This window comes from Artemia sp. Qi Xiang Cuo, chromosome 4 (genome assembly GCF_049724085.1).
Source record: "Artemia sp. Qi Xiang Cuo chromosome 4, ASM4972408v1, whole genome shotgun sequence".
NCBI classification, from domain to species: domain Eukaryota; kingdom Metazoa; phylum Arthropoda; class Branchiopoda; order Anostraca; family Artemiidae; genus Artemia; species Artemia sp. Qi Xiang Cuo.
Genome location: NC_142797.1, coordinates 25,874,352 through 25,946,440, shown reverse-complemented (window position 1 = coordinate 25,946,440; position 72,089 = coordinate 25,874,352). Strand labels below are relative to the sequence as shown.

The window sequence follows — 72,089 nt, the reverse complement described above, 5'->3', positions numbered from 1 at the left end:
TATTCCTAACAGAATTAATTATCAGAATTAGAAGTATTTTGTTCATCGAGCAACAGTCGCCATCGAGAAGAACTGTCACCATTTACATCACAGCTGGGTTGGTAGGAAAATTTTCCCCTTACCGTTCATACCATCAAACATCCAGAAGGGATTCGGAAGGAGAAACATCCAGAACGGAGGGAGAAGGGATATATCCCCTTCCAATCCAGATTGATTTGATAATGAAGATATGTGCTCTTAAACACAGACCAAGCAAATATTTTATAGCCCATAAAGCTGGTGGCAAATTGCCAAGCTCATCAGAGGTTCTAATTCCAGCCCCATAACTGCCTGCACTGCCAACCTCTCACCCAATGCTTTCAGCCAGCCCTGCGATTTCGCAGTCACTGTGAAATAGGATAGTGAAACCTGAATAAGTACAACCACATCCCAGCACCACCAAGAAAACAATATGCTTCAGGGAAGAAAGGAGGGCAGTGCAATAGTGCTCACTGATACATAAATGAAAGCCAAGATTGAAGCTGCCTTTGCTATAAGGAAGGCAAAGAAGAGGTGGAAAAGAAAAATTTAAACAACAAAAACAAAAAAAAGAAGCAGGCTGTGAATAGGTTTGGTGAAAAGATAGCATTGAGGGTGAAAATGAAATTGAAAAGGTTCAGACAGTGACCGTTGATGACAACTTTAACAGTTCTCTTGGGTAAGATGGTAAAAAGGAATGTGAATTTAGTTTCGATTTGGGTTGCAGTTTGCACCTGTGTGAAAGTCATCTACGAGGGCCATTAGGGAGAAGGTAGAAACTACTGCAGAGGTCAGTGCGACGACTATGAGTGGTGGGAGAGGCAATGTGTGAAAGCGTCTAGAACAGCCAGATCATATCTACCACATGAAAGAGGATTTAGGGTAAAAACCCCCCAGGACTTGGACAGTGTCTGATCTTGTACAAATGTTTTGACTAAAATGTACCTACCCTAAACATGGACAGCAGGTTCTTGGTCTTGGACCTGATGCAGATAGTTGAGATTGGCTGACTACAATCTTATAGCCGAGCCTATTTAAATATGTTTACTACATTTCACAACACATGTGAGTGATTGAATCTGTCCATGATTGAGATACTTCAATTTTAAGATCCTTTGTTCAAGATTGGGCAGTAGCCTATTTTCCAAGATTAGACTCCAGCTATTTGTCTGTAAATTTAAAATAGTTACCATTGTATATGGGTGAAATATTCAAACTAATTAAGTACTTATTAAGAAAATTTAGACAGATTTAGTAGAGAAAAAATAATTATCCAGGTGGTACCGGTAAAATAGATATAACTATTGAGATGGTGATTGGGGAGACCTGCATTTGCAGTTTCCTTCCCATTCATTTCTATCAATGTCTAAAATAGGCCCCTGTCCAATAATTAAACACTTCCTAGTCTGCCCTTATGTATTACACCTCCAGTGGTTTTATGACAAATCAAGAAATATATGAATTGTCCTCAGTGTTAAATTCATAATTTAACAGTAAGGAATGTGAGAATTTTCATTACCTACTGTTTCAAGTAATGCTGCTATGTCATGGAATCAAGTATTATAAATGCCTGCCTATTGCAAGGACTCAAGAAATATTGATTCTTTGCTATACCAGGGTGTATTGAAATAGGTCAGGTCCTTAAATCTCAAGTTCCTACCTGGAATTTTTATCTGGCGTCTGTTCGAAAGACAATTGTCTATTCAATGGATGTGCTACAAGAACTAGTGCTGAATAAAAACTCACCCTGGAAGCTCAAGGAATTCTTGAAAACTATTTGTGTGCGCACTTGTTTGTTTAATTTTGAAAACCGCACTCGATTTCAAAGAAGGAAAATCGATATTCTTAGCCATACATGAGAAGAAAAACTCCAACATTGCGGTTGACACAATAAATAATTGGCTCAAATTAATTCGAAGTCTGCGGAACACTGCCAACTCAGCTGACGGTGGCGCGCCGGCGGCATTACGACACTTCGAGGCAGTCGACGGGGTTTCTCCTTGGCAGAGTTTGCAGTATGCACCAGCACAGCGCCGGATAATGTATACAACATTGGGAGTGCCAATTCGACCAGGTAAGCCCCCCCTAAAATTCTTTTTTATGGGCACCCATGTGTATGTAATGTATTTATCGATAAGAAAATCCTATTGTAGAGGTTGTGATGGCTTTAGTTACGTAGAAGATGAAAAGTCTCATAGAATTTCCAACCATACAAACAATAATACTGCTTTTCATCCAACCGATATCCTTTAGTAGTAATAATAACAAGGACTTTTTCACCAAAATTACTATTCATCGCCAATTTTTTAAGTATATTCAAATTTTATCCAAAATTGAAATTGCAAATTTAAACGTAGGACGGTACTAATCAACGTACAATTATTGATTAACACATTTTAAAAGCAGTTAACCAGGGATTTAAGGGACTGGTACCTCAAATTATATCTTTATTAGGCCTGGGTATGATTTGGAAAACAATCAGAAATTAAATAAAAAAAAGAGCTTTTCAACAGAAAGCAAGGAACAGTTTTGGAACCTATTTGAACAGAATATTCTTTGTATGAAGAATATTCATACAAATATATGAAGAATATATGAAGGGAGCTTTGTCTGCTCCTTAGCTCCCCATTCTTTACTGTGAAGTATGGCTTTTTTTCAAAATTTTAAAGAAAATATGTAATTGGAAAAAAAAAAAGATTTTTCAAAGCACTAACAAACTTTTGTTTAATGAACAAAGTGTTGGGAAGGGGGTACTGTCCCTATTATATACAGAGTAATTTATATTTATTTTAAGTTTTAAACTTGCTCCTTACTTTAGTTGAAAAACCTTTCGTATTTTTTCAAATTAAAATGCACGAAACTGTAAATTTTTACGAAGACAATACTTTGGTAGCGCAGAAAAAAACTATCAATATTTCAATGACCTCTTTTTGGATTTAACTGTAAGTAAGGAGCGACCTGGCTCAATAGTAACCAAAACTCTAAAAAAAGAAAATTTTGATACCAGTAAATATTTATAGAGAATTGGCTTGTTATGCTGATTCCAAATATATTAGTTTCATTAAGTTTAGTCCTACCCATCAAAAGCTACGAACCTGAGAAAATTTGTCTGATTATAATAAAGGAGAAAAAAACCCCTAGAAATCATAGAATTAAAAAAAAAAACACATCGTCAGAATCAACGTATCGAAGAACCCTACTGTAGAGGTTTCAAGCTCATATCCGAAAAACGTGGAATTTTGTAATTTTTGCCAGAAGAAAGATCACGGATGAGTGTTTATTTATTTTTTGTTGTTTCTTTTTTCTAGGGGTGATCCTGTCGACCAAGTGAGCCTAGAACGTCAGGAGATGGTTCATTCTAGTTCTAGTGCCCTTTTTAAGTGACCAAAAAAATTAGAGGGCAACTAGGCCCCCTCCCACGTAACGTTTCTCCCTATATCGTCCGATCAAAATTTCGAGATAATCTTTGGTTCAGCATAGTTGAAAGGCCCAATAACTATGTCTTTGGACAAAAAATGACCTCCGAAAGCCCCTGGGGAAAGGTTTTTAAGTTATAAAATTTGCACTTTGTTTTATTTTTATTGGGAAGTATGTGGCTATTTTTTGACTGGGAGGGGAGGACGAATTTTCTGCTGGGTAGAATTTTCCATGGAGAGGGAAGTTTCCAGGGGATGAACTTTTCAGGGGAAATTTCACACTGGTAAATTTACCAGAATTCCTATACGATTTCTTTTTTCATATGTCTTGCTTTCTCTTTACCGGTTCAATTTTACGCGTGGAGATGTTAAGGGTAATTGTCCGGGGTAAATTTTCGCTAGAATTGAATTGTCCAGAGGATATATCTATGAGGAAGGGGAATTCTCCGTGGAGGTGGAGCAAGGTATCCTGGCGTTATTTAAAAAACGATCAGAAATTAAACAAAAAACGTGTTTTTTCAACTGAAAGTGAGGAGCAGCATTCAGACTTAAAACGAACAGAAATTATTACGTATATGATGGGGGTTGCCTCCTCCTCAATGCCTCGCTCTTTATACTAAAGTTTAAATTGTATCCGAATTCTTTAAAAACGACACCTGAAACACAAGGGTCGGACGTCATGGGCCCCGCCACGCGGCAAGCTTATATATATAGATTCTCACTGTCGCTCGTCTTCTAAACAAAGACAATTTGAGCCTTTTCTTGATGTCATGACGTCCAAATTGACCTTAAATTAGAAGTGGTGTCTTTGTAAAATTAAATTTTTTACTGGACCTTTAACTTCTGTCTCGGTTTGTTTTTTTGTTATTATGAAAGACAAATCGCCAAACCTTTGTTTCTTTCAATTGTTCAGGTGGTGGGACAAAAACTTCTTTTTCTTCCAACGATTTTACTAGTCCAGGTTTTTGGTTTGACAAAGTATGGAAGGCATTGACGACCACCTTTGTTTCTTTTAATTGTTCAGGTGGTGGGAAAAAAACTTCTTTTTGTTCCAACGGTTTATCCAGTGCATATTTTTGATATTCAAAAGTAGGGTAGGTATTGATGGTCTTATCCATGTCAAAATCCAAAACCGAATTATCATCGCTATAATTTTCAATTTGTTTGGTTCGTTACACCTCGACTTATCTTTCGTCATTATGAAATACATATTAACCTTTGTTTTTTTTTTAACAAAGGTATGGGGCAATAGGCAGGCTTTTATTTATAGATTCTCACTGTCGCATGTCTTTGAGCCTTTTCTTGATGTCATGACGTCCAAATGGACCTTAAATTAGAAGTGGTACCTTTGTAAAATTACATTTTTTTTTATTAGACCTTTAACTTTTGCCTTGGCTTGTCTTTTTTCATTATAAAAGACAGATCGTCAAACATTTTTTTTTTTAATTGTTCAGGTCGGGGGACAAAAACTTATTTTTCTTCCAACCATTTTTCCAGTCCATATTTTTGATTTTCAAAGGTATGGCAGGTATTGATGAACTTATCCATGTCAAAATCCAAAACCTAATCATCATTGCTATCATTTTCAATTTGTTTGCTTCGTTGCACCTCGGCTTATCTTTTGTCATCACGAAATACATATCACCGAATCTATATTTTTTAACAAAGGCATGGTAGGCATTGATGACCTTATCCATGTCAAAATCCCAAACCCAATCACTATCATTTTCAATTCTGACACGCTTTGATTCTCGCTGTTCATGTTGATTTTCCTGGAGTTGCTGCTCTTCATTTTCATTTTTGACTCCCTCACTTGTTCTTGACTTGACTTGACTTGCTTTATTTACTACTAATTACAAAATAAACTATATACAAGCAACCGCCCGGAGAAGGATCAAAAAGCCTGTTGAAATACGGGTGAAATCCTCTAATTCCAAACATAAAAAAATTATAATTCTCAAAAAAAAAAAAAAAAGACATGAAAAAAAAAAAAAAAACTTTAACACTCTCTCTCTAAAAATAAACAAAAATACCAAAAACTAAGAAGAAAAGAAAAAAAAACATTAATTATTACAAAAAAAAAAAATTAACACCCCACTCCCAAAAAATGTTTTTTTATTTTTACTTTAAACGACCCAATGTGTTCAGCTTCCCGAACGCCAACTGGGATATCATTCCAAATAGCCGGAGCCAAATACCGAATCCCGAAACCTGCACGTGTGGTGTCTCGATACTCAACCGTAAGATTTTCCGCCTCTCTAGTCGCATACCTGTGGAGTGAACTATTTACGCGAAAAAAATTTGTAAAAACTGGAGGACATACATCATTCCAACATCTATAGGCAAAAATAGCAGCTTGGTAATCGCGAATCTGACCAATGTTAAGCGCTCTTAATTTTTTAAAACATGACGCGGTATCATTCACAATTTCTATATAATTCCCAAGAAGACGTACTTTTTTATTTTGTAAAATCTGCACTATTTTGAAATTTGAATAAAAATTACTAGACCAAATGACACAACCATAAGACATATAATGCGTAACAATACTATGATACAATAATAAAAGAACCGACAATGGTGAAAAATGCTTCAAACGACGCAAAATTCCCAGACCTTTAGCAACTTTAGCTGCAACAAGATCACTATGGTGCTTCCAAGACAAATTACAATCTAGCTGGAAGCCCAAATAACGCACCTCATGCACCTGTGACAAAGGCTTACCATTAAAAAATATCTCTCCATCAACACTCGGCGGCTTACCAACTCTCCTAAAAATCATAAAATTAGTTTTTTTAGCATTTACAGACAAAAGGCTTAAACTTGTAAATACATAAAATGACTTTAAAACCCTATTTACTTTCAACAATAGATCATCAATCATTCGACTAGACATAGTCAAAGCAGTATCATCCGCGAAAGTCGTGATAAAACACTCTGGTAAGTAAAAACGCATTGAATCAACATACACAAGGTACAGAAGTGGTCCCAAAAAAGATCCCTGAGGTACACCACACTTACCTTGATAGGGAGAAGATAATGAATCATTTAAAACAACTTGAATAGATATTCCGCTTAAAAAACTATCAAACCATTTCAGATAATTACCACGAACTCCAAGGGACTGTAGATGTTTGAGTAAAATTTTAAAATCCACTGTATCAAACGCCTTTCTAAAATCAATAAAAACAGTCAAAGGGATTTCACCAAGTTCAAAGAATCTATTTACAATATCACAGAGAGAATGCACGGCGTCCGACGTCAAGTGACCTTTCCTAAAGCCGAACTGAGTTTCACTTAACATCCCTGTTTTCGTAAGGTAATCATACAGCCTTTTATGTACAATTTTTTCAAATATTTTTGAAAACAGGGGAAGGATTGATATAGGTCTATAATTTTCGATATCTAGTTTAGACCCACCTTTATGGAGAGGGATAACTTTTGCCCTTTTAAGCGCATCGGGGAATACCCCAGTTTCCAGGGAAAGATTGATTATGTGGACAAGACATGGTATTACATAACACATCACTGATTTAAAAGCGTTCAAATTAATTCCATCTGTCCCTGCTGAATTAGATTTGATTGTTTTCACAACCTTCAGAATTTCATCTCCAGTACACGGTTGAAATTCAATTTCATTTCCAATTCCTCTTTCATCCAAAAATTCGTCCTCCGAGGAATCATTATTAAAATTCACTAACCCTTCCGCCTGCACATTTTGACCAATACTTGAGAAGAACTCAGCAAATTTATTAGTAATAATCGTTTCATCACTCACTGCTTCTCCTTGAATCAGCAGCGAATTGGGTGGAGCTTCTTTCTTCTTTCCCAATAGGTCATTTATAACCTTCCAAGTTCCTCTCGCATTATCCTTATTTAAACTCAGTTGGTTAGCAAAATATTCTTTTTTAGCTTTCCTTCTCATTGAGTTCACTTTATTGCGTATTATTTTAAACTCTTCCAATTTCTTGACACACCTACTATTTAAATAATCTACATACACTTGATTTCTTAAATGTGACGCTTCAAGAATTTCTGTAGTTATCCAAGGCTTCCTGGGTGGATCCTTATGCGGTTTCACAAATTTAACTGGGCAAGTCTTGTCATAAATTGGCTGTATGATCCCCATCATGCAATCAAATGCCCCAGAAGCGTCATCTTTTATCTCCAAAATCTCGCTAAGATCAGTGCTGCTTAACTCATCACCAAACCTCTGTAAGTTCTCTTTTTTTAACGATCGAGTCTTCACTTTTTTTCGTTCATTTCTTTTTATGCGGACACAAGGTACCGTTCCGAGAACTAGAAAATGGTCAGAACAAGGGTACAGAACCACATCAGCATAACTACGATCCAGATACTTCGAACCAACAAAAATATTGTCAATGAGAGTAGCTGAATGACTCGTAACCCGTGTTGGAATATTAACTAGGGGAAAAAGATCATTAGCGACCATCAAATTAAAAAAATCAAGATTCACTCCATTCAGAAATAGCAGATCAAAGTTAAAATCACCCTTACAAATTAAATCTAAACCTGTCCGAGACACCGCACGCGTAAGTTGATCAAATCCACGCTCAAAATCTTCCCAGCTTGCGCTCGGTGGCTTATACACAATACTAATCAAAAATTTACTACTACCCAAATTTAAATCAATACTAAAACTTTCAAACTTACCCTCTATCCAAACATCAATATCATTTCTTACTTGGTATGTCAATGACTTTGAAATCAAACACGCAATTCCCCCTCTGTGAAGTGAAGTCCGGTTTTTAGCCTCCAAATTATAATCTGGAAAAGAATACAGCGAGAAAGATTGTTCCTGACTAAAAAAAACTTTCAGATAGACCAATAAAACAAATTTTTCCATGAGAATCAGAAAGAAATTGCAACACATCTTCATAGCAAGTAATGAGGTGACAATTCCAGGCACATATACGCAACGAATAGGCTTCCCCGGGGTATAACTTGGATCTTTGGACATAAGCACTATTTTTTAACGGTTGAAATCTAACTTGGTTCATACACGGTTCAGCATCTCTTGCCATTGGTGCCGATAAAACCTCGTCTAGACGAAAAGGTCGGCTCATTAAATCATCAAGTGAAGAACCAACGAAAGTAAATAAATAAACATATAACATATCTCTCTAAATAAAAAAAAAATAAAAAAAAAGTAAGAAATAAAAAATAGGAGACCAAGACATTTTTTTTGCAAATAATAATAGAAAGACTAAAACCAAAAACGAAACAAAACGGATCCCACAAAAGAAAAGGAAAAGCAAGAATAAAATAAACGGGAGACCAAAACAGTTTATGCGAATAATAATATTGTTCGGTGTTGTATGTCTTATAACCGTGTATTTCTTTGCTATTCATTTTCATTTTTAACACGTTGAAATTGTCGTTTTCGCATATCTTCGAACCGCCCTTGTCTTTGCTCTTCATTGTCATTTTTTAAACGTTTTTGGATTTTGATTACTTCAGACAATTTAGCAATGGCCTTTGCTTTAGCTGTCCGTATTGGTGTTGCTGCAATTGAGGGTCCAGGTTTTCAAATTCCTCATCTTATCACGTTTGATAGTTCAGATGTTTATGCCAGAGAATCATCATTTATAGTAGCTGCAACTGCAAATTTTTGTTTTTGGGCTTTCCAACAGACATTATATTATATAAATAACTGTTGCATTGAAAACTCAACAATATTATTTATGCTATGCATAACATCATATAAGAAAATACTTATATGATGCCATGACGCCATTTGCAAAAACCAAAATTAAGGTTCTTAGAGATTTTTCTCAGAATTGTGACCTATCTAGATCGTTTTTTTAAGCGAGGATATCTTAAGATACTAATTTTCCCGAAAAAATGTTATTCATGTAGGGAGTCTGTATCCTCCGAGGAAAATTTTCCCTGCAAAATTCCCATCTCCAATAGAAAGCTTCTCCACCAGAAAACTCACCTATCGAAAATTTCTCCCGCGAACAATCCCCCACCCCCACGGAAAAATCCCCCCGACAGTTTTTCTCTGCTAAAAATTTGGACGGAAAATACCCCTGGAACATGTAAAATTGAGTTACCAAAGAGAAAGGAAGACAAATAAAAAGAATTCCGTACATGAATTCTGAGAAATTCGCCTCGTGTAAATCCCCCCTGCCCAAAAAAAGAAGGTTCAAATATTTCCCTAAAACAAATACTATATGTAAACAATTGGCACATCTTGTAACTTACAGCCGTTTCTCCAGGGACTTTGGGGGTCATTTCATTCCCAGAGGCATAATTGTTAGACTTTTTAACTATGCTGAACGAAATGGCAATCTAAAATTTGTGACCAGATGCCTTTGTGGAAAATGGGACATGGGAAGGGGGATAGTCACACCCCCAAATCTCTTTGGTCACTTAGAAAGGGCACTAGAACTTTTAATTTATATTTATTTTACGTTTGACACATTGTTATCAAAGTTCTTCTTTTGGAGTTTCGGTTATTATGGGCCCAATCGCTCCTTACTTACAGCTTGTTACCACCAGAGCCATTCCTAGGGTTGTTGACACCTGGGTAAAAATTAATTACACCCCCTCCCAATTCAAATATGAGCAAAAAAGGCGAATCGAAGTGAAAAATTCGAGCAGAGTGGGGAATTCCCCAGCCACGTTACCCCCAAGCTGCGGCACCTGGGGAAACTGACCCAGTTGCCTCCCCCCATAGGAACGACTCTGGTTACCACGAACTGCTTGATAGAGTTTTAAAAATTATTCACATATTCTTGAAGTTCCATCATATTCTTTATTCTGTACTGGTTTGGTCAAATTTAAGAAAACAGACTAAAAAGGCAAGAAAGGACAACAGTGAGCTCTTCCCTACCTCTTTGATCACCATGATAAAGGAAAAGAACATTTATAAAATATTACCATACATCCCTAGACTCAGCAACAAATCTTGAAAAGTTTAACGGAAATATAATCTTTTCGTTTCCTTCAAAAAAAAAATTTAAGGTTGACCTTTTTTAAATTCTGGAAAAGACACAACAATCCTAGTCTTGGTAGTGACGTATATAAATTCCCACGTTCCGTGTGAGAAGTTCATCGGCAAAATCCGTCAACAGTTAGAAGAAAGGCTATACGAATACAAACTTTCGATAGATAAATCTCCCAATTGTTGAACAATGATTTTGATTCAGCATTAGCCCTCCAAGCTATTGAGCCCCCCCCCCTCCCCCTATGATTTGTTTAGCCCCCCAATGATTTTTTTTAGCCCCCCAATGATTTGTTCTTTTTTGATAAGGTAATCATAGTGCCCATAACAATTGGTTTACTACCATCTTTTAGGGAAGAAATTGAAAGAAAAAACTAAAAGCATAAAGACCTCACTTTAAACAGAAAGGCTGAGGATAGTTTTAGAAGCCCTATTTCTGATAATTTAATAAAAAGTGGCTCAAAACATATTCCTTCTCATTATGTAAAAAACAATAATTAGTTTGTCTGAATACAAATAGAAAGAACAAACAAGCTGCATATGAAGCTCTGATTGTTTTTCAGTCTCTGTTTCACTTTCAGTAAGATTACCTCCAAGGGTTGATTTTTTAGCTAAATTTTTTTAGCACTTACAATTACCTGGCTCAAATGTCTGCTTGTTTTCTTTATTCACTGACTGAAAATTATCCTCCTTGGTTTCTTGTTGCTGTTTTCTTCTTTTTTTTGTACAGCCAAAGATTCCATGCCCACTCTTCATCAAACAGTAATGTCTGTGACTTACCTTTACTTTTTAGAAAGTCATGTATTTTCTTTCTTAATTCAAATACCCTGCTTCACAACTTAGTACTTTCCTGCTTCACAACTTAGTACTTTCCTGCTTCACAACTTAGTACTTTCTCACAACTTAGCCACCTTACTGCTATGTAGTATGGTAAATCTGGCGATTCTGTGTCTGTATCTTTTAACATTTCTCGGAACGTTCATGGTTGAGCCCATATGGCCTTATTAAATTCACCATCTTCACCAGAGAATTCAATACACTTCTAATGCCCATATATTTAACAAACAAAGCTTGCTGGTGAATAATGCAGTGCAGGGACATCATAACATCAGGTTTTAGAAAAGGAAGAGGATGTGTCGACCAAATTTTCACTCTTAGGTTAATAATTGAGAGATGCCTGAGTTTTCAAACACCTTTGGTCCTCAGTTTTATAGATTATGAACAAGCATTCGATTCTGTTAATAGAAGAGCTTTAGCAAAGGTCTTATCTTTGTGTGGTATACCAGACACCGGCGGATCCAGGGAGGGGCCTTCCCCCCAAGATTTTTTCTGGCGCCCTAATTCCCTGTTTTTTCACTCTTTTTTTAGAATAAATGTGTCAATTTGGTACATTATTGGCTCCTTTGTCGCATTGCCCCCCCCCCCCCCCAAGATTTTGCTTATTGGCGCCCTTGTCACATTGCTCCCCCTCCAAGATTTTGCTCTAGATCCGCCTCTGATACCAGACAAATACATTAAAGTGATTAGTGCTATGTACGAGGATAACACTACTGCGGTTAAAGTAGAAAATGAGGGTAGCAGCTGGTTTTGTATTAAATCAGGAGTTAAGTAGGGTTGTGTTCTTTCCCTTTTTATATGGATCATTTTGATGAACTTTGTCTTAAGGAGCACATGAAAGGCAGAGGGATACCACGGAATCAAATAGGGAGGAAAAACTCTCCTGGACTTAGATTATGCTGATTATTTAAGCATCCCAGATGAAGGTGTGAGGAAAAAGAAATGAAATTTTAGATGTTTTTGCGAGTTCATGGTGCTAAAATAGGTCTGAAAATAATGTTAAGAAGACTAAGTCACTAAGGCTAGGAGTAAGTGAAGATGAAAAGGTGACGTTAGGTAACGAAAAGATTGATCAGGTGGCCAGCTTTACTTACCTTGGGAGTATTATTAGCAAAGACCGTGGAAGCAGTGAAGATATTAAAAGTAGAATAACCAAGCCTCAGGGTTATTTTTTCACAGTTAAAAAAAGTTTGGAAGAATAGGAAGATAAGTCTGCAAACCAAGATTAGAATACTGAAAGCTACAGTGACGACACTGGTCAAATATGGCTCTGAAGCATGGGCGCTCCGAAAAGCGGGTGAAGATTTGCTAGATGTTTTCCAGAGAAATTGCTTACGGATTGTTCTGGGTACCCGGCTGACAGACTGTATTTCAAGCAGTAGGCTGTACGGAAAATGTGGTTCAATCTCCCGCTTTCATTGACTATAAGGAAAGAAAGGTCGAGATGGCTAGGGTACGTTCTGCGGATGAAGGACGTCAGATTGCCGAAGATTATCCTTTTCGGCCAACCACCTAGGGCTAAACGGAAAGCAGTTCGTCCTCGTCTTGGGCGGGAGGATGTCATAAAGAAAGATTTAAAGGAAATGGAAACTTCCTGGGAGGATTTGAATAGATTGGGATGGAGGAGGAGCATCCGTAGCTGTGTTGGCCTTAGGCAGCTTGGTGCTGCGCTGAGTTGACTTTTCCAAACAAGCCCTTTTTTATATCACTCCTGTTCTTTCCTCCATCAACAGTCCAACAACTGAATTTAGACCAGTCCAAGTTATAATCACCAAATGTTTTTTTTCAATTCATTGAATATATCCTTTCCAGTAGCTGTGCCATACATGCTATGTAGGGAAGCCAACTCTTCCATTAGACGGCAATTTTTCAGGTTATTGACTTTGAAAGTTAATGAAATGATATAACACCATTCTGGCGATTATTAGGTCTCCAGGGGCCTGATGAGAGGGTCTCGGTGGCGACATCTGGTCCGCTGTCCATAGTTTGGAGATCCATGGACTGGAGGCATGCTTGATCGTTATCATCCGTATCTTAATTTGAATGACTTATTTTCCTAATTACCCAAACTTTTTCTCAATTGTACAAAACATCATGCTCTTTCTCTATTCTATTTTCTACATCTTTGTCACACCCATTAATATTTTTGCCAAAAATCAGTAAACCCATACACTAGGTCGATTATTCCGCTACGCGGTATCACTTCTTGATCCTTATTTAAGTGACATTGTGTTCTTAATATTAATTTCCAAAAGCCTCGTCTTGCTTGACATCATTCGCCCTGTCAGCAGCAGGGCTGGCTTTGATTTGACGGCCAGTCATAGCCTTCAAGATTTTCGAACGCAGTTCAGTCATGGCCGGCTATCCAAAAATGATCCACCTCCGAAAAATGCTGCTGGCAAGGTGAATGATCTCAATAAAGACCAGGCTTAACCTATCCTCACACCCTGATCTCCCAAAACCTTACAAAATTCAAGATTTAATTTTTGCATAATCTAAGGCTAGGAAGTTTTGCGTTGGTACCATTTGTCAGATATCCTCCGTGTTTATAATCTTCTCTGTGCATCATAGCCTAGCAGCTGCTACAAAGTGTCTGCTAAGGCGCCATTGCAAGCAAATCCCATTTTGTTCAACCTAATTCAACCCATCCCATCAACTAAATCCCCTGACACCGGATATTATAACCCCTTTTTCACTACTGAAAAAGTTCACTGAAAACAAAATGCAGTTCATTCTTTAGGTAAATTACTTTAAAGTGAGATTGTTTTTTCCTTTGTCAAGATAGGGCAAGAATCTATCCTTCTACATGGCGGGCGTTTTACGTTTTTACAACAAGCAAAACTTCTAATGACGGCTAAGTATGAATAAGCCTAATGCGCAATTGCCTAAGGCACAGTGTGCAAGCAGGAATTTGTAGCTCAGTGCTTCTTTGGTTTTGCCAGGGACCAGGCACATCTCTCAAATCCCTAAAAACGTGTAGTTTTATATCACCAGGAACATTGCTCGTTGGCGCATCGGATTCATCTCTGATTAGGACCTACCCACCCTATCATGATTTAAAAATAGCAATTTCAGCAATTAGAACTTGCAAAAACAATTTACTAATAAGATTGACCCTTAGCCGACTCTTCAACACTGAACCAAGAAAGCTCTTGTTTGCAGGACTGCCAATACCCAGACTTTAAAGCGTGTCCAAGAACGTCAAAAGATTGCCTTTTTTTAATCAAAAATGAGTAAAAAAAAAAAAAAAAAAATCTCCGCTCATAGTTACGCAATTTCCTCATGCAATCTCACAGAATCGCAAAACTTCCACAGAACAATTAACCTCACTGAATTTTTTTATGAGAGGGGAAGAGGGCATAGGGTCAAACGTTCCTTTACTACTAGAAATGTTTGAGCAGGGTTGCATGAGAATGAGTTAAAATAGTTTGATTTTTTTAGTATGATGGTAAAGGGAGGATAATCATCCCCGGATGGTCATTAAACCCTTTTGAGGTTTACCAAAACAAGGACGAGAATAATTAATGTCACTGGTCAGCCTTCATATTATGAAGCAACTTTAATCTGAAGGATTTTTAATCTGCTTCATGGGCTCACCCCATATTCAACTGGGTTTTACCTACATCCCAAAATTAGTAACCTATCCTCAAATAGTAGTTACCACCGTGAATTTTGAAAAAAAGACTACATTATTAAAAATTTGCACACAAATTGACCCACATATTCAAAATATGTCCTTAATCTGATACTTGAATAGTTAGTATTTTCCCAGGGACCCAACTAATCTTCTACATAAGCTACTTATATTTACGTATAATTTTAAGTTTCAACATCACAGAACAAAAAACTTTATTTGTCAAAAACAGAAAAAAAAACAAGGCAAGATATCGATAGGAATCAAGTAAAAAGTTCATTTCCCACACATTTTGTCATTTTAAAACCCACAAGATAACAGCACATTTTGCACACAAATACATCTTTTTAAACAATTGTACAAAAAACTTCAGTCTTCAAATGGTGCCACAATGGAAATTAATGGCCAGATACTGCAGCGCTTTGGTTTCATCCAAGAAAAAAAACATGCATGACCCTCTGAAAAAAAAAAAAAAAAAAAAAAAAAAAAAAAAACATTGGCAAAAAACATTGCATATCTTCAATTTTTTCATACTATTAAACACTGAGCTTTTCTGTCCTTTCATAGCGAATACGAAACTAGTCCTCGGAATTGAACAAACATTTTCGTTTGTTAATCCATTTCAACTAAAATTTAATCATTACACAAAATTAAAAAAGAGGGAGAGAGAAGAAAAACGACTCAAAACTAGATTCAGATAAAAACCCTTACCAGCCCCCCTCCCCCCACATCATCTGGCACGTATACTTGAGTCTTTTAGCTGAAAGTGTGCCTAAATACCATTCTAACTTACAAATGAAGATATTACTAAAAGGATTCGGGGATGGGGGCTAGAAAACCTTATTAATTTATTGAAAAAGATTACAATTCTATCAAGGTATATCTTTGTTTTACCATCATTTTCTGATTTTGGGACTATAATATTGGCACAGGGAAATATTGATTCCTCAATAACTAGGATTCATTTCTCCCTCAAATACATATATTCATAGTGCATTTTCCCTGTATTTAAGTGCATGTTTTTTCTCTTCAAATACTTAGATAAGCTTGCACAAATGAACAAAACCATCCTTTTCTCTTGAAAAGCTTTGACACCACCTACAAATCCCCCAAAAATTTGCACCTAATTCCCTCAAATGGTTAAACAATAAATTTATAAAGTAAAAATAAAGCATTTTTATCGTTTTACCAACATTTTTCAGAGGAAGCGTAAATGTTCCAACGAAATCAGATAGATTAGGGGGTATATTTGTTCTAAAAAATCGCAAATTCTCGATCCCGTTATGTTTTTTAGTTTAAAAATTTCTTTCTGATTCTGACTCTTTCTCTGGCAGTATCTTGACTTTAAAACATTTGAAATCTGAATCATTTTTTCTGGATGGATCGACAAACAGATTTTACCTTGCTAATCCATACCAAGCCTACCAAAGGGTTAAAAAGGCGCTAATTATAACCTTCTATGCAAAGAACTTTTAGGCGGAGGTTCTCCGCCGGAGAACAGTCTTCATTTTGGTTAAATAAGTTTTTGGTGTAAGATATTGGGAGTGCAAGGATTATCTGCTCTAACAATGGTGCGAACCCTGATAATGAGTTAGGAAAGTCCTTGATGTCTAAACAAAAATTCTATGACACACTCTACACGGTCAAACACCTTCGTCCAGAATTAGAAATCAAAACAAGTTAGTTCCAGTAAAAAAGAAAAAAAGGAAAAAAAAGAAAAAAAGAGAAGAATATGAGTATTGATTAGCCCCGGTTTTTATGCATTTGTCAAACAGTTCGTGGTAACGAACTGTAAGTAAGGAGCGACCCGGCTCAATGGTAACCGAAATTCTAGAAAACGGGTTTTTCATACCAATAGATACATCAAAAGAATCAGATTTCAATGCTGATTTCAAATATATAATTTACATCAAGTTTAGGGTTACCCATCAAAAGTTACACGCCTGAGAAAATTTGGCTGATTTGCAAAAAAGGGGGGAAAGACCGCCTAAAAGTTATAGAACCTAATGAAAAGCATACCATCATATTCAGCGTATCAGAGAACCCTACTGCAGAGGTTTCAAGCTCCTATCTACAAAAATGTGGAATTTTGCATTTTTTGCCAGAAGAAAGATCACAGATGCGTGTTTATTTTTTTTTTTTCCCCAGGGGTGATCGTATCGACCCAGTGGTCCTAGAATATCTTGGTAGGGCTCATGGGAACGGAAATTAAAAGTTCTAGTACCCTTTTTAAGTGACCAAAAAAAAATGGAGGGCAACTAGGCCCCCTCCCACGCTTATTTTTTTCCCAAAGTCACCCGATCAAAATTTTGAGATAGCCATTTTGTTCAGCATGGTCGAAAATATGATAAATATGTCTTTTAAGATGACTTAATCCCACGAAGTCCCCGGGGGGAGGGCTGAAAGTTATGAACTTTACCCAATGTTAACATATAGCATTGGTTATTGGGAAGTATAAAGAAGTTTTCAGGAGGGTTTTTTCTGGTAGTGGGAGGGAAGGGTGGGTCGGGGGTTATGTTGGAGGATCTGTCCATGAAGGAAGTTTTCATGGGGGAAGGGAAATTGCCATGAAGGGGGCGCCGGACTTGCCAGCATTATTTATTGGTTATGTGGAAGTATACAGACATTTTCAGGAAGGATTTTTTTCTGGAGGGGGGGGAGGCTAGAGGAGGGGGTTACTCTGGAGAATTTTTCCGTGGATGATGTTTTTTTGGGATAGGGGACATTTCTATGAAGGGGGCGCCGGATTTCCAAGCATTATTTAAAAAACGATCAGAAATTAAATAAAAAAAACAAGTCTTTTCAACTGAAAGTAAGAAGGAACATTTGAACATAAAACGAACAGAAATTATAACGTATGTGAGGGGGTTCTCCCCCAAGTCAATACCTCGCTCTTTACGCTACAGTTTTTTTTAGTGCTTTCAAAAGAGCTATCTATTCTAATTAAACGGCCTTTGTGATTCAGGGGTTTGTTAATCAAATTTTTTTTTAACTTTTAACGTAAAGAGCGTGGTTTTGACTAAGGGGAGAACCCCCTCATATAAGTAATAACATATACGTAATAAAAAAACAATAAAAAAAACAAGCGATACGGCTCAATAGTAATCGAAACTTTTAAAAACGGAATTTTGATGTCAATAAATGTATCAAAAGAATGTGTTTATAATGCTGATTCTAAATATATCAATTTTATTAAGTTTAGTATTACTCATCAAAGGCTACGAGCCTCAGAAAATTTACCCAATTTTTTAAAGAGGGCTGAAACATTCCCTACAAGTGAAAGAATTTTAATGAAAATCACACCGTCAGATTCAGCGTATCAGAAAACTCTATTACATAGGTTTCAAGCTCATATCTGTAAAAATCTGCAACTTTGTATTTTTTGCCAGAAGAAAAATATACGAATATAGAAGTTAGTTACGTATGTTAATTTGTAAAGACATCCATTTAGCAAAAGAAAAGTAAAATTTTTATGCAAATTTTGTTTACTTATTCAATGACGGTTAGCCAAAATAAAAGCTGCAGTAACTAAAAAACGATCTGAAATTAAATAAAAAAAACAAGTTTTTTTAAATGAAAGTAAGGAGCAACATTAAAACTTAAAACGAACAGAAATTATTCCATATATGAAAGGGGCTGTCCCCTCCTCAACGCCTTGCTCTGTGCGCTATAGTTTGACTCTTTTTTACAAGTCTATTTTTTAAAACAATACAAAACTTTAGCGTAAAGAGCTAGGCGTTGAGGAGGGGACAATCCCTTTAATATACGGAATAATTTCTGTTCGTTTTAAGTTTTAATGTCGCTCCTTACTTTCAGTTTAAAAAACTTGTTTTTTTTTTATTTAATAAAAGAAAGGTTCAATATCTTAGATCCGTTAAGTCATTAAGTGGACAAGCCTATGTGCTGAAGAAAAAGATAAATTCGCTTTGCGATATGTTTTTTTTTTTGCAATTAAACCTTTGTTTGATTTTAAGAGTAAAAATTCTGAATATGACGAGCCAGGCAGATTTTCCGTCACCAAATCTACCGAGCTATTCAACTTCACCTTCGCACCATTCAAAGGCCAAGAAGCCACTGGGATTGTTTAAGGTTTTTTTCATTTAACTTACAAATCTGTGGCTAAATTAAAAGGCTCACCAAGTCTAAAGCTCTTATACGCTATTTGAAAGCAATTTCCGTCTTGTAAAAACTTATCTTCCCATGAATTCGCACCATTTAATCGCCAAGAAGCAACTAAGATTAGTGCTTATTTATTCAACTTACGAATCCGTGGCTAAATTGATCAGACTCGTGAAGTCTAGACGTCAAAATACACGGTTTGAATGATAAGTCCATCAAGTCAAAATTGAACTTCTCATTTCTTCGCACCATTAAAATGCTAACAAGCCACTAGGATCACCCAGCGGGAGTCTTCTCACTTTATAAATCGACTGCTAAATTAGCAACCTCGTTTAGTCCCTTAAAAGTGAAGGTGGGGGGGGGGCAATGGAAATACAAAAAAAATATTTTTAAACGAAAGTGCCAAAACATGGTATTTTTTTTTAATCTCAGAGAAAGGCAAAACAACCTTGGGGGAAGGGGAATAGGCTAAATTAACTTGCAAAATCTGAGGTATTTAAACCTGACTTTCTGAATTCAAAGTACCGTCCTATCAAAAGTCACTTACAGATAAACGATATTTGTTACTAAGTCAAAAGTGAACCTTTAGTTTGGTATTTCATGTGTACACACACTGAAGGTATGTTGGGAAGACAACTATGAGGAGTGAAAGCTATTTAAGTTTGCACTATCAGTTTTTAACACTTGGAACTCCTTAAAACGTCTCATAAACACGAATTGAAACCATGTGCATTTTTGTTCTTTCATTAAGGGGTTTTACTAAAAAAAAAAAAAAAAAAAAAAAAAAAAAAAAAATCACTTCGACTCTTAAAAGGGGCACTGGAACTTATGATTACCAATCCAATTAGTCCCCTCCAAAGCATATACGACCACCATTTTTATAAGAACCTTATATGCCCTAATGGCATAACTTACAACCCTTTCCCTAAGAGCTATAGGGGGGAGGGGCTGTCTTCCTCACAGATATAATTTCCGAAACCTTCAACTACGGTGAGTAAACTTTAACTTTAACTAACTTTATTTTCAGACTTATTTCTCCTGCTGTTTGTCTTTATTTCGTACTCTGCTTCCTTATACCTGTTTTAGAAGATTGATCAAACAGTTAATGGTAACGAACTTTAAGCAAGGAGAATCTTGACTCAACATAACCAAAACTTTCAAAAAAATAACTGTAAAACAAAAAAAGAGCTGTTTTCGTTTTTGATGTTTTTTTTTTCTTAGTGATATATCTTACTGGAATACAGCCAAACTATTGAAAAAATACATTAAATAAAAAATATTGCAATACTATGAAGACTTAAAAAAAAAAAAAATAAATAATGTAACTAAGGTGAGTAAACTGTTCGTCCAATATATCGTTCATTAGATTAAAAGCCCTAGACTTAAACCTTGCCCCCAAAAACATTTTTTGAGAGCGCTCGTGATTAAAATACGAAATGTGGAATATGAGAGAAGCATAAGAATCGTAAGAGTTAATGGCTGAAAAGATATACATTTCCAAATTATCCAGGCTCCTTACATATCCGGAATGGAAATTCTTAATTTTGAATTTGTCTTTAAACTGAAGCATAGATTTCAAATAAAAAAGAGGGAAAGGAGTTCTAAAAGGAGATTATAGGATGAGGAGAAAGGACGAAGAGTATATTTAGTATAAGAATATAATTCCAGAGGAGATTCGGGAAGAGAAAAATGAGTTTCAAGATTTCCCTCTATGTCAGGAAATATAAGGGTAGCAAATTTTAAGGCATACTTTGGATACGGATTGTAAAACTACAGTGTCAAAAACACAGATTAAACGCACATTTTTGAAAAAGTGGTTCTGAACATCTGTGCAAACTTAGGATGATAGAAGAATTTCTCTACACGGTCCGACTGCACTGGGCACAGGAAAAATTAAAATTTAGGGCTTTCAAAGGGATTATTTCACGCATACAACTTCCACCTAAGGAAAATTTTCCCCCTTAGAGGAATAACTAAAGTTTTGGAAGAAGACGATCTCTTGAAAGGCTCTTCTGGATTAAATATTTAATATTTCGCAAATTTTGGATCAATATCAAAGAAAACCTAGGAAAAAAAGGTTTCTCATGATTGTACTGCTAAGGAGCTCCATATTGGTGTATAATAGGTATAGTGTACTAGAATTTTGCTGGCTTTTGAATAGCCTAAGTGTTTTTGCTTGGCTTGCTTCTTATTGTGTAGTGCTTGTTTTATTGCTATATATTGTTTTAGTGCTTGCTTTTTTGTACTTATTTTTTTTGCTTCTAGGCTATTTCCTGTCTAGGCTATTGAAAATTTCTCTATTGACATGGCCGAGCCTTCTGATCACCCATTACAGTGTGATGGGGCTCCTGGGGCTGGTGGCCATACTCCCAGTGTCCTGGTGTGGGGACAGACTGCTGACAATAAAGACAATGGACCTTTACCCAGAGCATGCATAGGATACATAGGAAAGCTACTGTCACAAAATGTATGCAGAGATTTTGGGGTGGTTTGCCCTAATGTAACACTTGGTGGTGCTGAGGAAGTACTGGCCAAGAACAAAGAAACTGCTTCTACGATTATGTTGCTTAGATGACTAAAAGTTAACAATACTGAAGTAGGCTAGTCTTCAAAGAGAGAGTTCTCGGAAAAATATGGAAGGGAAATGTTTCCTTCCCGGGCAGTTGGGCTAAAAGAGGAGGTCTTAGAAGAAGTAAAGGCTCAACCAAATATAAAAGATGTCAAAATTGCAAATGAAGAGAATATATCAAAGAGTGGTAAAAGACAAGAGTCATATATGATCTTAATCAACTTCAATACTGATGTACCATTCCCAGCAAGAATTGCTGTATGGGGTGTCCAGATATATGTTCATGAACATTTACCAAACCCAAGGCAATGCTACAAATGTTTGAAATTTGGCCATATAGCAGTAAACTGCTGGGGAAAAGAGAGATGCTTGATTTGTGCAGAAGCCCATAATTCCAGAACATGCCCCTCAAAAGATGAATCTAACCCTCCCAAAAAATACAGCAACTGTAATGAGGCTCATACAGCCAATAGCAGAGACTGCAAGATCTACAAAGAGAAGACCAATAAATTAAGAGCATCAGTAATTAATACAAGGAGCTTTAGCCAGGTAACAACTGCCCAAACAACCCAAGCCACAAGACCAACTGGGTTGGCAGACCCACAAATACCCTACAATGCATTCCCACCTCTAATATGTAACCATGAAGAAGAGATCCTTAAGCTTAGAAAATCTGTTGAGCGGTTAACAAAGCTGGTAACCTCCCTCTGCTCAATCCTCCTACAACAAAAAGATACAGATGAAACAAACAAAGAACTCATTAGGGATATGGCTGATGAGCTCAGTTCTGATGAAGACCCATCAGACATTGTCATGAGTACATCAGAATCAGAAGATAAAGAAGGAGTAGGAAATGCCTGTAAGAGGGCAAAACTAGGAAACAGAGGTAAAGGAAAAGAGGAAAAAACACCCATGCAATATGAAGGTCCTACAGCTAAATACACAGGGTTTGGGAAGGACAAAGGTAATTGAGCTCCGCAATCTCATCCTCAGGCTACAACCAGATTTAGTCTTGCTACAAGAAACGTTCCTTGCTGCAGAAAAACCTACACCAAAGTTCCGAGGATATACTGCAGAAAGGTGGGACAGGGACCAGGGAACTGGGGGTGGGCTCATAACCTTTGTTACAGATTGTCTTGCCCATATTGTGGAGCCTAGTGTACCAGGAAGAAATGAAATAGGATCAATTAAAGTAAAATTCAAAGAAAATTGGATAAGCATTGTCAACTATTATAATACTTCTACAGAAAACTTAGATGTAAAACAACTAAAGGAGGTTCTGAATAGTTGTGAAAACTCAAAAATATTGGCTGGAGATTTCAACCTCCACAATCCCATGTGGGATACAGTATCACCTCAGGATCACAAGTCAAATGAACTGACCAACATTATCATTGATGCGGCATTCTTGACATGCTTACTCATCCCCCTGGATCTTGGTACAAGACTTGATAAAACAACTGGAAAAACATCTACAATTGACTTGACCTTGGCTTCCCCAAACCTATCAACTGACTTCAACATTAGAATCCCAGACACTTTCTCATCAGATCACTATCCAGTATTAACTACCTTTCACATGCTTGAGGAGCATAGGAACACATATCAAGTACAAGAATTGAAACTACGGAACTTTAAAGAAGAGATGTGTCCAGCCTGGAGATATGAGGTTGACCAGCAGCTTAACAAAACCCAAGATACAGCTGCCATGACTACAGATGAACTGACAGACACACTCACCAACGCCCTAATCAGTGCAGGTCAGAAGGTATTTGGTTATAAGAAATTTAAGGGAAAAAAGCTCAACTCAATCCCTGGATAGAATTCAACATGCCAAAAAGCCCACACTGAGAAGAAACAAGCTGAGAACAAGGTCAAGCGAAACCCTAGCACCGAAACCGTATTGAACTGAATAAAAAGCTAGCAATACTCTGCCAGACCATAATCCAAGAAACAACTGCAAGCTGGACCTCTCTAATTGAGACAAAGTTCCAAAAGTCGACTTCCATTAGAGATCTGTGGCGAAATTTCCAAGCATTTGTGGGGAAAAAGAAAACAAGGAAGGAACTCCCAGTCCTCCTGAGAAATGGTATCCCAGTTACCTCAATCCAAGTAAAATTCAATATTCTTCATGACCAGTTCACTGAACAAGCACCAGAAAGTGAAAGACATCACCAAAAGACCCACTCTACCAAATACAACATAACTTTTGAGACTTTTACTGCATCAGAAGTTATTCAGCAAACTAAGAGACTGAAATCAGGTGCAATGGGACCTGACTTGATACACAATCAAATGTTAAGGAACCTTAGCCCCAAAACAGTAGAGATCATTACAGCTTTGTTCAACAAGTCTGCAGAAACATCAACAGTCCCAAAGCAGTGGAAGAAGGCCACAGTAATTCCTACATTGAAGACAGGAAAGGATCCAAAACTTCCAGCCTCCTACAGACCTATAGCCCTCACATCATGCCTTTGCAAACTTATGGAACACTTGTTAAGTTAAGAATCCTCCCAGAACTACCAAATTCACTCCAACATGAACAATTTGGTTTTCTCCCTAATAGAGGAACCAAACATGCACTTCCAAGGTTAGAACAGCAGATAAAATCTGGTTTCAAGCAGGATAAGGAGACACTAGCAGCTTTCTTGGATATGAGGGCTGCTTTTGATAGGGTTAGTGTGGATAACCTGATGGGAAAGTTAGTCTTTCCAAATCTGCCTAGAACTGAGGATGTGGACAGAAGATTACTTGAGAAACCGGGAACTGGAGATCCATATGGGGGAGAGTAAATCTCCATCAAGAACTAAGCCAGATGTGGGAGTACCTCAAGGGGGGAGTACTAAGCCCACTCCTCTTCCTTAATTATTGCAATGATATTAGTTTTGAACATAGTCTGGGATGCAATCTGTATTTGTATGCTGATGATATTGCATTTGTTGCAACATCAAGAGATAAGCATGCCCTGCAAGCTGCTGTCCAGAAGGGTATTGATTATCTTGGGTTATGGGCAATTGTCAACAGCATGGAATTCTCTCCTGCTAAGTCAGCAGTAATCCTCTTCACAAGGACAAAGATTCATTTAATGCCAAGGCTTTCAATCAATGGCACCACTGTCCCAGCAGTTGAAAAGTTCTGCTACCTTGGGGTGACTTTTGACAATTCACTCTAATGGACTCACTATGTGAATTATTTAATGGGAAACCTCAAGAGCAGAGCCAACTTTGTCAATGCTATTTGCTTATCTAAATAAGGAGCCCCTTTCTCTGTTGCCACCCAGCTTGTGAGAGCAGTTGTAATAAGCAAGCTGGATTATGGCTGCCTCCTATACCGAGAAGCACCTGCCCAACTCCTGAAAAAACTGGATACAGCCCTGCATTGTATACTGAGGAAAATTCTTGGATGCCTAAAATCAACCCCCCCTACCTGCAATATACTGTGAACGAGGACTGACAACATTAGAAACTAGAATGAAGAAATTAGAAGCACAATATTTTACACGGAAGATGTTGATCCCAAATGACAGATCCCAAATCTACAAAGAACTTATTGAAACATATGATCACAACCAAAGATTCCAACCAAAATCAATTCCACCATACTGTCGAATGGTGAAACACATCTCTGAAACAGCTGCTCCTATCCCAACTCCTGATGTTATTGATGAGGTAGGTTCAGCTTCTAGCACAGGTATAAAGTCAAATATAGCACTACCCCTGTTCTCAAGGGGTAGCCCAGAGGAACCACCAGACATGGCAAGAGCTAGGTGGCATGAATGGCTAGACCAGTGGACACAGACTGGACATAGAATGGTATTCACTGATGGATCATGCTTTGCCACTGGGGTTGGGGCTGCGGTTGTGGTCCTTGGGCTCAGTCATGCACTGTCTATTAAAGTAACAGAGAAGTTATATTTTCACTTATATTTTTCACAAGAATATTTTCACTTGAGTTGTATGCACTATTGAAAGCGTTTGAATTTATTGCAAGTGTTTTGCCAGTAAGTAAATATTTGATATGTAGCAAGCTGGATTATGGCTGCCTCCTATACCGAGAAGCACCTGCCCAACCCCTGAAAAAACTGGATACAGCCCTGCATTGTATACTGAGGAAAATTCTTGGATGCCTAAAATCAACCCCCCCTACCCGCAATATATTGTGAATTAGGACTGACAACATTAGAAACTAGAATGAAGAAATTAGAAGCACAATATTTTTCACGGAAGATGTTGATCCCAAATGACAGATCCCAAATCTACAAAGAACTTATTGAAACATATGATCAGAACCAAAGGTTCCAACCAAAATCAATTCCACCATACTGTCGAATGGTGAAATACATCTCTGAAACAGCTGCTCCTATCCCAACTCCTGATCTTATAGATGAAGTAGGTTCAGTTTCTAGCACAGGTATAAAGTCAAATATAGCACTACCCCTATTCTCAAGGGGTAGCCCAGAGGAACCACCAGAGATGGCAAGAGCTAGGTGGCATGAATGGGTAGACCAGTGGACACAGACTGGACATAGAATGGTATTCACTGATGGATCATGCTTTGCCACTGGGGTTGGGGCTGCGGTTGTGGTCCTTGGGCTCAGTCATGCACTGTCTATTAAAGTAACAGAGAAGTTATATTTTCACTTATATTTTTCACAAGAATATTTTCACTTGAGTTGTATGCACTATTGAAAGCGTTTGAATTTATTGCAAGTGTTTTGCCAGTAGGCAAATATTTGATATGTAGTGACTCACTTTCAGTGGTGAATTATTTGATGTATGGCCATAGGCCAGCAAGAAAATCAGTGCTGCTTTTAGAAAAGATACTGCTAAAACTGATGACAGCCAAGTGTGAGATTGTGGCAATATGGCTACCAGCACATGTTGGAATTAGGGGAAATGAGCAGGCGGATAAGCTGACAAAATAGGGTGCTAGGTATGGGGAGAATTTAGTATATCAGTATTCAGTGAATGATTTTTTATGTTATTATGATAAGTTGCTAAAGGAGAAGGAGAAATAGGTTTTTGGTCGAAGGTTGTCAGAACCAGATCTTTGATTTGTATGATTATGGTACACCACCTCCTGATATATGCCACCCAGTCAGGCACCTGGCTATCGGTATAGTCGGGCTCAGAACAGGCCATGCTCGAATTAAGAGTGTATTATTTAAATGGAAGTCAGTAGACACTCCATTATGTGAGGTCTGCAATGTAGAAGAGGATGTTAGGCATATTTTAATGTATTGTAAAAAGTATGAGACACAGAGATTGCCACTGAAAAAAGCGTGCCTAAAGTATTTTGGTGCATTCACGCTCAGAAGAATCCTGGGTCATGCACAGACACCATCATGGGCTAGCAAAAAATATGTGGAAGTATTAGGCCGTTTTATTGTAGATACTAAGCTACACTTAGTGCTGTAATTTGTATTAATAATTGTATATATTAATATTATTTCACATTATTTTAATATTGTACATGTAAATTAGTGACATGTAAGCTATATGTATGAGTATGTGTATATATTGCAAGCCAAGCTCATCAGTTTAATTTGCCATATCAGCCAGTTGTGTTTGAATTGTAAATATGGAGGCTTCAAATGTGACACCATTTGACAGATTTGAATACAGCCTGACATTGATTAATTGGTTTTGCCTTGAGATTCTTCAAAACCCCTCCCTAACCACAGTGACAAAAGCCAGATGGCTTTTTAAACTATTTGACCCTCTGTCATGACAGAACAACAGCTGGACAGCTGAATTTTGACATGGAATACCTTTCATCCCTAAAGGCTCTGATGAAATCATGAAGACGTGCACAATGAGCAGCTTGCCCAGGAGTGCTTCAAAACAAACAAACAAACAACTATAATACCCAAACAAGTTTGGGTATTAAGTTTGCAATATCAGTTTTTAACACTCGGAACTCCTTATAACGTCTCATAAACACGAATTGAAATCATGTGCATTTTTGTGCTTTGACAGTATTACGATATATCGTTGAATGTGTTCGCTTTTAAAATAGCGCTGCCAACGAAGAAATAAATTTCGGCCAAAAGCTTAATAACTTCGCTATTTTTTAATACCAACAGAATAAGAGAGGCAGCACTGAATATTATCTTGCTTTAACAAGAACTAGAATACCTCTGGTGCACCTTTGAGCCACACTTAACATTTTCACAACAACAAAAAGTTGTACATATTTCCAATTAAAAACACAATATGCTTTCTAACAAAAACAAAAGACACAGTAATTAAATTATTTTTGAATCGAGCAAATTTTCCCGATCCTGGCTTTTGAAAAATCCTCAGATTTTCCGACCCCAATTATTCGTCTCACAACTACAAATTTAGTGCGGTACAATACCTTATTCGTAAAGTTATATTTATATTTAAGTGCCCAGGGACTAATATTTGAGATTCGTAAGCAGGCTGCATTCATTGGTTGTATATCATTAAAAGGTTATCTTCTAGGCATAGAAAAGCTTTCTATGCCTAGAAAGCATAGAAGTCTTTCTTTTACAATCCTCGCAACTATTAATGATTTCGTTGTAAAAATGGCAACGTCATCACATTTACAAGCACTAAAATAAACGCACGTAGAAGAAGAAGACAAAAGAAAGAAAAAGAGAGAGACAGGGGAAGAAGGAGAAAGACCCCTTCACAAGAATTATATCGATCTGAATGCATTCAAAATATGAAACATTTGTTTTGAAGCATTTTATTGGATGAATCGACAAATAGCCTTTACCTTGCTACTCCTTAAGAAGATCCGACAATTAGAAAGGCTTTTATGAACTTCGGTGTAATCAGTCGAAGAGCTCTTGGCTGCTTTTATTTTAGACAGAAAGATGTCCTCTTATTATATTAGAGTAGTTACATACCTTTGTAAAACTTTTTGCGAAGCCAATTCATCATGCATCATTTTTGACGGACGAACACGATGTGCCATTGGATAAGTCACCCCATCTCTTTTTCTTTGTTAGTGGGATGTCACTCAAATCAGACAATTCGGTGTTGAGAGGACTGTTACTAAATTTTTGATATGGTGTACTTGCTATTGGATTTGGACTGCTTTCAGGACTGTTTAGTTTGTCTAACCAAGGAGAGAAGAGTTTCTTTTTTGGGGGCTCCATAGGTACCGACTGGGGGGATGAAAGCGCTACTTGATTGTTTCTATAATTTCTCTCTTGGTCAACTACACTCAAATTTCTTCCAGAATTTGCATTACGAGATAATCTTCTAGATTTGTCAAGAGAGGAATTAGTTTCATTATTTTGCATTGAAGCTTCTGACTTAACCTTTATTTCAGAGAGTTCAGAATTTTTTTTCGTCCGTTTCAATGCATTTTTGATCCTACCATCTCTATTACGACTTGGCAGAGGCATTGTACAATTTAATCTTTTGGTCAGTCTTGCATTAGCACGAACCTTCAATTTCTTGTACTTCAATAAAACCTTGGTATCAAAACAAGAATTTTCAATTCCACTCAACGTACTTTCATCATGAGCTTGAGATCTATTTGGAGAAGCTTTTATTGAAGAATCACCACGGCTCCATGCTTTAGCTTGTTGGTTTTTCAATTTTTTTTTGCTAATACTTTCCTCATAAGACAGAGTCTGAGATCTAACTGGAGAAATATCCATTAAAGAAGCACCACAGCTCCTTGGTCTGGCCTTTTGCTTTTTCCAAGTTTTGTTACTGACTCTATCATTCAAGGTAGGTTTTACGGCAGCTATTTGCTCTCTTTCAGCGGCGCCACGATTATTTACAGTATGTAAACTGTAAATTGTCTCTGCTAAAGCTTTTGATTTAAAAGAATCATTCACACTGTCTGCTTTGATTATATCATCTATCGTGCATGAATCTTCATCGTGAATATTTTTACATACTTCTTTTTGGTTTACAACAAAACCATACCTTTGGGCACTTTCATCAATATTGGTTAGTTGCGAGGCAGAAATCTTACTCTTTTTAGATTTAATCGTAGTCCATTGACTCTCAGATGGGTGAATCTTTGCACGTGAGCCTTGGCTGCCGTTCAAATTTTCAGAGACAATAAATTTACATTCACCTGATGTTTTATCCGATTTCTGTACAAGTTGAAAATTGCGACTGGGATGCGAATCATAGCTGCCGAGTTCAGATATTTCCCATTCCAGTTTTCTAACTACTGATTCTTCAGCCATAGCCTGACTATTAATTGATTTAAACCTTTTACTTGTATGACGGTTTCTATTTTTTTTATACTTTTTATTTATCCTTTCTTTTCTTTTGCCATCTTGGATTGTGGATGTAAAATGTTCCTGAGTCGATCTTTCTATTTCTGACAGATTACCTTTGTTCCTGTTTCTTGAGCAGTCCATATTCTCGTTTCTATCAGATCTAACATTTACAATGCCTGATAGTTTATCAGTTTTCTTCTTAGAACACGACAAGTTGGTTGAGGCTGTAGAAGAATTGGAACACAAATTACCAGCATCTTCGTCTTCCTTGAGATTGGACGAAAGAGAGACCTCAGCAGCATTATTGCTATTAACAGAAATTGTAGTCTTATTTTGGTTTTTACTTTTCATATCCCCAATTTTCCCCACATTATTAAATTCTTCCCGAGCTGATAGTGTCTCGACACTCTCTTTTTCCTTCAACATATTAGGGAAGTTAACGATCAGTTTGTCTGATGAAAGCAACTTTCGTCTTTTTTTATTTTTTTTTGTTTTATTTTTCTTCTTTTGAAGATACAAACAGTCTGATACACTTTCAGGATTAAAAGTCCTCTCCTGGCACTGATCTACACTCATTTTATATGACTGTGACGGACTACAAGCATAACCCGTTATATTAGTGTCGAGCATCCAAGAGCTTGTTTCAAACACATTCGCCTCAGAATAGTCATGTTTCTGTGACAGCATTGCCGGACAATTAGGATCTTCCTGATGGAGTAAGACACTATCAGCTCCGATATGTTTTAAATCATTAGAGATTTCATTGCGTATTGCTCGTTTTTTAGCCCTTTTTCTCTTTTTAATCTGTGACGGAACTTTGTCGTTTATTGTTCTTCCTTCGTTTTGGCACAGGCTAGTGCAGAGTTGTATTAACTCTGATGGCTTATGGTTACTATTAATTTGAATTCTTTTGAGAGGCATTGAGGTTATTTCTGACGGACCACCATCAAAATTACCATAATTTGACACTTTGTCATTAGCACCAGTTTTGTCTTTAGTATTACCGCATCCCACAGTTTCATAAGCTTTAACTTCTTTGAGACTGTTACTAGCAGAAAATTTATTCACACTTGTAATTGCTTTGTCTCCACTTTTAGTTCCTGAATCTTCTAACACCTCTACTGAGCTTCCAGTAGAAATGATGCATCTGTCACTACCAAAATCATCTTTTTGTCTCGAACTGCGACTATGCTTAGGCTTAGTTTTAGATACAGAAACATTGTCATCTCTTGAAGCGAGTCTTGAAGGATCTAATTTATTTGTTCTTTCAGTTTTTAAATCCTCAGGTATCTCAACTAAATTTCCAGCAGAACCAATAGATCCGACACTAGCAGAATCAGTTTTTCCTCTAAAACTGTAACTACTTTTAGGCTTCGTTTTAGACACCGACACGTCGTAATCGTTTGAAGGAGTTCTTGATATGAAATAAATCTTATCATCTTCACTTTCTGAAGCAGCATTACTATCCTTACATAGATCAATGAAAACAATTGAAGAATCATCTTCCTCTCCTATATCAGTTTCTTTCACAGATCCTTCAATATCAATCTTGCTGACATCCTTTCTTTGGTTAGATTCATTACATGATAGAATATTGTTAACTGAAATATTAGCGGCTTCTAAATTACCCCTAGCGTCATCAATTACAAACCTAAGGTCAGGAGTTGCTTCCTGGCACGGAACTATAATAATATCATTACTAATATCTTTGACAGTCGTAAGCCTGGGACAATGACTAGGTCCTGAATCAGCACCATGGTCTTCAAGTAAGATTTCTGGTTCACAAACATGTTTTATGCTTTTATTAAAGCTAGACTGGTCCCCATTTGCACGGTGTTCTTTCTCCTTGGTAGGTGTACATGGTTTATACGCGTGTGAGCCAGCTTCATCTTTACCGCACTTTTCTTCCATTTCATATCGATTATCTCCACTGGGTAGACATATATCAGCTTTAGGGCCTTCAAACAAATTTTTACGATTACGAACTGTCTTTTCAGCTTCAATGGAAGCCTCAGCAGAATTATAGAACTCATCAACACAATTTTCAGGACAGTTCCGCTTTTTAGTTGGATTATAGTCATCGGGGTGAGCGATGTTCTTTCTACTCTGACCAGACTTGTCCTGATTTATAGAATGGTCTCCCTCGATGCGTAGATATTCTTCTATGGATAGAACTTCATCATGTATTGGTAGACTGTTTGGAATATCATCATCATTTTTGTCATTTTCACCATGGTTAGTTTCAGAGCACGAGAACCTACAATAAATACTCTGACCAGACTTGTCCTGATTTATAGAACAATCTTCCTCGTCGGATGGATACTTATCTATTGGCTGAGCCTCATTATTTATATTTACATTGTCTGGAGTTTCACCATCTTTGTCCTTTTCACCATGGATAATTTCGGAGCACGAGAACCTAAAATAAATAAAACACTTAAACAATGAACGTGTTTTTTGGAGTTGTACAGACAGCTTTAAAAACTAAACTTTCAGCATATAGTGTGACAGCTTCCTAGTTCAGTTGCAAACAATAGTGTTGTCAATAGCCAGTGAAAGGTTTACATGAAGAGGAGGGGAAAGTCTGAGATCCCCTCAAAATAATACAGCGGCTTCACAACCAAAACGTCAAAAGAGGCAAAAAAGCGAAAACAAATAAGTGATAATTTTTGGGAATTATAGACAATCATAAAGCCTGCAAGTTCCATGAGAAAACAGTATCAAAGACCCCCTCTTCAACAATCCCAGCGAACCTGCCTTCTTAGAACACCAAATGGGCAAGCCTCATAATGACCATAAAAAGAGAATAAAGAAAGGAAGAAAGAAAGATAAAAGAATAGTATCCTAATTACATATGCATAGACGCTTTTGAGCAATTTCGTCAATTTATCATGTGAAGAATAAATTGCAATTACTTCCACTTAGAATCCACATATATATTTAAGCTAAGCAACGATAAAGACAAACCTACACTATTTTGATTTTGCATATTAGTGAAAATAAAAAAAAAGTAAACTGTTTTTCATTAGCTTTTCAAGGAAAGAACGAAGGAGTAAGAACGTAACAAAGGAATAAAAACATAATAAGAAATAACAAAAGAGACAGAGAGAGAGAGAGAAAGAAGAGAGAGAGAGAGAGAGAGAGAGAGAGAGAGAGAGAGAGAGAGAGAGAGAGAGAGAGAGAGAGAGAGAGAGAGAGAGAGAGCCAGAGGGCGAGTGAGAGAGAGAGAGAGAGAGAAACAGAGAGAGAGAGAGAGAGAGAACAGTAGTATCATCGGTTCAAATCATGCCCTGTCTCATCTAACTTCTAAATTGTAATACCTCTTTGAGAATACAATGCATAAATGCAAATAAGGAAACTCCTAGACGCAGAAATATTCCATTTTAGCAATAGTTTTTTTTTTTTAAGACAAAAAAATTCTTTGTAAAAAGTAAAGAACAACTGCAATTCAACGCCCTTTCCGATAAGTAAAAAAAAGGTTTCAGAATGACCCCTTGGTTGTGAGAACACAAATCCGTCTGTTTTACTTTTTAAACAACTTAATAACTGGAGTTCAGGTTAAAAATGTAATTGCTAATTATACGGAATATTAAAGAAAATGATTTGGAGCCTAAAAAATAGTTTGTAAAACTTAGATTATACGTGGCTATTTGAAAAATGTCATTAATATGGAACACAAGTTAAAGTTGTTCCATTGATTCAAATTTATTTCGAGCTGGGAGAAAATAGTAAGAAAGTCGTTTCACTGATTTAAGTTTGTTATCGCTTAATATATTTAATTTTTTTTCGAGCTTATTTACGATGTTATTTTTGATTCTGTTTTGTTTAGCTTAAGGGAAGTAGTAGAAAAATTTTAAAAAAAAAGAAGAAGAAAATTGCACGCATCACCTGACTATTTAGGAAAAAGGAAAGTACAATTTTCAATCGTGAATTCAAATGAAGCGCTATCCTACTTCTCAGCTCCCCATCCAATTTCTTAGTGAAAAGATACCCCCCTCCCTTGTGGATTCAAGTTTTCTGAAACCAGCAACATAAATGATTTAAGATAATCAATTAAGTGGTTTGTAGTATAATAATGCTTAAGAATGAATCCGTTACCCTATAAGAAGACAAATTTCCTATAGTTGGCAGTAGGCTAATACTTCAAAACATTTCTTACCCATTATCCATGCATAAATCAGGAGTTTCGCTGTCGTTTTTATCTTCTGGGTAATAAAATCCGACTGGAACGACTCTGAATCCCTCGTTGGTTTGGAGAGGGATCTGGGGACTGATTTCTCCCGGGATAACTTGGGATTGTTGGTTCAGATTTTGAGACGCAGAATCATCGCTGTGCCTTGGAGAAAAAGAGAAATTTCGTGGGGAGCTAGCATTGTTCATTTCACTATTGGCACATAAAAGGGTATGTGATTTCAAACGTTCTTCTTCATAAGAAACTGATGTACCCATATTAACACAGTGCTGTTCAAAGCTTGATAAAATCCTATACTGGTCCTGAAATTCCACATCACTCTCATTATCCTCACTTTCATTCTCAAAGCAATTTAAAGGTTGGCTAATAGACGTTCTACTATCAGATACACAATCTTTATCACTAACGTACAGTTTAAAAGATGTCAAATTATTTTGATCTCCAAGACCTCTAACATTTCCATCTTGAGTCAGATGAACTGTGGGTGTTTGGTTTGAGCAAACTAAATATGTCTCATTATTTTCCAGAGCTACAAGAGTTCCTGATTTTTTGTCTTTTGAGACCTTATCCGAAGAGCCTTCTATAGCATACGAAGAGGAATCTGGTGATGAACTTTTTTCTAAATTACCAAGAGCAAATAAACTACCTACAACAGTGTCACATTTCGCTGTTGTTCCTTCATAATTTTTATGAGGGTTGCTTAATCCTGTTTGAGTAGAAGTAGCAAAGGGCTCTCCACATAAACTTGACTCAGGAGTAGGCCGCACATAACTTTGTACAGAAGGAGACATAACATAAGCAAGCAAAGGATATTCCAAACTTTCGGACTCCTGGGACTTAATTGGACTCAATCCAATGTCGACCTTTCTTGGGAAACTGTTCAAGGACTCCAATTTCTGGATAGTCGGAGTTTCCCCATCAATGGTATCAACTACCCAGGTAAACCCCGTGTGAGAAACAGTAGAGGGTCTCCTCTTATTGGTAATTTTCTTCCTTGCAATCATCTTTTTAACTTTAGAAACCTTAAAATTTTTCCTTTTTATTTTTTTTCCATTTCCTCCACAACCTTTCTCAAGCTTGTTTTCAACAACACAGCAAATCATTCCTTTTGCCTTTTTTGATGTATTTGGAAGATTATCAGGTAGTTCTAAAAATACATTATTGATCACTTTGTCATCATTCTTATTTTTCAAAACACTGCCACTTTCTTCAATACATTCATCATTTCGAAATTCTTGGGTGTTGACAGCGTAGATAATTTGACTACTTAAGCCCCCAGAGCTTATAGTTGAATCAATACTCTCAAAACAAATTGTTTCTTGCTTTTTCTTCTTGTTATGCATACTTTTCTTATGTTTATTTCTTCTGCAAGCATCAATCGGTTTATATTGATTCGAATTGGATTCCCGGCTGTGAATATAGTCATATTTATCCTCTGCAGCAATTTTAAGACTGTCATTATCATCATTTACTAAAATCTTCTGAACATTCATTTTCTTCTTTCTATTACTACAGGAAACACCAGTTGAAACTCCTTGACATGTTACTCTATGCTTTGCTCTACTTACATAGCATTGCTCCAAAATGTGTTTCTTGTTTGCACTATTAAAAGGAATACCTCGTGAAGTTTGTTCTGGATGTGTAACTTCATTTTCAAAATCAATTTCATCAGTTCCATCATCACTCACTAAATAATCATCAACATTGTTCATTTTTTTCTTGTCTTTGTGTTTAAAATGGCTGTTCATTCTATTTGAAAGACCAATATTTTTTATTTTCATATTATTCTCCTTCAATAATTCTTCATCATCAGACTCTTCAGCTCCTTCATCATTAGATTCTTCTTTTGTGAGCTTACACGAAATACTAGCCAACAATCTCTTATTATTTTTCAACGGTCGAAGAACTTGGGACTTTTCATTGTATTCTTCCCTATCTGTTTTTTGTCGTTTTGATTTTTTTAGTGAATTTTTCCCTTCTGGGGAAATTCCAACTTCAGTCTCAGAACCTTCTTCTTGTGCCGTCTCTTCTAAGAGTTCAAAGAAACTTGATTTCCGTTTTCTGGCTTTTTTTCCTGCATCTAATTTCGTTTCCATACCAACAACAATGCTTCTCAGTTCAAGAGTTGTGCTCTGCTGATAGTCTTCAGTACTACTTCTAATGTCATCTAAAAATCCAAAACCTTTTTCTTTCTTTGCAGTTTTTTTCCCACACTGTTTAATTACTGAACAACGGCCTGATTTGTCATTTTCCTTTCTAAAATGTGCATTAATTCTGTTCAGATCTTTGTCTCTATTATTTTCACTAACAGACGGTACCAAATCATTTTCATCCACACTTTCAAAAATGAAATCAAATACGCCGCTTTTCTTCTTTCCGCTTTTCTTCTTTAATTTATCATTTCCTTTTTCATAACGTACATTACTTCTGATCAGATCATTGTCTTTATTGTTTTTGCTAACAGATGGTACCAACTCATTTTCATCCGAACTTTCAAAAATGAAATCAAATACGTCCCTTTTCTTCTTTAATTTATCATTTTCTTTTTCATAATGTGCATTATTTCTGATCGGATCACTGTCTTTGTTGTTTCCGCTAACAGATGGTACCAACTCATTTTCATTCACACTTTCCAAAATGAAATCAAATACGTCCCTTTTCTTCTTTCCACTTTTCTTCTTTAATTTATTATTTTCTTTTTCATTACGTGCATTATTTCTGATCAAATCACTGTATTTATTGTTTTCGCTTGCAGATGGTACCAACTCATTTTCATCTGCACTTTCAAAAATGAAATCAAATACGTCTCTTTTCTTCTTTCCGCTTTTCTTCTTTGATTCATTATTTTCTTTTTCATAACGTACATTATTTTTGATCAGATCACTGTCTTTATTGTTTTCGCTAACAGATGGTACCATCTCATTTTCATCCACACTTTCAAAAATGAAATCAAATACGTCTCTCTTCTTCTTTCCACTTTTCTTCTTCGATTCATCATTTTCCTTTTCAAAACGTGCATTAGTTCTGTTCAGATCTCTGTATTTATTGTTTTCATTAACAGATGACATCAATTCATTTTCATCCACACTTTCAAAAATGAAATCAAATGCGTTTCTCTTCTTCTTTCCCCTGTTCTTCTTTGATTTGTCATTTTCCTTCTCAAAGCGTGCATTAATTCTGTTCAGATCTCTGTCTTTATTATTTTCACTAACAGACAGCATCAATTCATTTTCGTCCACACTTTCAAAAATGAAAGCAAATGCGTCTCTTTTCTTCCTTCCGCTGCTTACTCCTAGCCCATCACTATGTGTCACCTTATCACTGCTAGAGCGTTCCAATTCCCTTTCATCAGAATTTTCTAAAATATCCAGGAGCACATCGTTTTTCTTCTTTTTTAGACTAGATTTACCCTCTTTAGCGTTTTCATTTTTCTTTTCAGAATATTTATTTATCTCCTTCAGTTTTACCACTTTCCCTTTCCTCATCTTTTCACTACGGGATTGTTCCAACCCGTTTTCACTGGAGTCTGATCTTTGAATTCGGATTTTTAAAACTTCATTAGTTTTCACTTCCTTATCTATACTTTTATCAAGAAATTGGAAAATGTTGCCCTTACTCATACGTTTCCCTTTATCTTTTCTAGGAGAACTATTTACATCACTATTATCTATTATTTCCTTGTCACTATCTACATTTTCATCCCTATTTTCTGGATTTCTGCAACCTCTCTTCACATCTTGCTCTAACTTGTCTAAATCTTCAAACATTCTCAGATTTTCATTGCATACATTCTCATTTATCATTTTTTTCCCATTTTTATCAAATTCTTTCACATCATCAACCCCGATTTTCATATTTGTGTATTCTGTTGAGCAGTTCAATTGTGTTGAGAGAGTTTTGTCACCTTCTCTGCTTGTATTTTCAGATATCACGGTCGCGTGCCCAGCAGAGGTTTCTGGGCCAACGGAAGCTAAAAGATATGAAAAAAATTACATGAAACATTTTCCTACTTACAGCGCGACTTTTACCCTATTTTGCAGAAAGCAACAACAGAAGAAAAACATTTTATTTGTGAGGAAATGACAGAGGGTTTACGGTGCAACCGGTTTAAAAAGAGTCTGGAGAATTAACAAGAGTTAGAGTAGCGTGCAGACATCAAACTCTGCCAGTTAACAAATATATAAAAGAAGATAAATAAATATAAGAAGATGTGCTAGAAATAACCTGTCCCTAATACTTCAGATAAAGTGAACACAACACAAGGGTTAAAAAAAGAGCAAAGGTTTTATTCTTAAAAGAATTATGGTTTTGGTTTTTAATTGTATCGTTTTAAAAAGAAATTCAAAAGAGATTTATAACTTGTAATGTTGATTGCTGAACCAAGTAATGTGGTCGTAAAAAGCAAAATGAAATTCAAATCTTTGGAGGTAGACCCCTTTACAGCTTCTACGTCAAGTTTTTCTCTACAATATCCAAATGCATCTAGCCACCTTTCATTAAACGATCTAACTCTTGTTATTCTCCAGACTCTCTTTAAACCGGTTACACCGTAAACCCTCTGTCATTTCCTCACAACTAAAATGTGTTTCTTCTGTTGTTGCTTTCTGCAAAATAGGGGGAAACTAAATATATACATATTATTATTATTATTACTTATTTATTACCCGTCAAAAAAAGGTACAAAAGACGGAGTATCATTAAAAAAGAAAAACAAAAAAAACTCACAAAAAAAATATTTCATTGATTGTTTTACTAACTTTGTTTATAACTTTATTGTTGCATAAAGATTATGCAACAATCTTTGCATAATCTTCGTACTGCAATAAGGGTTAAGATATTAAAATAGACAAAGTAATAACTAATATGTGAGAAAAGCAAAATATTCCAGAGTATTTAAATTATTACAGCGAGTCTTAATGTCACGCTGTAGAAACTAAGTTCACATTCTGAGACTGAAAAGGAGCAATTTATTTGTGCTCAAATCTAAACCAAGCTACCCGCTCCGACCAGCTCCCAATACCAACTGCCCTTTCCAAATTCTTTGCGTACCTCGCTAACAATATTGTTTTTATCTGCTACATGTTGTTTAACATGAATTAATTCATATAAAAAAAACATCTCCAAGGCTATACCAAGAAGAGATAGAATTCATAGTAAATAACTCATGCATCCAATAACAGGAAATTCTTACATCAGAGAAAAATGCTTCTTGAATACAAAAGAATCTTAGGCAAAGAAAAAGCAAAATGAAATTCAAATATTTGGATATAGACCCCTATAGAGCTACTACCTCAAGTTTTTCTTTATGCTAACTTTTTGCTGCTTCATACAAATAAACTGATTTGCCTTTATCTATTTACCAGAGGAAATATTACTATTTTGGACATATTTTCAAACAACCCCTTTCAAAACAATCGCCTATATTCCTTAGAATTGAACTTTTTCCTGCAAAACAATGTATATGGGAAGCTCAGGATGAGTTCCAGAACTCAATTAAAAACAGTCACTAATGATTAGTTGTTAAAACCTTATCCTAAAATGTCCCATAGTAGCAAATTTATGCCGAAAAATCTTACAGCACATGAAAAAGGCATAATTCTTTCTGCAGTTTTATCAATACAAACTGATTCTATTTTTTGATTATCTATTTTCTTGAACGAAAACAATCGCAAATAATTAATTATCATTCACAATAATCAAGTACAGAAACATATACTAGTTTTGGTCACTTCACTTGTCTTATTAGATCTTCCAGGACTGAAGGTTCACTAAGAAGAATATTATACATAAAAAAAGAGAAAAAAACAGCTCTGACACTCCAAACTATTAAGACAAATTCCTATGAGCCTACACTTTGAGTAATAAGTGTTATAATCTTATTTTGTTACACCCCTACCCTTTTAAGTGGAACAATGGACATGTTGCATCCCATTAAATCCGAGTCATATAGCGATTTTCTATTTGTATGACAAAAGGGCCCAAAGTTAAACCTTTGAGACCTTGTTCTCTCTCTATCCCTTCTGAAAAAAATTATTAAATGAAACAAAATGAAGGAAACAGACCTACGTGGGCCAAGAAATTAATAGAGTTTTTGGGATACCTTTCAAATGCCCAGAGATAAATTACTGACTCCGAAATTTCTACTTATAAATTTTTACATTCCAGCAATGAGTACGCATACCCCTAAGAATAGACAGATGCGCATGGAAACTCAGGCCCATGCTCCCTTGAAACCTCCTCATTTTAGAGATTTCTCCAATAATTTCTTATTATTCCAATATAACTACCCTTTTTGGAATTCTACTAAGTCGTACTCAGTCCCCTTTCCCCACGATAATGAATTCCTCTGAAAATAATCACCTAAATATCCACAATATAAAGGAAAAACAGCAAGCGCTTACTATTTATAGGCATATCAGTAGTTGCGTCTTTGTGGCAGTTGAAAACAGGAAACGCCAAGATGGATTCGTTATCCATTAAAACTAGATCAAATTGAGATTGCCAACACTCAGTTCTTTGAAAGCCACAGGGCGTGGTGTCTTCTTTAACATATTCCTCTTGTCTAAGAAAACCACCAGAAAGAAGATTTTCAAAAGATTCTACATCTTCTACCTTCCTCGCAGGTTCACTGATCTCCACCTTCACAAACTCATGACTAACTGCTTCATTTACATCTAATTTATTAGAAGCCACTTCAGAAATTGACGTAAAAGATGAATTTAAACTGGAACGAGAAGGGATATATCTCAGTTTCATTGGTACGTCTCTTATCAATTGAGAATCACCGACATGGTATAATTCATCATCGCCGTCATCAATATCACCTAATATGCCTGCTTGTTGTACAGTTTCTAGAATTTCATCAGTTATTTCAGTTTCTTCCTCAAAACCTGAAAAGTAAGATAGAATGGCATAAGTAGGAACAATCAATTAGTTCCTGAACGTACATCATCTACCTTGCTATCATTCAGCAGGCATTCCAACAAAGCGTTATATCAATTATTTATTTACACCCTCCTTAAATACATAAAATGCACTAAGAGGAGCATAAAAATTCACAACAAATCAAATAAAATGGAAACAATAAATAAGACAAAACTAGCAAAAAAAAATATTTCAGCTACTTCAGCGACAAAATTAAGCTAAACAATAAAATGGAAAGTCGACAATATTTTCTCGACGCTTATGGAACCTGTCCACAAGCTGGTCCATTTTTGAGGATATATCGAAAACGTCATACCTACTCGAAATGTACCGGAAGTTTATACATAGTTCACACTAATCGGCTTAAATAACTGCTCAAAAACTGGCGATCCTGACATTTGCAAAAGACACGTACATTAAAAAACAATTGACAGAGTTAATACTTTGGTGTAAGCAATTTATAAAGCAGCTTCATACGATTGTTTCAATGCTCACAAAATGCATATATGTTGCCAACGTTTAAAACTTTGCGAACTCATAAGGCTGTTTCAGCAATAAGAAAACGGGCTTCAGCGCGTTCTTTCCTTTATATTTTTTTTTTCCTTTATATTTATTTGTTCAATCGAAAGTATTAGCCATACTAAAAATACTTTTCACTTTGGATAAAGAAAGAAAGGAAAGAAATAACGAAAAAACAAAAAGACACAAAGAAAAAGGAAGACTTTTAATAGACTTCATTTATAACTAAAGATCCATGGAAAATAGGAAGGCCATTCCAGTGTCATCATTCAAGCCCAAAAAAATTGAGAATTCCCCTAATTTTCTCAAATAAAAAATCTGGTTCTTCGAAATCTCCTCGAAAATTAACGCCCATAAACAGACGAAAGTTAAAAGAAATACAAATCATTAATTTTCACCAACATAAATTTTCTGGGTTATTTCTGAGGAACCTAATTTCTTTGGGGGTCATTTAGAAAAATTTATAATTTTTGTGGAAAGGTGAAACACTGGGCTGCTTGCATAAATATTTCAAAAAAAATGATTCACATATACCAAAATGGTGTATATTTGTTAAGCCAGGAGATAAAAGAAGGCTAGGGATATAATCCAATTCAGATCCATCCAAAATCATTGACTTTAAAAGTCTTCCTTTAGCGAGTTCTCTTAATCAAGTTCTGACAATTAAATTCTAATTCAAGAATTTTATAACTTGTGTAAGAATTACTTCATGCGTTTGGGTGTGATTTCAAACAACTTGAAAATTTTGCTCACGTGCCAGCGCTGCACGGAAGCGTTATTAACTTCGATTTTTATATGGTTCTCTAATTAATGAACTGATCTTCTGTGAGATTTTTAAAGGGATGAGCCTCGAATACTCTGACTGGTGCGTGTGTACTTCGACCAGCGGTTTTAAAGCATTTTTTTTAAAGACCTTGTTTACATTTCAAATTTCGTGGCGAGCATTGCAAGTTGAATTGCTTCCAAATAATCTTGCAAGTTGAAGATCCCCTTGAATTAGTAGAACTATTGAATTGGACAAGATCGCAACAAAAATATTCCTCCGAGAAAGAGTTGATATTCGAGCGAAGTGCAGAAGGTCAATTCCAAAAGTAAAAAAAAAACTTTTCAATATCATGAATAAAATTTTAATTTTTCCAAATTCTGGCATTTTTTTTTTACTTTTCACTGCATTTGGAGATCCAAACATTTAACGAAGTTCTTTTAATATTTTATTTCAATCTGTTAGGATAGAAAAGTAAATCTTTTCACATTTCATGCTTTATACGAACAAATTTATCTTACAAAACTTCAGACAGAGACCACGCCAACCTTTATTTCAAAGAGGCAATAAACACGACCTTACTTGTAAATGATATATGTAATTCCTGAAAACCGGTATTTGATTTTCTGGAGATTTCGTCTTATATCCTAAGCACTCAACGTTAAAGAAAATACTTAAGGATAGAAACTGGAAACACTGAGAATTTTTGAAAAGAAATTTAGGAAAACAGGTGTTTTAAAAGGAGGTTAGTTGCTTTGTAAACTCTCATCTAAAAACCACATATACTTGTTCTCCATCTTTCTCGTTGGTAAACTCACAACATCGTTCAATCAAAATTGGAAGAATTTTAGGTCTCTACGAAATCTTTCATCTATTAATCAGTCGAGAAATATTTTTTGCGATGGACTGCCTTACGCTATCGATGGAAGTAAGACATGGATACGAGTAATGAACTGCTGCTGGAAATACACAGATAGAGCACGAAGCGACCAAATCAGCGGGGGATGACAGGAGGTGGCCCGCTTTACATACATATGATCTATAATTGTAAAGGAATCCTATTAAAGTTAATGTGTGAATTAAGCCGCCCTGGCTAAGTTGACGTGCGCTGGGTTGAGAATTCTTTGTCCGAGGGGCACGGGTTTGATCCCTGGCGTGGCCAGTTATTTGGGTTTGGGACCCGGGTCAGTAGTGTTACTCTGTAAGCTTAGCCAGAGTCGACCCAGCTCTAAATGGGTACCTGGAGAAATCTGGAGAAGGTAAGCAGGAAGGGTGTGCGAAAGCACAGGATGGCTGTCCCCTAACCCCCCATGGTACTTCCTGGCTGAAGGACCACGAAACGGAGATCAGCACCGCCGGTTTGGACCTTAAGGGTCTAGTGCCGTCATACTTACTTTTACTTACTTACTAATGTGTCTATATTTCTATGTGGATCCATTTCTTCATTTCTTCAGGACCAGTTTTTAGAAACAGTACAAATTTTTTTATTGGGTGGGAAACTTTAGTATGACTCAATATGATTCGGCGTCTTCAGTGACAGCAAATTTTTTTCAACTTTGCTTGCCGCTGGAACTTTGCCGACAGTTTGCATCCAAACAGGTGTCACTATAACTACGGGGTCCTTGATCAGTAGCATTTTGTCCTCACTTAGTGCAGAATTTTGAGCTAGCAAATGATGCATCAGACCATTTTCCTTTTTTATCTGTTTTCAGGTCTAAGATAATGAGAAATCGGAAAAACCTTACACCGGGCTGGCGTTCTATTAACTCTAGTAGAAGGAGTTAACCCTCCTCAGATCTAGCAGAAAATTCATACAATATTTTTGAAAAGGATGAGGATTTTGCTTGCAGTTCGACTCCTTTAGAGACTGATAAAACTTATATTGTTCATCTATGTACTACTAGTGCGTCCAAGTTTCCCCTGAATCCCAAAGCTTCCCAGGTTTCAAGAACTGGATAAGGAAAATGGACAATGAAAATCTTGCAATCTGCGAGGTCAACGTTTAGAGCTGCTGCTCGTCTTTAGCGTTTAGAGCTTTATGGGAAAGTTTACAATTGTTTGATTGTGAAGGCTGAATCACATAATTAAATTCAAGAACTTGGGGGATGTGAAAAGGATATTTGAAAAAAGTGGCCGACGATAAATTCCATCCTTAAGCCTTCATATCGACCTTTTCGTGTCCTTCCAAGTTTCTGGGTTGATGAGTTTATTCTTCAGGATCAACTGTAAGATCAAGAAGCATTTATCTTTTATTTTGCTAATGTTGGGAAATCAACTGCTTCTTCATTAGGGTCCTCTTTTTCCAAACCTGCTTTCAGATCATTTCTTGGTCGACCTTTCCTGAAATTAACGACCCTAAAACACTGTTCCTGAGGTAGAAATAATTAGAGTCGGTAATGGGTATAAGTGTTCATCGTCATCTGACCCTGATTGTACAGCCACCCACGTAATTACATTAATTAGTCCTTCGATTAATTCACCTTCAAAAACGGAAACTTATAAATCTGTGAACTTATGAATCAGTCTTTCATTATAATGAAACTTATAAATCTGTCTTTAAAAAATGGAATGTTTCTCAGTTCACTTATGCAAGCTCGAGTAACTGATCTATATAAGGAAAGACCGCGGAGTGACCCAGCTAAATTTTGGCTAATATCTTTACTGGCTGTGTACAGAAAGACTTTTGAAACCAATATGCTTTCCAGCTACTTACCTTTGAAGAAGAAAATATCGTTTTTAGGTGATGATTAATGATTTAATTGCTTATTCTGATCATGCAGATGATCATGATTTTCAGTTTAGCTTCCAAGGTAAGCATTCCACGAAAGGAACTTGTTCAACACGCGCATCATTTCTATCCGAACCATACCCGTCAGTAAGATCAGCATTAAATCTCCTAGCTGCCTGTCAGAATTGCCTGGACTTTTCTGCCTGAGTCAGCTAAAGAGTATCACTCGTTGAGCACCTTCAAAACAATTGATTTTTTTCTAGGTGATTTTTTATTCTAATTCTCAATCTATTGTTTTCTTTTTTTTACTTGTTCTGTTAATGCCTCATTGAGGTGGATGTCTCTGGGTTATATTGATGGAGATATATGTCGGCAATATTTATTGCATAGGGCACCTCACTCTCTCTTGACTTACAACATGTAATAAGTAATGGGTGACAGTTCCTCATTCTTTTTCGTTTAGGAATGTGTGTTCATTGTGTAAATGTTTTTAGTATCTCTTTCTCTCTCTTTATCTTCCTCTTTATCTCTCCCTGCACTTCCAACCATTGAGAAAGATGGCTTTGAATTTTTCATTCGGTCCTGTTTTGTGTTTGATAAATGGACTCTGGGTAATTTAATAATATTTTGTTTTAGCAGTACTGCAATAAGGGCGATGATCTATAGGAAGTAGGTGGGCTTAAAAGTCAAAACCAGTATTTACGTTTTGAGAACATTATGAACATTTATAATTTTTCATTTTGACTAAAAACCACTTAGCTAATAAAAAAAAAAAAAAAAAAAAAAAAAAAACTAGATTTGTGTAAAGACTTTGGTCTTGTTTCTTCATCACTGATTTTGTTCCGGCTCATCGCGAAAGTTATAGCACTTTACTTGGTCGGGGTACCAAAATCCAAATAAATAAGCTTTATTCTCGATTTCCTGAAATCTAATCAACACTGCTTCTTTACAATACACCATATATGCAGGTTATTGAATCGTTACTTTCCAAACAACACAAGACGTAACACAATCTATATTGCTATTTCTAAACATGCAGAAAGCTAGGGGCTACGTTGTGTGGTCTCAAATATAAAGCTATTGCTGGTTTTCGATGTATTTGATTGTAAAAGCTATTTGGTTCGATGTCTACCAGTGAGATTGTCACAGGAATTGTGAAACTATATGTTCTATTATTATTGATAATCTTTGCGTAACAATACGCACGAGTTTAATGTTCATCGAGATAAAAATCCCTCCTATCCACTGAAGATTTGGCAGTAGGAGGTAGTGTTTGAGCAACCACAGGCCAACCTTCTACCTCTAATCATACCGATAGAAAATCTTTGTATGATTATAGTTCACACAAGGTGCCACATGCTTATCTTTCTACGGAAAAGTTGCCGGGGAATTGTCGAGGGGGAATCGGAAGACTCATGGTGGACATAACAAGGAACAATATGCCAGCCTTTCTGCTAAGAAGTTGTCGGAGCAGTTTTGTAGAGGCCTTAGGCCTACTTAGATCTTCCAATTATACATATCGGAAATCCTTACATGATTTCAGCTGAAAAAATTAAACAACATACCTATCTTTGCGTTAAAAATTTGCGTTGAGAGGAATGGAAAGTCGGTGCAGGGTGTACTGACCCACCGTGCTTCTTAAGTAAGTATGATTGAAATCCTTGCGTGATTCCATTTTACACAAGATGCAGTTATTTTAACTTTCTGATAAAGTTGGTGGTAGGTGGGGCTGGGGGTGGAGTCACCATGATCCCACTTTATGGTACCACTAGTACAGGGTAAATATCTTTGAGAAAATCCATCTCACATAGGTCCAATATATCTAAATGTCGGCAAAGGTTGGCGGGGACAGCAGAGGAAGGGCAATGGAGGGACAATAGGCTCACTTAGTGTCTATAATCATACTGATCTAAAATCTTGAACGTTATCTTTCTAATAGAAAGTTGGCTATGGGAGGAGTGCTGGAGGGGCCTAAGTTTGTCCTGCTACAGATCTAGTATCATACACACTAGACAACACTTGCATGGTTCTGATTTTAAAATGGGGTAACATAGGTGTAAAACAAATGCAACGAGCCTATCAATCTGCTAAAAAGTAGATGGAGGGAGGGGTACAAGAAGAGCTGCAGGCAAACACTATCCCCCCCCCCAATTACACACAAAAATGATTGTCCGATTTTGTTTCGGACCAGAAGGACAAGCAGAAGCCATCCTTTCCAGCCTCCGACCAAAACTATGTGCAGCTTTTTCCAAAATTTATCAAATGTATCAATCCCGTCTTAGTTCTCTTTGAGGATTAGATCTTGAGAGGTTCATATCTCTAACCAATATCGGCAGCATAGAAAAAAAAAAAAAACAAAGCAAAAAAAACGAAGTGTTGCTCCCAAAATATATATAAATGATGAATAAAGATCCTTTCTCTCATACTAATAAATACTACTACTACTACTAACAACTCATAGCAGCACCAAGTCGCCTGAGGCTAACACAGTTACGCACGCTCCTCCTCCATCCCTACCTATTCAAGGTCTCCCTATTTACACCCCCTCAGGAAGTTCCAATTTCCTTTAAATCTTTTTTTATGACATACTCCCACCCCAACCGCAGACGTTTAGCCTAATAATACTAATAAGTAACACATTATGAATAAACTAAAGAGAACTTACAGCGCATTGAAGTTATCAACTTTATAAATTCCTGGGACGTGGTAAGTGTACGGACTCTAGAAGAGAACAAATATAATGAATCATTGGCAATGTAAAGAGACAAGCCTATCACATGTGGTCAGACATCAACATGTAGCCACAACATTGGCCTGACACGGGGGGACTAGAGGGAGGGGATATGCTTTTCCTAAAGAAGAAGCCATGGAAAGCAGGTATATAGGAGCGTTGTTTGGTCTAGACTTGTGAAAAACTCCTTACATTTTATGTCAATAATAACTGTAACTGCAAACAGGGGGGAATAAATCAGAGCCCGAACCCTGATCTCAGATACCCCCCACCAGAAAAAAAAGGATGCCTAAAAATGTACTATTTTTTACAAATATATGTTTTCTATTTTTATGTAAGCAAAACAAATACACCATAAAATCAATCGGTGTAGTTAAAAATCTGTTAATTAGAAAAAAAATCTTGTAAGATAGCTTGACCTTGGCTTTAAAGGCACCTATAAGCTTCAGATCTTAGAACAAGACACATCAGTAGCAGTTTAATAAAGCATTATAGAGTTTTAAAGCATTCTCATTTTAAACCGTTCACCAATTTTTGCCAATATTTGTTTTGATACAATAGACTCTCATCAAGATGCACTATCCCTCTGCCCATTCCTCCGATTGACCTGTTAAAAGAACCATCGACTGGAATTTTGGCTGTAACAGTTGATCTGCTGAGTCTTCTGTCAAATTATGACAGTACTAGCCAACGGATTGGCGATTGGATTTTAGAACATGATGCTAGATATCCTCACTTTGCTGTAGCATCTCGTTATCATCTCTTTTGTTATTTGAAAAGGGCGAAGGATGAAGCAGATAGGCGGAATCAACTCTTGTTTTGGAAACGATAGGCTATTTTAGAAAGAAAAGAACATATGAAATTGTTTTTCTATCAACAATTCACAATCTTTTTCAAACCGACAAATGGTCTTCTGACGAAGCACTAAAGCTTTGTTTCAAATCTTTTTTTCTTCCACTGAGGCTTTTCAGAGAAATATGAATTTCTTTTTTAGGTTTAGTAAAATGCAAAAAAGAGAAACATTTTCTTAGGAAGAATAAAGAGAAAAAGGAGAAGAGTAGCCCTGAAATAAAAACCAAGGGAAAGATACAAAAAAGTGCACTTGCACTTCTCATATTTCATGCATTCTTGCCCAACCGCTCCTGTGTTGTTAGGCCAACCTCTCCTGCCGCATGTTAATCAGCGTAGGAGTGACGTTTACATTCTCCACTGACTTAAGTCGATGGCCAGTATTGATGCCTTGCTCATTTTTATATCTTCCATTGCCAAGAACTTGGGCAAGCTTTAGGAATAACATTTTTTCTTTCTCCCGCTAGATCTTGCAAGAAACTGGAAATAATTTTTACTGGTAGGTGTGGGGGCATTCGTTGCAGATATCCATCCCAGTATAGGATTTACTTGGCTAATTCAGTGGAAAGTTCAAGACCATCTGGTTGGACCTAACTAGTTTTCTTAGAGGAAGAAGTTTGACTATCTCAAGCTTTCCATCCTCCACTAGAACACTTCAAAGGCCATGAGAGGTAACGCTCATGCTTGCCACGAAGCATATTATCAGCAGCAAAACTGACGAAACTGTTAGAAACCCGCAACTTTGTTAAATGACTGATATTTGATTTTTGCTTATGGTGACGGCTCAGTCCGTTCATGGCCATAGACGTCTTCACCATTCCCGATTTTAATTCAGGGAGAAGAAATACCTTTCAGGATATTACTGAGCCAAGGTTGTAAAAACTTTGGGAAACGTTGATGCTCGTGGTGTAATCCAGATGAATGGGAGAACTTACAAAATCAGACTTGTTCTGAAGTCCAAAAACAAGTCAAGAGGCGGACATAACTCCGATGTAGTTTATGATGGTATTGAAGAGTTTTAAATCTACTTCAAATCGTTTGCGCAATCAAGTGGTTAAGGTGTAAGGACGAGCTGCATCGGCCATCGACCGAAACACTTCCGCAAAATGCAAAGGGCGTTGTAATTTACAGTATTTCTTGGGAAGGTCGTCACCTCTAGAATTAGCTACATATCTTTTAGATCGACTGAGTTAAATACAGCACGAAAATCAATAAAGGAGAAGAATACTTCCTATTAGAATACTGCAACATTTACCACTAAATGGTAAATTTTAAAAATCTGACAAGTGGTTGAGCGAACTGGTTTAGATGTGGCCTTCTCTGGTCAACAACTTTTACGTACAATGTTCCAGAATTTATCCAAAAAGAATATTGAATAAAGCTTCCAAGACTCAGAGAGCAAGGTTATTCAGGGATAATTGGTGCAGTCGCATTCTGGTACGGCAGGAGAGAGATAATAGGGTTAACAAGATTGTAGACATTCTAGGATCTGCAATACCTAAAAAATTAAAGTTCATTTCGGAGAGAAGGACAGTTTGAGACCCTTCAAAACATCTTTAGCAGGGGTTAACCACAGACAGGTTCAAGATCAAAACCAACACGAGTTTCCAATTCCTACAGAAGTCGTGTCCTAGCGTAAGAGTTATGCTGTATACTACGTTTTGAGATCCCTAAACAATTTACCCATATCCTTTTTGGCTACAAGTTCTATTTCCTAAGTTTTCCCTGCAACAAAATGGTCTCTATAATGATCAGTATGTTTGCTTCACGCTCTTTTGGTAAGTGGGAGTATTACCAATTAATCTCATTACTCTTTGGTACTCTTTGACCTGTTAGCCAATCTCATCGTTTCGCCAGGGAATATTTTAGCAACTCTTCCTGCAAAGCACTATTTGTGCATCGTTACTGGTCTACGACTTGAGACTTCTAGGCATCTTCAATGCTATTGATTTCCATAGCAGCCAAAATTGACTGGAAATACCGACACCTACTTCCGGTGAGTCTCGAGAATCTTCACTTTTCCAAGATGTGCAACTTTTTTTATGTTCACTGGGCTTAAAGGCAAACCTGCATATCACCCAAGCTCTGTTAATCTAGTACACCAACAGTTTTTCAGCAAAGACCTACAGCGTTTAGAGATTATGACATAGTCAGTCATTTTCTCTGCATGACCATCTTAACTGTATCATGTGAATTGATCGATATTTTTACTCTACATGGTTGTTAGACTGGCATAATTTCATCACGTGAAAGCCATTGCAGCTAAGTTCGTCAGGCGATACACGACTATTGATGCAAAGCCAATAACACATTTTCGAGCACCAATGCCAATTGTTACAATGTACAGTAAATAATATCCATGCACTTACAAACAAAAATAATTAAAAATAAAATAAATGGAAGTATTTATCAGTGCCAATCTTTTAACTCACCTATGCAGCGAATCAATGAGATAGGATAAACAAATACTGATGACCTTTTCGATAAATTGCTGTCGGTTGGCCTAAAAGAAATAAACATTTCCAAGTCAAATTATTTGATTAAACGATAACCAATGAAACATTTGGGATAGAAGTTTACATAAGCAAAGGAGAAGCTCAGATAACTCAATGCAGGTGAGGTTCCTACTCTTTCAAAAGAAAAATTCATATCTTCTTTCAAAACATAAAGTTTTGACCCAGTTATTTTTTTAGTATCCTAAAGCAAAAGTTTTCAGTCATTTTGTGTCGACTGAGTTTAATCCTAACAAGCAGAGGGAGGAGAATTATCAACTCTTTATCAATGTTTGCACATGTTTCTCACACTTTGGCTAGCAAATTCAAGAATTTGCAATGTTAACGCTTACGAGAAAACTTCAAGAATGGCACACGCATTTAATCAGAAAATAAAGCCTATTCGATTGGAAAGCAAATCCAAGTTAGCTGTGAACAGAGGACTTTTTGTGTCATCTTTTTCTAAAAGATGGATTAATTTTCTGTTCATACTTGTGCTGGCGTTTTATCCTATCATTTACAATATTTACGTATTTTTTTCACTTTTATGTTAAAATCTGTTACCTGAATAGCATTTAATATAATATATAATTCCCTACACTGAAACACCTTAAAAACTGCATTCTAGTGCTATTTTTTGGTTGGAACAATCTAAGTAAGGACTTCTTTTTTGCTCCAGCGTAATTTTTGTTGTAATATGATTTACCACCAATATTCTTATTCAAAAAGATCTATTGATTTGTCAAATTCATTTTCTAGCATTTTATTTTGTTCTCAAAAGACATGTTGGATTTTATTTTTCTCAAATACCATTGCTTGCTTTGTATGGGATTTATTCCCAAACTATTGAACTTATCTTTATAGGTTTTGGAGTGTTTATTCTAGGGAATACACTGAGTAAAGCATGTAGGATATGACGTTTATTCCAATTTTAATCAATATAGATCTATGACTGAATTGAAAGTCATTGGGATCTAATTAATATTGCTTGAAAAAATTTACAGTTATCAATGACTGAATTGTAGTTTTTGAAAATGGTAGGTTTGGTCACTGAATTGATCAATTCAAGTAAACTCTCAATTGTCAATCCTTGTGTAGGTGAGTTCCTAGATCAATTTCATCAGGAGTATACCAGAAGCGGTTACAAGATCTCAACCAAACTTAGTGGGGTGAAAGGGTAAGTGTCTTAAGAGTACCTTTCAAAAGTTCATTCCAAATTTATCCTAAATCTTTGTTATCCTATCTTCCATATGAGGGTGTCAGGAAGAATATAATGACAAATAGGAGCTCACGACCTTCTTGTGAATTTCGGAGTCCAGGTCCAATTCTACGTCAATAATAAATTTGGAAATAACATGCATTGTTATAATCAGGACGTCTATCAGAACAGTTTTTAGATTTCTGCAAAACCTGATTAAAACTGGGAGCCAAAATTGCTTTGTACCTTTTCGCCATGATCCAGTTTCTATTCAAAATCTCTACAGTGAAGTGATCTATAAATTTTTGTAATTGGGATTTCAGCAAGAAACAATTGTTTTATCATACAAAACTAATGAGGAAGAACAAGTTGTGTTTCTTGGTTCTTTCTGAGGTCCCAGACCGGCCCTACTTTTAAGGGAGACAGGTCTCCTTAGGATAGGATTGTCGGAATTTAATTTTGTTAGCCTACTTAACATGTGACTTGGCAGAATTTAGTGAAACTTGGTCTACATTTTCAGTCATGGTTCTGGATATCTGTACATGTGTGGTAAAGCTTTCTAATTCAGTTAATTATTAATTTAGTAAAAATATATATGACGCAAATATGAAGTTTTGAAATACCACTTTGTTATTAAGATAAGGAACATATCCTGCTAAATTCTGTTTAACGGGAAATTGAGAAATTACCACTTCCTAGCAAATACGTGGGAAGGTGTGGTTGATAAAAATGTATAAAAGATACATTTTATCGGAAGGAAAAATCTTTTACTACCTATATGCCGGACTGACCTCTGGTCCGTTGTTTTAGAAATACTTTGGGACCTTGCCTTATAATCGTAAGTGTCTAAGTATCTTATTTATATTTTATTGTTGTTTTATTGAGACTTGTGGGCTACTTGGGACAGCCAGTCCCAGTAGACAGAATATATCCAATTATATTATATGGTAAATGAATAAAAGTATTGTATTTTAGACGAACTCTCTGCGATCTACTTTTAGCCTCTCAAACATCCCCAGTCGGTACGCCTCATTGGTTCGGTCGTAGCCTAAGGCACGCTACCAAAGTTTAATTACATTAGGGCTAGAGTTTATCTCCCATATAAAGGGAGAATAAAGGCATCTAAGACTAAAACACCCAAATACCACAAATAATGCTTCACAACACATGACCCAACATCTGTAAAGGAGGTGTCTCACTAATTGCAGTTATCCACATACATCATACCTAACTTAAATGTGATCAGGAGTAGCAATTAAGGTTTCAGTTGCATTTTATGGGTTCAAAACCAATATAAAAGCTTAGAGCATTTGCTTGTAGATTCTAGGTATATATATAAATTTTTGGTCTTACTTTATTTTGTGTTTTAAATGTCTCTTAACTTTCATAAACCAACTGTTTCACAGATGGTCCATAACCAAAGGAAATTTTTCCAGGCCACTGCATAGGTACAGCAGTCGTTCAAAGATCTGCAAAATCCAAAGATTTAACATCAAATGGTATAGAAACTTTGTTTTTATATGGGAGACATAGTTGCAAGTCTTTTTCCACTGGTGTGAGCTATAGTAACAATTGTAGCAACCGTTGTGGGGCATTTCCACGAAAGGTCTTGTTTAACCTTTTTATTTACAGCCACAGTGACTCAAGTTTGTTGATTAAATTCAAGCAAAAAAGGAGTATCTCTGTGCTACTAAAAAACTGTTTTACACAAATCAACTTTATCAATTAAGTAGCATGGATAGGGGGTTGAATGGGACATGCCACATCTCCTAGCTTCTTCTAACCTAAAATAAGGTAAGCCTGTCTTTATGGGCCTAATGAGAGCAAGGGGGGTCAGAAGGGGAGGTAAAGCTCAGGGTTATCCAAAACAGAAAAGCATGGCCCCTCTTTACATACCTATAAATATAACAGGGCCGAGCCATTTCTACCATGCCTGACTCACTCTGGCAGAAAAAGTTCAAAAGGGAGGGGTGAGATCAAACATATATTTTCAGTTATTAGTAGAGTGATATCTGTACAAACTAAAAATTGGATGCGTGATCACAAAAACATAGTTTGTTAGAAGGAAGAGAAGGAGAGAGAGAGAGAGAGAGGAAGAGAGAGAGAGAGAGGGGGAGAGAGAGAGAGAGGGGGAGAGAGAGAGAAAATGGAAGGGATAGGAAGGATTGTTTGAAGTTTATTTTCAATTATTTATATTAGTTGTTTAACCATTATATTAATTTTTTTATAATACTTATTGATATGGCATATGCTTTATTCTCCTTAGCAATCACACATTTTTTTTTGTATACTGAAGAAAATCAAATTCTTGCACTTAAACATCTAACTAACTTTTTCTGTCCTTTTTGGGCAAAAAATGGTGGGATAAAAAAAAATTGGTAAGGAGGAGCTTTTTATAAGTGCGCAAGGGTTAATAGTACAGTGATCAGGAGGAAATTAGAGATATAACAAACAAAAGCATATAAATGATATAATCCAGCCTTGTATGGATAAATGAGCAATGCTGGGTAGATGGCTCATGTCATACAAAACCACTTACACTGATTCTGTAGATATTTTCTGCTTCAAAAATTAGTTTCTTGGCGTTTTCAAATTCCTTGCTGCTAACAATATTTGCGTTTGTCCACTTTCCTCCTTGAAAACATATATAAATATTAAAATCTAATTAGATTAGCCAAAAAGCATTTTTATGTCGTAAACATACAGATATAAAGACATCTAGAGACACAGTTGCTAGATGCAGCTTGTACAAGTAAGCACACATTAACGTTTTCGCAGAGTTTACTTAAAGGCTTGTCAGGTTGCAGTTATTCAATATGTACCAAGCAGTGTAACTAAAACAGTAACAGCTCTTGAATTTTGTTAAGCAGGAGCCAGAAAAAGACATATCTAGGTCTTATTTTCCCTTTAAACAGGACAACCATTATCTTTCAATCAATGGTAGAATCCATTTTTGTGATCAAAATTAGTCTGCTAAAATATCCCCTTTCCCTCAAAAAACTTACTGTCCAAGTAAGTATATAAGGCATTGGCCTGTCTTAAATTAAAAAAAATACCATTGTTTCCCTTAAATTCCTTTATTTTTCTTTTAATTAGTCTATTTTTGTTTCACCCATGCCTTTCCAAATGTGTTCTTTCTAAAACAAATTGCTGCATATACAGCCTACTTGATAACAGTCAAGTAGTTATCAAGGTCTGTTCAAGCAAAGGATTGCAGATTTTGGGTCTTTTCAAAAATTATTATTTATTTATGAATATCTATTTTGTACCTTTTGAAGTAATCTCCATCAGATATTATACACTTTTGCCAACTTTTTTCCAATCCTCAAAGCATTTCAAAAAATAATGTTTTGTAATCCAGTCCAGGTCCATTTTCAATGCATATTCCTTTCATGTGCATACTCAGTTTCAGGAGCAAGAAAAGTCGCAGAGTGCCGGATCCGGGAAATCCAGAAATCTGGAAATGGCTGCAGCATTATTAGTGTCTTAATTTTCTTTGCAAAAAAAAGAAAAAGAGAATACAAGCCACAATGTCTGAGCAAGGGTGTTATCATGGTGAAAAGGCAACTTTTGTTTTCCACACCTACCATTACAATTACCAGCCTCTCCCCTTAATGGGGGCAGATATAGTCCTAGACTGTATATAAAACTGATTTTGTTGGTTTGCATTATTAAGTTCATAAGGTTAATTTCTGCTGGATTTGCCCACTCAGCTGCTCACTCCCCACATCTTAATACCTGGAGATAGTCCAATACCATACCCTAGGCTTGTATGATTTCCTGTAATTGTTTTTTATTCTGTTCATATTGGCATTATGAAACAATTGTTTATGAGAAATAAGTACAAAAAATAATACAGACCATTAAAATAAGAAAACCTTTGGCTGATGCCCAGGCTTTAGGGGAAGGACTCAGATTCAGTTAAATTGGGAGTAACTCTGAAAATTCTATTGATAGAATTTTTGAATGTAATGAAGTAAAAATTGTGCTATTAAAGCCTTTAGAACTGAAGAGCTGACAAACTAATGGCAACTCCTTTTCAGATTATACTGTTTTTTCAATATCTAATTAAACTAATATAGCAAGCCAATGAAAAAGAATATAAAGACAATCTTCACAGACCTTGTGAAGGTTGTTGAAGGTATGTGTGAGGTCATAATAGCTAGAAGACTATTATATCCCCTAAAATCCTTTGTTGATAATACTTCGACATAACACATAAATCAGATAGCAAGAAATAGCCAAAGTTGGTCTCCCATTTGATGCTTTTCTCCAACTAAAATAGTTGCTACCATCACAATTGCATTCCAGCCCCTATAAAGATTGTGTTTGTTTGCGTTATTTGTGTACTTGCTTTTCATCATCAGTTGGTTTAAATTACCAATTTGACAAAGAAATTAGCAAACTTCTGTGTACAGCCTAGGGCTATATCTAGTTATTAATAGGAGGGCTTGAATCAGATGTAATTATTATCATTTCAGAAAGAACATGTAATGGAGAATCAAATATATATATATATATATATATATATATATATATATATATATATATATATATATATATATATATATATATATATATACAATTTGCTTCCTCTTTAATTGCCCTTGACAAATTTTACAGAAATTGTCTGCTGGCTGAAATTAGAGGCCCACCAACTAGAAACAACTGTCAACCTGAGATTTAACAGTTGGATACAAGGCTCAATTAAGGTTGAACCCTTACAACGGCCAGCAAACATGGTCAAAGACAAAAGGCTACCAGTTTTCACATATTTATTTGATAAGCTTGATTCATGTCTTTTTCAGGGGTAACTTATGTTCAAATTGCAAAAGTAATTTCTAGTTGATATTGTAAGAGAAAACCTAAGGGATTATTAGTGGACATTTAGAGCTGCTGTTGCCAACAAAAGTTAGTTTGCTTTTTTCCTTGGGTCACATAAGAAAGTTAGATAAGACTCATTCAGAATAAATCAAGTACACAATAAAAAATAGAACTAATCCCTAAAAAGGCAATTATTTTCCTTATTTGCAGTAACACCAGCCCAAGGAGGATATCAATTAACACAGGAAAGATAAAGCCTTAGTATATTCTTTTATTAAAAACTACAAGGTAAGACTGAAACAGGCACATACCCAGTGGACAAATATTAATGTATCCAAATTATCAAACAAGATTTTTACTGTACTTATTGAGCCTTACTATGAAAAAATTCGAATGTATGTACATAACCTAATAGATAATACATATAGCCTACTGTTTATAATACAGTCAGTCAAATGAGGGGCCCACAACTATCTGTTGATGGTGGTTTTACTTTCTAAAGTAAATAAATAAAATGAAAGCTCTTTTATAAAAATAGACTCAAAAACTGTCTTTCCTTGTCTCTTTCAAACTGACTTTAGTCCCCAGGTACTTATGAAACAAAGAAAAGAAAGGATGTAATAAATAAAAAATAAAATCAAATTGGCAAGAAAAATGAATATTTTGTCCTCAGTGCTCAGAAGAAATCTAACCTTTTGAAGTGAATACTACAAGAAGAAGAGACACTGAATAAAAAAAAACAGCCAGATTAAATGAAAGACAATTCATCAATTGGATTGGACAAATATTATTTGCTCAAATTCTTCTGCATGCAGTTACCCCCCTCCTCCCACCCACAAACATATATGTGAAATTTAGCAGCCAAATGGAAAATAAAACAAAGAAAAGAAGGGATTTTGGAATATTTTACCTAAACATAGGTGGAATATACAGCATAGTATATCCTATAGTATTTATTTTTATATGTTTTTAGTTCTTTTATTTGTGTTTTTTTTCCAATATTTTTTTTTATTCTTTTTTGTGTCTTTTAACTGTAGATTAATATGACTTCTTTTTTAGGTTTTTCCCCAGTAATAATTTTTGTTTTAGCCTAATTATCTTGTTACATAATTCAGTTTTTGTTGGTAATTTGTTAAGATTCTTGCTTGATTTGTTTACAATTCAATGTGATTCTTGCTGTTACTTGCTCCATGCTTCTTGTTTCAGCTGTTTGTAGTCATTTTTCATTTTGTGTCATTTTGCACATGTCATAGACATCAAAACAATACAATCATCCCTGGGAAAAATTAATATAATTCAGTCTTCAAAGGCATATAAATGTGATATCATTCATATGAAAAATATTTTTCCAAAATTCAGGTTCAAAACAAATTTTCCACAATGTGTAACCTGTCCAGACCATTTTTCAGGCCCAAAAATCTTGGTAAATTTGCAGTTTACAACATAATTTAGCTAGGATGAAGGTTAATATATCATTTGATGCCTTTTTATGCTCTTTTACAATTCAATAATTGCTTTAGAGGCAATATCTGTTTAAACCCTTCGGCTTAAAACAGTCCATAGTCACCAAAAGTTTACAAGCATGTTTAAAAAAACTGGCTAGTGAGAAAAAAATTATCATTTGTACCTGATTCAGGAATGGTAATTATTATTATCCTTATTCTTAATAGTAAAATGCTATTTAGAAAACAAATTTGCAGAAAATTTTACAAAAGAACTAGAAGACCCTAAAAAATGAGGTCAATTTTGCTGTGATGTCATTTTTGAGGGGTGTAAGGTAATCCAACTGATATAGATTTTTGGGGTCCAATACCAGTACATAGGTATCATATCAATACACTATCAATATAATTTTCCAATAAATTACCCTCTGGAAAAAAAAAATTAACTTCAGTTTATATCCTTCACTCTCTGCCCATATTCATACTCCCATGTTTCTTACTTTTCTATTACACACCAAAGAACAGCCCTCAAAAATTCACTGTGGATTCCAAATAATGCAAAAAAGACTTATTTCGAAAGGGTATAGAAAAACAATTAAACCAAATCAAGTTCTAGTCTGGACAGTACTTAATAAATTCAGTCCAACTGGGGCAAGTTGTAATGCCAAAAACATAGCTTTTCAGCATTTTCTCCTTTCATAGACCTTTGTTTGTCAGCATTAATGATTCAGACTATCTTGAAAACTCTTTCACTTTACCTTAAATTGCAGCTTGGAGTAATTTAAGGATTCCTCCTTGAAGCACTCCAGAGTTGACATTTTGAGTAGTATTATGATTCTTTAGTGACCAGGTGCACTGAGCTGATCCATATCCTCCTAGTTGAGTTTGCACTCCCTGGAGGACCACTCAGCATGCAGTCTTTATTTGAAGATGTTCACAGATATAGTAACAGTTTTGCAGAGAGTTTATTCCAACTGTTGATGATTTTTGAGGAAAAGAATTGAGCATGGAATCTGGATAGGGTAGGATGCTTAATAAGCTTTGACTGACAACCTCTAATTCTTGAGTTAGGACCAACAGTGGGAAATCAGGTTGGGAGTGTTAAAATAGGTTAAAATGGCATCACCGCTATTTCTCCTGTATACAAGAGTTAGTAGTTTCAGCTTTGCTAGTCTTACAGGGTAGGAATGTTCCTGCATGCTGGATATTGCTTTGGTGGCATGTCTATGCGCATCTTCCAACACATTTATGTCTTTTTTAAAATAAGGGGAGGCTAGAGACATCCCAACTTCAAGCTTAGGACACACAAGTTCCTTATATTACGGGCCCAAACGTGCATCAATGCACAAGGAACTAAGTTAAGTGTATTTTTATATATATTTTTTTGAATTAAAACCCATATTGAACTGAACTGAACTGAACATAGAAGACTGATGACTATAGGGGGACAAGTGAAAGGAGTATGCATAATCAGCCCCATGGTTGAATTAGCACCAGCAGCACTTCTTAGCATAAGTGCTGAATTTTAATTCATTATCAAGTGATTATAAGATCTTGCTCAGTATTTAGAGGAAAGTGGGTGACCTGAGAGAAAACACAATTAACAAGGGTTCATTCTGCCAAAGTGATGGCACTTGAAAACATTAAATTTAAGAAGCCAAGCCTCAGCCCATTGATCAAGCAGTCGAAGATTATTTTGTGGAAGGAAGTGATCTTCACAGGACAAGGCTGGTCTAATGAGCTCCAGGTTATCAGCAAATAGTATTAGTTTATAGCTGATAGTGGAAGGAACATCATTGATGAAGATACTAAAAAGTATCTGAGCAAGAGATTATTTGCCTCTAAATTTCTTATAACTGCAGAATTGATTATTCTTTCACTTGGGACAGAAGAGATACTTTTTGGCCCCAGATTCATTATAGTAAGTTTCATTTTTCTAGCCTAACCCCTTTCCAAGATAGCAAAAAGCAGCTAAACTAGATTTTTACCAAATAATAATTACTATTCATGAATCAGCTACAAATTGCAATTTTTCTCACCACCCAGTTTTTTTAAGAAACATGCTTTTAAATTTTTGGTGAATATGGACTAGGCTATTTATCTTTTTTAACTTTTTATCCAGAAACAACTATTAAACTGTGAAAGAGTATGAAAAAAAGACATCAAATGATGTATTCATGGTAAAATTCTACTTTATCTACTTTTGGCTAACTTGAAAAGGGGTTAGGTTAGGAAAATGAGACTTTCAGGGATAGGTCTACAGGCTAATTTATGTCCCAGGGAGGTATTTTGAAGTACATATCTCCACTCCTTCTCCTTCTAGAGGGTCCTGAAATTTGCCTACATGACTACCTATTATCCTGAAATTTGCCTACCTATTATAATTTTGACAAAACAAGATTTTACCTTAATTTTCAGTTATCAGTTTCTTCTTCTCTAGCTTTAGTTCTGAAAATACAGATTTCTTTTATTTGAGTAGAATTTCAAGCCATATCAATATTTTTTTTTTTTATTTAGGAAATGTATTTGCATAGGCCTAGCTTTAGGATTTGTCCTAGCCAAGTGGATTGGTGCACTGGATTTAGGATTCTTTGTCCAAGAGGGCAAGGGTTCAAATCATTATATACTCAACTATTTGGTTTGGGACAAGGGTCAGTGGTGTGACTCTGTAAGCTCAACCAGCATCAACCCAGCTCTAAATGAGTACCCAGAGAAATATGGGGAAGGTAAACAGGAAGGGTGTGCAGAAGCACAGGATGCCAATGCTGTATTCTTTACCTTTACCTAGCTTTAAAAACTTTTTAATGGAGATTGAGCAAAGTTGAGAAGCTGAAAACAATTTTGTTGTACTTCATTTAAGCAGAAGTTCTATTTTGCAAGGTTTCACTTTTATAACACACAGATTTTTAAAGGTCAGGACCCTATGGAGGTAGAAGGTGTGGAGGTAAGCACTTCACAATACCTCCCTGGGACATACTTTAGCCTGTAGACCCATCCCTGAAAGTTTCATTTTCCAGTATAAATTTAGAACCAGTCCTTGCCACAAGGAGACATGTTAAGAAAAAAATTCTTACTTCATATGCAAAATTATCCTAGTTAACATATTTTCTAGGGAGAGCACCTTTATCCTCACTATCTTCCTTGTTTTTCCAGCTTTTTAATCACATTTTTCAGTATTTTCTCTTTTCCCCAAGTCTTGACAATTGTTTATAAAACAAACACCCAAGAGCCATCTAGCCAATCTAACCTAGCCTAAATTAATTAATATTAGCCTATTTGTATCTTTTTGGTAGATGACAGTGATAGTGTTTAACTTTGATATATAAAATATTTGAAGATAGATAAAGCAGTCAAATTTCTTTATTTTTAACAATTTTGTTAAAAAAAAATTGTACAACAGTGAGTGAGGAAAGGTGCTCCAGCAGGAAAATATGTGAACTAGGATTATTATGTGTATTAGGGGAAAAGACCTTTTTTGGGGAAACACCACTTTTCTTTGGCATTCCAGAAAAATAGCAATGGGTGTTTGGACCACCCCTTTTTACTACAGTATGATGCAGTGTGAGGGCGGTAACAAGAACACCACCTTCTTGGTCAAATTTTCACCAATGATTTGTCAGCATAAATTGAAAATGTGGTCTCTGTTTTGAAAAGCAATTGAAAAGAAAAATTGAATTTAATATTTATGATTTTGAATAAATATCATGCAATAAAAGTTACATTTCTAGAATAAGAAGAAAATCAGCTTTCTGCTAATATATGAATAAAACTGAAACACTAAAACAATATATACATCAAAATAGGGATAATTGGTATTTCCAAAAAGAGGTCCTTGTAGATAAGTCAATAAACTAATAATTTCAAGTATTTGATCTTAAATAATTTTAATAATAACCATATTGATGCAAAGCCTTAGAGTTTTAGCTATTCATTAATATATCCAATCCTTCTCAATTCCTTCTTGGTAAAAAGATGTGAGGGTTTGAGTTTTACATAATTTTGCTTAATTGGATACTGTTTTTTTACCTTGTGAAGTAAAAATTGTTTTCTTAACCTGTCTTCTTATGACTGGGACTGGTCTTAAATTTGTAAGCATTTCCCAAACCTAACCCCTTTCCAAGATAGGCAAAAGCAGATAAAGTAGAATTTTACCATATTCCCTTTCATCCTAGCTAAATGATGTGTAAACAGCAAATTTACCAAAATCTCAGTCTGCTCATTTTCAAAAAAATTTGAAGCTGTTTTTAAGAAAAAATACATGCATAAATAAACTAATATTGCTTGCTTATTCAACTGATATGTCAAGGTCTTGAACCCTTAGCAAGAGGTTTACAGTTAATTAGGCTATCTTGAAAAGTAAGCAATATTGCATTTAGAAAGGCAAATTCCTAAAACAACCTTTTACAGATAGTAAAATACTTACTTATATTATTTCTAAAATCACTCCACTTCAATTGGACCCCCAATACCCAAATATATAGCCCAAATTATACATTTACTATGTTGTTTTTGGGATACCACCAGATGGCTAATCTGTCAGTGTATATATATACAAGTCTTTAAATTGGGCAACCGGCCAACCAGTATTTTAAGCCTAGGAGTACAGCTAGACCTAAGGAAACATATTAAGAAGACAATTCTTACTCCATAATATGGAGAATAATTCTAGTTAATACATTTTCAAGGTTGAGAGCCTTTGTCTTCACTTTTTTCCTTGTTTTTCTAAGAAATTCTTGAATTTCTTAAGCAGCATTCACAAGCATGTCTAGCTAGAATTCCATGTCTAGACACATGTCTAGCCAGAATCCAATGTCTAGGCAATGTACATTCACAATGTAAAATTTGGTGCTTAGCTAAAACTACAAATTTAGTTTCAAATTGTCATTTCTAGCCAATCAACACAGCTTATGCAGGCAAAACTTTCAAATATTATAATCCCTATTTTTACTGTCACAAGCTAATGGATGAGATAAGCAAAACAATTGCCTTAGTGTGCTTTATTACTATGCCTATGTCTGGTGTTGCAAATTTGCCTAAAATGAAAAAAACAATTAATGAGAAAACAAAAATTAAATTTCAGTCTACAAATGTAAGCAAAAATGATGAAAATAGTGGATCTTGACACATTCTGATTGGCTGTAATTGAAAATCCAAGACACCGAGTTCTAGAGTCTAGAACTCTAGGCTATGTCTAGCTAAGCACCTTGTCTAGTGTGTCTAGCTAAGTGCTGAATTTTACTTCTGAATGGTTGTTGCCTAGGCATTGGATTCTTGCTAGACACATGTCTAGACATGGGATTCTAGCTAGACAGGCTTGTGAACGCCACTTTAGAACCTATATAGGCCTATTCACAGAATATACACCCCCACCCCCCTAATGTGAAAATATACACCTAAAAATTGCATCCTCAATCTAAATATAACATCCATTTGCATCACAAATGGACATTACTCCCATATTAGCCATGTGGTTGATGTCCGTTGTTTTCTGTTTCTTGATTATTAGATCAACCTTTGGGATTGGATATCCTGTAAATAGTGGAATAGCTGCAACCATAAATGGACGCAATATCAAGAAGAGATTTACCACGGTTAATTAAATCCCAAATGTTACCATAATCAATGTCCATTTATTTGATTTTGCAATTTTAAGAAAACTTGCATGTGCTGAAAATGCGTTTTCTTGATTTGATTTAGCCGCTGTTTCCACTGCGAGTTGCCTTCTTTTATTATTAAAAATAAAATCACTAGAATCTAAAGAAGAATAAAATCACTAAATTTATAAATTACTTGGGTGTAGTTGGGTGTAGTTATCTGCATTTACAAGACGTCTGAGGTGGTACTCTTAAGGAAGAACCAGGAACTGTTGTTCCTGTTGTATTCTACTACCAGGAACTGTTCAATATGAGGCTCAAGAGTTAATAATTTGTCAATGTAAAAGACAGATTGAATGATTTTAGCAATATTGTTAGAGAAGTCTGAGAAGTGAATGCTATGGAGAAGAAAGTTAGAAACACAGCTAGGAATATTAGTAAAAAAAAAACTTTAAACTTGGTTCAAGAGAAAAGAGGTTTGCACAATAAGGGTCTGAGCGTTGGCTGACAAAACTAAATGGAAAGCACAGAAGTAAAGAAAGCATTAAAGTATGAATTTAGTAGATGTGAAGTGGAGGTCATGGATAAAACTTCCATGAATCCGAATATGCAGACGGATGGTTTAGTTGTAAGACATAGTATTCGCATATTAAGAAATTGAGGAAATGTTTAGTCTTAGCTTGTCCCAGTGAAAAATGAAAACAAAATTCCTTTGGTGACGAAGAGTTACAAAGAAATGAGCAGAATTTTCTGAGAATATGCTAATCCTTGATAAACTAAAAGAAAAGACTGGAAATTTATCATCAGTTTGGAAGTGAACAAAGGATTATTTGCAACCAAGGGTTAGAGACAACACTATAAATTGAAAATACGTTTTAGGTATTGATAGTATTGTTAATTAGCTTTCTTCAAATATAGTAGGTGGAAAAAAAAATTAAATTGTCAAAAAACCATGAACATAATGAAAGGAAATACTGTATATACCTGTTGATTTCAGAAAAACTTGATCTATTCTTTTTAAAGAAAGGTGATAAGAGTGAGTGACGTAATTACAGAGCCATAAGTTTGATTTTTATTGTGAAGAAAATAGTCCTTATAATGTTAACCATTAGACTAAAAGGCACTATAGATAAAGCGTTAAAAGAAGAGCTTTACGGTTTTGAAAGATGGTGATACGGCGACCAAACTTTCAATCCCAAGTCAATGATTCACAAATGTTTGAACCATCAGATACATTATGTCTTTATTTTTTTTTTAAACATTGGATTCAGGACAACAGGCATTTGATTCGACTGATTCTACTACTACTAACAACTCACCGCAGCACCAAGCCGCCTGAGGCCAACACAGTTACGCACGATCCTCCTCCACCCCAATTTATTCAAAGCCTCCCTTTTTGCTCCCGCCCACGAAGTTCCCATTTCCTTTAAATCTTTCATATACCTAAGACAGATAGTTTGAGTGAGAAGCAAATCTGGCATAAGCCTTTTCTAGGATTGTATAAAAATGATGTCATTTCACTTGTTGAAAGATAAGTTTATCACTTATTCGTCCGTTCATACATCCATCCTAGGGCAGAATTAATATAGAGAGTTGCACAGAGAGTATACAAATAGACAGTTGCACTAACAGTACTAAAATCAAAATTTGAATTAAAATCAAGTTACTGGTATCAAGCCATGGCTAATAAGAGAAAAAGCCAAGACAGGTAGTCTGAGTGAGAGCCAAATATGACATAAGCCCTCTTTAGGATTGTATTAAAATGATGTCATTTCATTTGTCAGATAAGTCTATCATGCATCTGTTCAAGACTATTCTGAGTTCTGGGCCCAGATGTTTGTAGTTTCGTGACCATATTGAGAAGCCAGTGTTTAAAGATTTGGGAAAGTGGGCGTTGTCATTGCCTAGTTTACCCATCAGCAGGAGCTTCGTTAGGGGGGCAGTTGCCCCCGCAATAATGTGGAGAATTTTTTTTATATATCCCATACCCCTTAACTATCCGGATATGGACCCATTTTGCCCCGCCAATAAAAAGGCTGGAGATTCGTTTCTGCCCATTGGTAATGCATATGCTGAAATAGCTTCTTCCATGATGAACTGTATTAAATCAAAGCTTCGGAATAGGATGCTTTTAGAAATGATAAACACATTTTGATATTTTAATTGTGTTTGTCAGTCAGTGACAAATGCTGTTTGTCATTTGCACGATCGGCCAAAATGTTTTAGTTTGACAGCAGATTATATAGACAAAATTATGCCAAAATAATTTCGCCCGACCCTTCTGAAGAAAAAAACAAAAAAAAGCTGAGATTTTATAAGTTCGTAATCAGCATTAGTTCAAGATGATTTATTCTGTACTGAGCTACTATTATAGTGTTGCTAGATTTCTATGCGGTAAAGGCCACAATTATCATACCAAGTTTTTAACTCTCAAGCTAAGATAATGGTAGCAAGTCCAAACTCTTTCAAAGACCTTGTAAGACCTAAGATTCGGCATAACTTTCGACCTTTCTTTATTTACAAATTTATAATATAAGATTGGTGAGGCCTTTTGTCCAAGTATTAGATTATTTTTCCTGTTGTTGCCTCTTTTGTAATGGTCCTTCTTCCGTAGTACACGCCTGGTCTTAGAATTGCAAAGAGAAAAAAAACTCTGTGCCCTTAAAAAGCGGAACCACTCCAACAATATTCATAAAAGCGGGAAAAACACCAAATTTTAGGCACATAATAAATAAAACCTAAACCTGGTTACAAGTTTTCGAGAAAACATACTTAAATACACGCAATAAAAGGAAGTTTCACTGGAAGTTGAACGTAGTTGAAAGGTCCAGAAATAATGTTTTTGAGTAGGACAATCCCTCCCCCCAGCCCTCAGGTCTAAGGTTGTACTTTATGCCCTGGGGGCATATAATGTTTTTATAGATAGTGATGTCGTAAAAACTTCAAAAAGGCCTCATTTGATTGGAAATTTAGAGCGCTATTGCCCTTTTTAATAGTCGAAAGTAATCGGAGGGAGAATCCCCCCGCCCATCATTTCCCCAAATATTTTCGATGAACATTTTGATACGGCAATTTTGTTCAACGTAGTTAAAAGGTGTGGAAATTTTGTGTTTGACAATTACAACTCTCCCCCCATAGCTCTCAGGACAAGGGTTGTAAGTTATGATCTTGGGGAATATTAGGTTTTTACACAAATTTTTGTCGTAGAAGCTTCAAAGAGGGCTCACTATATAGGAAATTGAGAGGACTAGTGCTTTCTTATTCGTCGAAAGTGATCAAAGGGAAAATGCCCCCCTCCTAATGCCCATCATTTCCCCAAACACTTCCAATCAAAATTTTGAGATATCCATTTTGTTCAGCATATCAGCAAGGTCTGGAAATTTTGTCTTTGAGGATAAAAATTCAAAAGCCCTCAAGGCAAGGGTTTAAGTTATGACCCTGGGGACATATAAGGTTTTATAGAAAGCGTGGTCAATAAACTTCAGAGGGGCTCATTGGATTGGTAGTCAGATGATTTAGTGCTCTTGTTAAGAGTCAAAGTGATCAGAGGGCAATTATCCCCCCCCCCCACACACACTTCGTATTGTCTTGAAATGTATCTAATAGAAATTTTGAGATAGCCATTTTATGCAAAATAGTCTAAATATTATATAACAAAGCTTTTGGGGTTGAAACAAGCCCCAGAGATTAGGGGTAAGGGTTGTAAGTAATGCCCAGGGGTATTTCAGCTTTTTATGGAATGGATGATTGTTTAACTTTAGAAGAGGCACAGTCATTTCCCCTGAAAAAGACTATGTCAATATAAAACGGACAGAAATTAATTAAAAAAACTTTTTCCGCAAAATAAGTTTTTCAAAAAAAGTAATAAACTCTATTAAACAAAGATAAACAAAAAAGAATCAAATAATCTACCAAGCATACAACTACCCCAGATCGGTATCAATAAATAAATGAAACCCCAAAACAAACAGAAATTAAAATAAATAACAGAGTAAAGCTCAAAACGAGCAGAAATTGATATGTATAGGGCTCTAAACCCCATGCTTTCTAAAAGCCAGAATATAATTTGTACTTTACTGAAAAAATTCTTTTAAATATTTTCACTTTTATAGCTTTAAGAGATCAAAAATTAATTAAGATTTTAAGGAATACATATCAGCATATGTACATTTAAATTGACAATGCACATTTTTTTGGTAAATTTTAAGTAAAGTAAGTTTATGGTTGTTGTAAAATAATGTTATAGCTGTAATGAAGCAAGGTTATAGTTTCCCATCCAGCTGTCACCAGCTGGTATAAAGTATGTTTTGACTAGTGCGGTCCTCTACCCTTTGTAGAGGGCATAATTTTTGGTAACGTGCCTTAGGCCTGACTAATTATCTTGCGCGTAGTGACTGGGAGTTAATCGAGAGACTAAAATAACGGCGTAAGGAGGTTCGGTATAGTATAATATCTTTTATTAGGCATTAAAGGAGACAATTGTACAGCACATAGGTTATAGGCATAATCATAGAATGCAAATAATTAAATCATATAACGCTTACAACTCCAAAATGATCCAAAAATCCAGAGGTGTAATACAACATAGTTCAGAGCGATTACGACCCGTTATCGCAAAACCTGGCATATACATACTTTATACCCCAACCATACGTCCAGTTTTAAAACATGGGAGTGGTATTACAAAATTCCCGTATCTCCAAAGCCATTCCGTCAGGTTTTATATTTGTGGTCAGTTTAAAAACTTTTTATCCTGAACCCACTATTTCCCAACTTATTTATAACTCATAATTTGCGTTGTTGCATTTTTAAATGCTTTTTATTAAAATCAATTTCTTAAAACTTAATTTGTCAGGATGTTAGATTACTCCTTTCCTTGGGAAGAGCCGTCTCGGTTCTTTAACTCTAGCTTCAAATGCTAATTTAGATTGAAACACTTGAACTAGTCTTAACATCTAGGCATTATGTTTTAGGATCAACTTCTTTTATAGCAAAAACCAAAGGCTCAAAATATTTCATAATTCTTTCTAACTGTGGCGATCTATTCACATATTCTCCTTTTGGTGACTTTTTTGTTTGGATCTGGTGCATGTCTGTGTACCGATGCTTTCTCTTTTTTTAAAGCTGTTGTTTTTTGGATCGTGTGCATCTGTGCACCGATGGCTTCCTTTTTTATTATTTATACCATTTTAGAAGAATACATGTTTAATTATTTACATATTCTATGTTTTCTATGTGATGATCCGCATAATGATAGAAGCAAAAACTGTGTTAGACGAGCGTCCAAGTGTTTAACGACAATAAGATTAAAGTATTTTTTTTAATAAACTTCAATTTATTAACTGAGCTCTGACGGAATGTTAACAAATATATTATTCGGATTCTTCTTTATTTTTTAAAGTTCCGAATCTTTTTGGTAATTAAACACATTTCAAAATAACGATAGAATGTTGCTTTTACGATTAATAATAACAAATAAATTTTATGCTTTTTATAAACAACAGATTTTGCAAATAAATTTGGCTCATTTGCTTGGAGCAAGTGCTTGTCTTTCACTTAAGTAGGCCAAAAACAATAAGGATTCCACATAGGGATAGGTCCTTTTATTAGAAAGTGAAACGAAAATATAAAACAAAGACTCTAAATATTTCGATGACACAGTCGGTCATCATCATCAGTAGAGTTACTAACTTATCAAAATTAAAACAAACTGCTTTTATACTAAACAAAATAATCACTTCCAGGTCAAAGCAAGTTACCAGTACATTGACTTAAAAAGTTCACTAACTGTTCTTGAATTTTTATTTGTATACAGCGTTGAGTAAAGGTGGTATAAGTTACTTCGAAACTGTAGGTCAAAGAAGGTTACCGGTCCATTCACTTAGAAAATTCACTAGCTGCTCTTGAATCTTGTAATACTGCGTTGAACATTCTTCTAATTAAAAATGAAATAATGCTGAATTTACAGGTGCTAAATTTATCATTTTATTCTTCTAATAGCAAATGAAATGTAGTTGATTCTGAAGTTGGTTGCTATTAGAAGAATAAAATGATAAATTTAGCACCTGTAAATTCAGCATTATTTCATTTTTAATATATATATATATATATATATATATATATATATATATATATATATATATATATATATATATATATATATATATATATATATATATATATATATATATATATATATATATATATATATATATATATATATATATATATATATATATATATATATATATATATATATATATATATATATATATATATATTATATATATATATAACACAAGAAGCAATATTTTTTCCAAAAACGAAAATACTTGAAATAACAATTCAATATATTTATATTGATAATTTATACTGACATAACTTAGGATGATACATAGCTTAATTAATAATTACGTAACCTTACAATTTATATAACGAAAAAATTAATTCACTATGCGTAACCCTCCACATAGAAATCCATTGTTTCCTGTCTCTTTTACAAAGATAAAAATAAGGCTTTTTCTCGAGAGCGGTTTAATTACAGCTACTAGGAACTATTCACTTTTTTTTGGTAGTGTGATTTTACTCAGGTGAAGATTGTATCCGCTTTTTATATATGAAGGAAACACCTACTCTAACAAATAGATTTTAAGACCCTAACAGAGAACTGAGATTAGTCTTTATTTAAGGGTTTAACAACAGTTTTTACAACACAACTTTGTTATTAAAATGTATACATTTGCAAATTTGAACGATAAAAATTCTATTATTATTAAAGGTTTGCAAAATACATTTATAACTATATATTTCCTCAATAACATTAGTTACCGTTATATAAATTTATTTTTTTATATATATATTTCTATTTAGAACTATATACATTTATTGTTTGCTTTTTTAATCTTTCTATTCCAACTTTTTCTTTTGTTCTATATTGAGCACACCTTTCTAAGCAATTATTTTCAGCTTTCATTCTGTCAGTATCTCTATACCAACTTCTGAGCTTTACAGTTGTCTTCAAATTTCCGGCAATTGATAAAATTTGATAAAGTCATTTCTTTTTTTCATGTCCTTTTCTTTTTTCTGTCCTTACGGGACAAGACTCAGCTTACAGCTTAGATTTGATAAGGCTCAAAATGTATCTATTCGACTATTTACCTGTTATGACAATATCAATTGACTTGTGCTTGTAATCTAAAGCTTGCTAACCATAAGTTTCTTTTGGTAGCTCAATAGAACACTTCCAGGCTCTCTTGTCATACTGCTAATGCTGAAAGGACTGTTATGAACCTGCACACAACAATTTATTATTTATAGCGACACTCTTTATTTGTGGCCACAGTCATTATATGTTTTTTTTATCAAAGCTTTAGCAGTTCTGCCTTAAACTTCAACTTGTGTCCTTTGGGCTATTTAAGTGTCTTTCAAAATTTATGCCATGCTAGTCGTTTTCTCCAAACGACTTCCAAATGAAGAGCATAATTTTCTAACGCTAATTTAAGCAGAATTTAAAGTATTTTCTAGTTATTCACGGCCTGGGCTACACCTGTTGTCACTAGGTGTCTCCCTAGCACAATATGCTACTTGTTTGTGCTAATTTAGTACAAAAAACTTGTACTAATCTTGCACTTATTTATACAAAAATCTAGATAAAGATCTCGGAAACTAGGCCCTGTTTAAACCTGTATTTATGTGTTTCCTGTTTTATTTGTAAGCTTTTACAAGTTTTTACGTAGATTGCCATTCTATTGTCAATTTCCTTATCTCTTTGTTTCAAGGGGGGAGTTAGCTATCCTACGATCAGTGATTTTTTTTCAGATTTATCTTCCATAAATCAGCGTTTACTTAGTGCTCTAAAAGCACTGTATTTTACAGTTGATTCTTAGAGCACCATTAAATAAGTTTTACGTGATATTTTTCTAGCCTTCATTTGTCCTACAAAAATGCAATTTTTACGAAATTCTGGTTCCAAATTTTATCCTAGCTTTAATTACGATCTTATTTGCCAAAGAGAGAAAAAGCAAATTTTTCGGCAAGCTAAATAGCTTTGCG

General features: G+C 35.5%; 1 protein-coding gene across 7 annotated transcripts; it reads right to left on the bottom strand.

Moving 5' to 3' along the window:
- Window positions 1–15,079: 15,079 nt before the first annotated feature.
- LOC148952935 (uncharacterized) lies at window positions 15,080–64,141 on the bottom strand. 7 transcript variants are annotated; one of them, XM_089088185.1, is made up of 9 exons: window positions 64,031–64,141; window positions 55,447–55,634; window positions 54,717–54,811; window positions 50,920–50,990; window positions 47,573–47,628; window positions 40,375–40,863; window positions 33,941–37,943; window positions 28,441–32,200; window positions 15,080–15,333 (listed from the first exon to the last, which is right to left on the bottom strand). In XM_089088185.1, exons 2-8 carry the CDS (start codon window positions 55,463–55,465, stop codon window positions 28,471–28,473), a joined length of 8,463 nt encoding a protein of 2,820 aa, XP_088944311.1. In that variant the 5' UTR covers window positions 55,466–55,634; window positions 64,031–64,141; the 3' UTR covers window positions 15,080–15,333; window positions 28,441–28,470. The 7 variants fall into 7 exon arrangements, with proteins under 7 accessions (XP_088944311.1, XP_088944312.1, XP_088944313.1 ...); XM_089088186.1 differs by having other exon boundaries at window positions 64,058–64,127; XM_089088187.1 differs by having other exon boundaries at window positions 55,447–55,644; window positions 64,031–64,121.
- Window positions 64,142–72,089: the final 7,948 nt, after the last annotated feature.

Coding starts and splice junctions, on each gene's coding strand:
- LOC148952935 (XM_089088184.1), bottom strand. CDS start 64,073: ATGGACATTGATTATGGTAACATTTGGGATTTAATTAACCGTG. Junction 54,812..64,030: donor TTGGGATTTAATTAACCGTG/GTAAATCTCTTC, acceptor TATGTTTTCAAG/GAGGAAAGTGGACAAACGCA. Junction 37,944..40,374: donor TACTGATATGCCTATAAATA/GTAAGCGCTTGC, acceptor CATATCTTTTAG/CTTCCGTTGGCCCAGAAACC.